Source organism: Mustela putorius, unplaced genomic scaffold (assembly GCF_011764305.1).
Source record: "Mustela putorius furo isolate JIRA1106 unplaced genomic scaffold, ASM1176430v1.1 tig00000135_pilon_pilon_pilon, whole genome shotgun sequence".
Classification (NCBI taxonomy): domain Eukaryota; kingdom Metazoa; phylum Chordata; class Mammalia; order Carnivora; family Mustelidae; genus Mustela; species Mustela putorius.
The window spans coordinates 74,200-146,288 of record NW_025421292.1 but is presented as its reverse complement, the minus strand read 5'-3'; the positions used below and the strand labels follow the sequence as shown (position 1 = coordinate 146,288).

The 72,089-nt window shown below is 41.6% G+C and overlaps 1 protein-coding gene and 2 pseudogenes across 2 annotated transcripts; all 3 read right to left on the bottom strand.

The window, feature by feature from the left end:
• Positions 1–21,771: 21,771 nt before the first annotated feature.
• On the bottom strand, positions 21,772–32,516 carry LOC123390650 (annotated as a pseudogene).
• A 259-nt stretch (positions 32,517–32,775) lies between these two features.
• LOC123390649 lies at positions 32,776–33,894 on the bottom strand (annotated as a pseudogene).
• Positions 33,895–45,596: 11,702 nt separating this feature from the next.
• Positions 45,597–62,056, bottom strand: LOC106004657 (butyrophilin-like protein 1). 2 transcript variants are annotated; one of them, XM_045074645.1, is made up of 10 exons: positions 61,752–62,056; positions 60,519–60,613; positions 58,405–58,752; positions 55,008–55,289; positions 54,693–54,893; positions 54,418–54,438; positions 54,299–54,325; positions 51,177–51,203; positions 47,783–47,809; positions 45,597–47,424 (listed from the first exon to the last, which is right to left on the bottom strand). In XM_045074645.1, exons 2-10 carry the CDS (start codon positions 60,601–60,603, stop codon positions 46,775–46,777), a joined length of 1,668 nt encoding a protein of 555 aa, XP_044930580.1. In that variant the 5' UTR covers positions 60,604–60,613; positions 61,752–62,056; the 3' UTR covers positions 45,597–46,774. The 2 variants fall into 2 exon arrangements, with proteins under 2 accessions (XP_044930580.1, XP_044930581.1); XM_045074646.1 differs by lacking the exon at positions 60,519–60,613.
• Between the last annotated feature and the right edge of the window lie 10,033 nt (positions 62,057–72,089).

The window sequence follows — 72,089 nt, the reverse complement described above, 5'->3', positions numbered from 1 at the left end:
AAAAAAAAGAAAACACCTAAGAAAAATGTAAAAAAGAAAAAAATATATATATTAGATAAACTAGTAAAAAATCGTTAAAAAAGAAAAAGGTAACAGTTAAAAAAAAATTTTATCCGAAGGCGAGAAAAAAGAAAACAAAAAAAATGAAAAAGAAAAAATTAAATTAACTGCAACTGCCCTATGACCCAGCAATTGCACTATTGGATATTTACCCTAAAGATACAAATGTAGTGATCCAAAGGGGCACATACACCCGAATGTTTATAGCAGCAATGTCCACAATAGCCAAACTATGGAAAGAACCTAGATGTCCATCAACAGATGAATGGATCAAGAAGATGTGGTATATATACACAATGGAATACTATGCAGCCATCAAAAGAAATGAAATCTTGCCATTTGCAACAACATGGATGGAACTAGAGCGTATCATGCTTAGCGAAATAAGTCAAGCAGAGAAAGACAAGTATCATATGATCTCCCTGATATGAGGAAGTGGTGATGCAACATGGAGGCTTAAGTTGGTAGAAAAAGAATAAATGAAACAAGATGGGATTGGGAGGGAGACAAACCATAAGTGACTCTTAATCTCACAAAACAAACTGAGGGTTGCTGGTGGGAGGGGGTTTGGGAGAAGGGTGTGGGATTATGGACATTGGGGAGGGTATGTGATTTGGTGAGTGCTGTGAAGTGTGTAAACCTGGTGATTCACAGACCTGTACCCCTGGGGATAAAAATATATGTTTATGAAAAATAAAAATTAAAAATTAAAAAAAATATATATGTTGGTTCAAATTCTAAGAAAAAAACAAAAAAAAAAACAAAGAGTCAACCCACGGAATGGGAGAAGATATTTGCAAATGACAGTACAGACAAAAGGTTGATATCCAGGATCTATAAAGAACTCCTTTAATTCAACACACCCAAAACAGACAATCATATCAAAAAATGGGTAGAAGATATGAACAGACACTTCTACAATGAAGACATACAAATAGCTATTAGATTTTAGTGTATGTGCTGCCGAAGCGAGCACTACAAATAGCTATCAGACACATGAAAAAATGTTCATCATCACTAGCCATTAGGGAGATTCAAATTAAAACCACATTGAGATATCACCTAACACCAGTGAGAATGGTCAAAATTAACAAGACAAAAAGCAACATGTGTTGGAGAGGATGTGGAGAAAGGGGAACTCTCTTCCACTGTTGGTGGGAATGCAAGTTGGTGCAGCCTCTTTGGAGAACAGTGTGGAGATTCCTCAAGAAATTAAAAATAGAGCTTCCCTATGACCCTGCCATTGCACTACTGGGTATTTACCCCAAAGATACAGATGTCATGTAAAGAAGGGCCATCTGTACCCCAATGTTTATAGCAGCAATGGCCACGGTCGCCAAACTGTGGAAAGAACCAAGATGCCCTTCAACAGATGAATGGATAAGGAAGATGTGGTCCATATACACTATAGAGTATTATGCCTCCATCAGAAAGGATGAGTACCCACTTTTGTAGCAACATGGACGGGACTGGAAGAGATTATGCTGAGTGAAGTAAGTCAAGCAGAGAGAGTCAATTATCTTATGGTTTCACTTATCGTGGAGCATAACAAATAGCATGGAGGACATGGGGAGTTAGGAGAAGGGAGTCTGGGGAAACTGGAAGGGGAGGTAAACCATGAGAGACTATGGACCTTGAAAAACAATCTGAGGGTTTTGAAGGGGTTAGGGTGGGAGGTTGAGGTATGAGGTGGTGGGTATTAGAGAGGGCACAGATTGCATCTAGCACTGGGTGTGGTGCAAAAATAATGAAGACTATTATGCTGAAAATAAATAAAAAATTAAAACAAAAACAAAAACAAAACAAAAAACTAATGATGTACTGTATGGTGACTAACATAACACAATTAAAAAAAAAATGTCTATACTGCCTAGAGCAACCTATACTTTGAATGCCATTCCAATCAAAATTCCACTGGTATTTTTCAAAGAACTGGAGCAAATAATCCAAAAATTTATATGGAATCAGAAGAGACCCCGACTCACTAAGGAAATGTTGAAAAACAAAAATAAAACTGGGGGCATTATGTTACCTGACTTCAAGGTTTACTACAAAGATGTGATCACCAAGACAGCATGGTATTGGCATAAAACAGACACATAGACCAGTGGAACAGAGTAGTGATCCCAGATATGGACCCTCAACTCTATGGTCAAATAATATTCGACAAAACAGGAAAAAATATACAGTGGGAAAAAGACAGTCTCTTCAATAAATGGTGCTGGGAAAACTGGGCAGCTATATGTAGAAGAATGAAACTCGACCATTCTCTTACACTGTACCCAAAGATAAACTCAAAATGGATAAAAGACCTCAACGTGAGATAGGCAAACTCTTTAAAAACGTTAGTTTATACTCTTTTATTTTTATACATGGCAGGTATTTCTGCAATGGTTAGATTTTACAAGAGCACCATAAGATCTTGGTTTTTATTTTCAAAGTCATTCTTTTTTTTTTTTAAGATTTTATTTATTTATTTGACAGAGAGAAATCACAAGTAGATGAAGAGGCAGGCAGAGAGAGAGGAAGGGAAGCAGGCTCCCTGCTGAGCAGAGAGCCCGATGCGGGACTCGATCCCAGGACCCTGAGATCATGACCTGAGCCGAAGGCAGCAGCTTAACCCACTGAGCCACCCAGGCGCCCCATTCAAAGTCATTCTTAAATACTCTTGATTTTCGTGTGGCAGCAATGACATCTTTACAAGTTAATACCTTTTCAGATACACAGGTGACAAAATCCCACTTTCTGTCTCGTCCAACTTAATGTCTGTTTGTAGAATGACTTCACATTAAATTAATCCATGGTCTAACTGACACAGAAGATACTATTTCCTGGGCATGTTCACATTTTGTTCCCATCTCCTCAGCATGAACTGTCTCTCAATCATTTCTCCTTCACTTTCCAACACCCATGACAGTCTCCAGTGGATACCTGAAAGTTGCACAGATGTCCACGCTGGAAGCTCTACTATTGCTTATCTCCAACTCCCCCTGCTGGGAGCCAAAGCAACAGTTTGTTGTGAAGAGTTGTACAAACAGTAATTATTTATAAATTCTTTTTTTGCACTTTCACGTATTTTAAAACCTCGTGTAGAGGGTGCTTTCAGGCAGCAGGCTTGAGTCCTGGAACTCTGAGTAAGGAAGAAGGACCCGCGGTGACCGCCATTCTGAGGGCAAACGGGCATATCAGGAAACCCATCTTCAAACAGCCAGAAGCCCTAACTTCTGACCAATGGGCTACTTATGTCTGGGCACAGGTACCAAAAAAGAAAAATTCCCTATGTTTCCATACCTCCTCACTCCCCCACTTCCAAGCAGCCCCACCACCACTGCTTCCTGGGCAACAGTATCTCCTTTGCTGTCCTGCCCACTGCTCCCTTGCAGCGTATTCCATAAACTTGTATTTCCTCTGTCCAGCTTGGCTGAATTCATTTACCACTGGAGCTGCTGGTCCCGCACTGGGACTTCTACAACTGCTCTCTAGAGTCTTTTCTGGATGGTAGTAGAATATACAGTAGCATCAAACGACACTTAATTTCCACAGGAAGAAAAAGGTTTAGCATACATGTGTGCATCGTATAAATTGTAATAAAAAATTGAAATGCCCCAGAACAATGAATTTTTATCAACCAGGCATTTTCCTACAAGAAGAGAACCACAAAGACATCACTGGCTTGGCTTTCAGTCAATTAGGAGTCGCCATGGTTGTATAAGTGATTCTCTGAAAAAAGCACCAGATAAAACTCACACTTTTAAAAGTAAAATAGTGACTAAGAACAGAGCACACAGCTCCACACCCTTATCCATCTGCTCAAGGTCAAATAACCAGCAATTCTCTAGAAGGACTCTACTCATATTTTGGTATTATTACCACAATAACTACAATTTTCAAGCAGGAAAAAAAAAAGTGTAATCACAAATAAGAGAATGGCAGCCTGATGAAAAACTGTTCATCATCACTAGCCCTCAGGGAGATTCAAATTAAGACCACATTGAGATACCACCTTACACCAGTTAGAATGGCCAAAATTAGCAAGACAGGAAACAACATGTGCTGGAGGGGATGTGGAGAAAGGGGAACTCTCTTCCACTGTTGGTGGGAATGCAAGTTGGTGCAGCCTCTTTGGAGAACAGTGTGGAGATTCTTCAAGAAATTAAAAATAGAGCTTCCCTAATACCCTGCCATTGCACTACTGGGTATTTACCCCAAAGATACAGATGTCATGTAAAGAAGGGCCATCTGTACCCCAATGTTTATAGCAGCAATGGCCACGGTCGCCAAACTGTGGAAAGAACCAAGATGCCCTTCAACAGATGAATGGATAAGGAAGATGTGGTGCATATATACTGTGGAATATTATGCCTCCATCAGAAAGGATAAATACCCAACTTTTGTAGCAACATGGATGGGACTGGAAGAGATTATGCTGAGTGAAATAAGTCAACTATCATATGGTTTCACTTATTTGTGGAACATAACAAAGAGCATGGAGGACATGGGGAGTTAGAGGGGAGACGGGATTTGAGGGAAATTGGAAGGGGAGGTGAACCATGAGAGACTCTGGACTCTGAAAAACAATCTGAGTGGTTTGAAGTGGGGGGGAGCTGAGAGGTTGGGGTACCAGGTGGTGGGTATTATAGAGGGCACGGATTGCAAGGAGCACTGGGTGTGGTGAAAAAATAATGAATACCGTTATGCTGAAAAAAAAAAAAAAAAAGTGAATGGCAGCCTGAGTAAAGTTCTCTCTCTTTTTTTCTTTTCCTTTCTTTCTTTCTTTCTTTCTTTCTTTCTTTCTTTCTTTTTTCACCTGAGTATAGTTTTATTGCTACAATGTCCAATTGTCTGGTCAACCCACACTGCAGAGACACTGCAGAGACACAAGGAAAACCACCATTTTTGTTCTCAAGTTTCACACAAGAACTCTAGATTCTGATGAACTAACTGAGAATTTTGGAGGGGAGGGGTTTGGGAGGTTGAGTGAGCCTGGTGTGGGTATTGTGGTGGACAAATATTGCATGGATCACTGGGCGTGGTGCATAAATAATGAATTCTGGAACACTGAATAGAAATTTAAAAAATAAATAAAAATTAAAAAATAGCAACAACATGGCAAAAATTAAAAAAAAAACAGAGGAAAACAGAAAAAAATAAGAAAGAAGCATACAAGAAGTAAAAAAGAACAAAACAATACACTAGATTCTGGGTGTTTGGTGTGTTTGTTAAAAGACACAAGGACCGGATGAGTATGAGGGGAGGAGTCAAGATGGCGGAGAAGTAGCAGGCTGAGACTACTTCAGCTAGCCGGAGATCAGCTAGATAGCTTATCTAAGGATTGCAAACACCTGAAAATCCATCGGGAGATCGAAGAGAAGAAGAACAGCAATTCTGGAAACAGAAAAACAACCACTTTCTGAAAGGTAGGACCGTTGGAGAAGTGAATCCAAAGCGACGGGAAGATAGACCCTGGGGGGAGGGGCCGGCTCCCGGCAAGTGGCGGAGCAATGGCGCACAAAATTAGGACTTTTAAAAGTCTGTTCTGAAATGCCAATTGAATATTACCCCCACCTTAAAAGACCACCAGAGACGTGAGTCAAAGCCAATCAGCAAGGGTCGTTTATTGCAGGTTCGAACCTGGACCTCTGCTGCGCTTGTTGCTGATAACGCGGAGAGGTCCAGAGCTGGGTTGGTGCAGGGATTTTATAGACAGGTACAAACAAGTTTCGGGTGGGGCTGAGCTGACTGATTGACAGTTTGAACAGGCATAATTGGCGTCAGTGAATTGGGTCAGGGGACCCCGCGCGAAAGCAGACAAAGCAATCTTACAGAAGCAGAACTGGCCAGTTAGCCCACGCATGAGGAAAAAAGCACTATCAGGATATTGAAGGACTGGTTACTATCAAGTAAAGACAATTGGGAGTCTCCTGGTGGAATGTTACATTCCTGCTATCAAGCATCCTTGTTAATGAGATTTAGGTTTAGAAGAAATTTAACTTTATTTACTTTTCCTTCTACCTCTGCCTCCTTCCGTTTTTCATGGAGGGGAGTGTGACACTAGGGCTATTGATAAGGAAACTTCTTTGTTGTAAATCTCAAGGACATTTGCAAACCACGGGAGACTCCTACCTTGCAGGACTGTGATCTTTGCAAGTTAACTATTTATCGTTTTATGGCAGTCAGGGGTGCCTGAGGAATGGTACACATATGGAGGGGAGCGGATGAAGGGGGGGGTGCAAGGCTCCAGCCTTTCTTTGTCCTCAGGCATACTCCTGCTCCTTCAGTTCCGCTGAGGGACATCACTCCAGAGGCTAAACCGGGGCAAAGCCCACACGGGGTCAGCGTGGCCTCAGGTCCCACAGGGTCACAGAAGGATCGGGGTGTCTGAGTGTCGCAGAGCTTGCGGGTATTGGAACGGGAAAGATGGCTACAGAGACAGAGCCAACAGTAAGCTCACAGCTCGGTGTTACCTTGAACCGGTCGCAGGCTCGGTGAGCTCGGAGTGCGGCCGGAGGTCAGGCAGACGGCAGTAACTGGGTGCTGTTCTCTGAGGGCGCACTGAGGAGTGGGGCCCTGGGCTCTCGGCTCCTCCGGGCCGGAGACCAAGAGGCCGCCATTTGTATTCCCGTCCTCCGGAACTCTACGGAAAGCGCTCACGGAACAAAAGTTCCTGAAAGCAAACCAGAGCGGATTACTCACCTCCGGCCCTGCTAAGGGCAGGTGCAATTCCGCCTGGGGCAAAGACACTTGAGAATCACTACAACAGGCCCCTCCCCCAGAAGATCAACAAGAAATCCAGCCAACACCAATTTCACCTACCAAGCAGTGCGGTTTCAATACCAAGGAGAGCAGCAGAATTCCAGAGGAGGAGAAAGCAAAGCACGGAACTCATGACTTTTTCCCTGTGATTTTTTTTAGTCTTGCAGTTAATTTAATTTTTTTCTTTTTCATTTTTTTCTCACCTCCTTGTAAATATTTTTTAACTTTTACCTTTTTCTTTTTTGACGTTTTTTAACTAGTTTATCAAATATATATATTTTTTCTTTTCTATATTTTTCTTATTTGTTTTCTTTTTTTAAATTCTTTTCTTTTCTTTTTTTTCTTTTATTTTTTTCTCTTTCTTCCTTTTTGAACCTCTTTCTATCCCCTTTCTCCCCCCTCACTATTTGGGATCTCTTCTAATTTGGTTAAAGCACATTTTCCTGGGGTTGTTGCCACACTTTTAGTATTTTACTTGCTCCTTCATATACTCTTATCTGGACAAAATGACAAGACAGAAAAATTCAACACAAAAAAAAGAACAAGAGGCAGTGCCAAAGGCTAGGGACCTAATCAATACAGACATTGGTAATATGTCAGATCTAGAGTTCAGAATGATAATTCTCAAGGTTCTAGCCAGGCTCGAAAAAGGCATGGAAGATATTAGAGAAACCCTCTCGAGAGATATAAAAGCCCTTTCTGGAGAAATAAAAGAACTAAAATCTAACCAAGTCCAAATCAAAAAAGCTATTAATGAGGTGCAATAAAAAAATGGAGGCTCTCACTGCTAGGATAAATGAGGCAGAAGAAAGAATAAGTGATATAGAAGACCAAATGACAGAGAATAAAGAAGCTGAGCAAAAGAGGGACAAACAGCTACTGGACCACGAGGGGAGAATTCGAGAGATAAGTGACAGCATTAGATGAAACAACATTAGAATAATTGGGATTCCAGAAGAAGAAGAAAGAGAGAGGAGAGCAGAAGGTATACTGGAGAGAATTATTGGGGAGAATTTCCCCAATATGGCAAAGGGAACGAGCATCAAAATTCAGGAGGTTCAGAGAATGCCCCTCAAAATCAATAAGAATAGGCCCACACCCCGTCCCCTAATAGTAAAATTTACAAGTCTCAGTGACAAAGAGAAAATCCTGGAAGCAGCCTGGGAAAAGAAGTCTGTAACATACAATGGTAAAAATATTAGATTGGCAGCTGACTTATCCACAGAGACCTGGCAGGCCAGAAAGAGCTGGCATGATATTTTCAGAGCACTAACCGAGAAAAACATGCAGCCAGGCTATCATTGAAAATAGAAGGAGAGATTAAAAGCTTCCAGGACAAACAACAACTGAAAGAATTTGCAAATACCAAACCAGCTCTACAGGAAATATTGAAAGGGGTCCTCTAAGCAAAGAGAGAGCCTACAAGTGGTAGATCAGAAAGGAACAGAGACCATATACAGTAACAGTCACCTTACAGGCAATACAATGGCACTAAATTCATATCTCTCAATAGTTACCCTGAATGTGAATGGGCTAAATGCCCCTGTCAAAAGACACAGGATATCAGAATGGATAAAAAAAACAAAACCCATCTACATGTTGCCTCAAAGAAACTCATTTTAAGCCCGAAGACACCTCCAGATTTAAAGTGAGGGGGTGGAAAAGAATTTACCATGCTAATGGACATCAGAAGAAAGCAGGAGTGGCAATCCTTATATCAGATCAAATTATATTTTAAGCCAAAGACTCTAATAAGAGATGAGGAAGGACACTATATCATACTCAAAGGGTCTTTCCAACAAGAAGATTTAACAATTTTAAATATCTATGCCCCAACGTGGGAGCAGCCAACTATATAAACCAATTAATAACAAAATCAAAGAAACACATCAACAATAATACAATAATAGTAGGGGACTTTAACACTCCCCTCACTGAAATGGACAGATCATCCAAGCAAAAGATCAGCAAGGAAATAAAGGCCTTAAACGACACACTGGACCAGATGGACATCACATATATATTCAGAACATTTCATCCCGAGGCAACAGAATACACATTCTTCTCTAGTGCACATGGAACATTCTCAGAATAGATCACATCCTCGGTCCTAAATCAGGACTCAACCGGTATCAAAAGATTGGGATCATTCCCTGCATATTTTCAGACCACAATGCTCTGAAGCTAGAACTCAACCACAAAGGAAGATTGAAAAGAACCCAAATACATGGAGACTTAACAGCATCCTTCTAAAGAATGAATGGGTCAACCGGGAAATTAAAGAAGAATTGACAACAACCATGGAAACAAATTATAATGAAAATACAATGGTTCAAAATCTGTGGGACACAACAAAGGCAGTTCCTGAGAGTAATGTATATATAGCGGTACAAGCCTTTCTCAAGAAACAAGAAAGGTCTCAGGTACACAACCTAATCCTACACCTAAAGGACCTGGAGAAAGAACAAGAAAGAAACCCTAAGCCCAGCAGGAGAAGAGAAATCATAAAGATCAGAGCAGTAATCAATGAAATAGAAACCAAAAAGCAATAGAACAAATCAACTAAACTAGGAGATGGTTGTTTGAAAGAATTAATAAAATTGATAAACCCCTGGCCCGACTTATCAAAAAGAAAAGAGAAAGGACCCAAATAAATAAAATCATGAATAAAAGAGGAGAGACTCACATCTAACACCAAAGAAATACAAACTATTATAAGAACATACTATGAGCAACTCTATGCCAATAAATTTGACGATCTGGAAGAAATGGATGCACTCCTAGAAACATATAAACTACCACAACTGAACCAGGAAGAAATAGAAAGCCTGAACAGGCCCATAACCAGTCATTAAATATCTCCAAACAAACAAAAGCCCAGGGCCAGACGGCTTCCCGGGGGAATGCCACCAAACATTTAAAGAAGAACTAATTCCTATTCTCCTGAAACTGTTCCAAAAAATAGAAATGGAAGGAAAACTTCCAAACTCATTTTATGAGGCCAGCATCACCTTGATCCCAAAACCAGACAAGGATCCCATCAAAAAAGAGAGCTATAGACCAATATCCTCGATGAACACAGATGCGAAAATACTCAACAAAATAGTAGCCAATAGGATTCAACAGTTCATTAAAAGGATTATTCACCACGACCAAGTGGGATTTATTCCAGGGCTGCAAGGTTGGTTCAACATCCGCAAATCAGTCAGTGTGATACAACACATCAATAAAAGAAAGAACAAGAACCATATGATACTCTCCATAGATGCTGCAAAAGCATTTGACAAAGTACAGCATCCCTTCCTGATCAAAACTCTTCAAAGTGTAGGGATAGAGGGCACATACCTCAATATCATCAAAGCCATCTATGAAAAACCCACCGCAAATATCATTCTCAATGGAGAAAAACTGAAAGCTTTTCCGCTAAGGTCTAGAACATGGCAGGGATGTCCATTATCACCACTGCTATTCAACATAGTACTAGAGGTCCTAGCCTCAGCAATCAGACAACAAAAGGAAATTAAAGGCATCCAAATCGGCAAAGAAGAAGTCAAATTATCACTCTTCGCAGATGATATGATACTATATGTGGAAAACCCAAAAGACTCCACTCCAAAACTGCTAGAACTTATACAGGAATTCAGTAAAGTGTCAGGATATAAAATCAATGCACAGAAATCAGTTGCATTCCTCTATACCAACAGCAAGACAGAAGAAAGAGAAATTAAGGAGTCAATCCCATTTACAATTGCACCCAAAACCATAAGATACCTAGGAATAAACCTAACCAAAGAGACACAGAATCTATACTCAGAAAACTATAAAGTACTCATGAAAAAAATTGAGGAAGACACAAAGAAATGGAAAAATGTTCCATGCTCCTGGATTGGAAGAATAAATATTGCGAAAATGTCTCTGCTACCTAAAGCAATCTACACATTTAATGCAACTGCTATCAAAGTACCATCCATCTTTTACAAAGAAATGACATTTAATGCAATTCTTATCAAAGTACCATCCATCTTTTTCAAAGAAATGGAACAAATAATTCTAAAATTTATATGGAACCAGAAAAGACCTCGAATAGCCAAAGGGATATTGAAAAAGAAAGCCAACGTGGGTGGCATCACAATTCCGGACTTTAAGCTCTATTACAAAGCTGTCATCATCAAGACAGCATGGTACTGGCACAAAAACAGACACATAGATCAATGGAACAGAATAGAGAGCCCAGAAATAGACCCTCAACTCTACGGTCAACAAATCTTCGACAAAGCAGGAAAGAATGTCCAACGGAAAAAAGACAGCCTCTTCAATAAATGGTGCTGGGAAAATTGGACAGTCACATGCAGAAAAATGAAATTGGACCATTTTCTTACACCACACACAAAAATAGACTCAAAATGCATGAAGGACCTCAATGTGAGAAAGGAATCCATCAAAATTCTTGAGGAGAACACAGTCAGCAACCTCTTCGACCTCAGCCACAGCAACATCTTCCTAGGAACAACGCCAAAGGCAAGGGAAGCAAGGGCAAAAAATGAACTATTGGGATTTCATCAAGATCAAAAGCTTTTGCACAGCAAAGGAAACAGTTAACAAAATCAAAAGACAACTGACAGAATGGGAGAAGATATTTGCAAACGACATATCAGATAAAGGACTAGTGTCCAGAATCTATAAAGAACTTAGCAAAACTCAACAGCCAAAGAACAAATAATCCAATCAAGAAATGGGCAGAGGACATGAACAGACATTTCTGCAAAGAAGACATCCAGATGGCCAACAGACACATGAAAAAGTGCTCCGTATCACTCGCCATCAGGGAAATACAAATCAAAACCACAATGAGATATCACCTCACACCAGTCAGAATGGCTAAAATCAAACAAGTCAGGAAATGACAGATGCTGGCGAGGATGCGGAGAAAGGGGAACCCTCCTACACACTGTTGGTGGGAATGCAAGCTGGTGCAGCCACTCTGGAAAACAGCATGGAGGTTCCTCAAAATGTTGAAAATAGATCTGCCCTATGACCCAGCAATTGCACTATTGGGTATTTACCCTAAAGATACAAACGTAGTGATCCAAAGGGGCACGTGCACCCGAATTATTATAGCAGCAATGTCCACAATAGCCATACTATTGAGAGAACCTAGATGTCCATCAACAGATGAATGGATCAAGAAGATGTGGTATATATACACAATGGAATACTATGCAGCCATCAAAAGAAATGAAATCTTGCCATTTGCGACAACATTGTTGGAACTAGAGCGTATCATGCTTAGTGAAATAAGTCAAACAGAGAAAGACAACTATCATATGATCTCCCTGATATGAGGAAGTGGTGATGCAACATGGGGGCTTAAGTGGGTTGGAGAAGAATAAATGAAAGAAGATGGGATTGGGAGGGAGACAAACCATAAGTGACTCTTAATCTCACAAAACAAACTGAGGGTCGCTGGGGGGAGGGAGTTTGGGAGAAGGGGGTGAGATTATGGACATTGGGGAGGGTATGTGCTTTGGTGAGTGCTGTGAAGTGTGTAAACCTGGTGATTCACAGACCTGTACCCCTGGGGATAAAAATATATGTTTATAAAAATAAAAAGTTAAACAAAAACAAAAACAAAATACAGTCTAGCAGTGGAACAAAAAGATACGTATCAACCCATAAAGCAGAATAGAGAGTCCAGATTTAAATCCCAACATAAATGGCCAGCCAATATTGTATAAAGAAGCCAAGAACACCCAATGGAAAAGGGATAGTCTCTTCAAGAAGTGGTGCTCAGAAAACTAGAAAAACACAAGTAGAACAATGAACTCTTTGGATCTTGCACACTTTTGGAAAAGATATAAAATGCAAGAGAATATACATAAAACATCAGGGAAGGATTAACAAACACATTGTTATAACATTGTACAGATTATAAAAAGGAACACAACCAATATGTTTAAAAGAGATAAGATTAAAAGCTTATATGATAGAAGTTCTTACATAACATTAAAAAAAGAAGTCCTAATATGATTTCTTTCTATCCCCCTTCCCCCTAGATTTCTGGAGCAGTCCTAGTGCTTGTATCCCCCATTTGGTGCCATTTGATTAGAGCTCAGCTGAGCTGTGGCATGACCTTGCTCCTGCAGGTGTTGGCCACCTAACCATGTGACTCTGGGCAAGTCCCCTCCTATTGTTAAGCTTCTGTTTCACAACAATCAAATGAGGAAAGACTCTCCTCTCAGGTCTCAAGGAAGTAATTTGCTGAAATAAATTTACCTAACATTCAGAATAAAATAGTGCCAGCATATAGTAGGCCTGAATATTTGGTGAAGGTCAGCAACAATTGGGAGCCTGGTCTCAGGACTTTATCTATAGCTCAGTCTATGGAGACACGTCTCCCTGACAGGGAGGAACAAGGTGTGCAACATCTTGGGGACTGTTGGTGTCAACCTCTCAGGGTTGGTCAGGGACTCTCCTGCCTTTTCTGTCCAAGGCCTCCCTCCTCTCATTCTTTCAAGGTGAAAGACCAAAGTGCCAGGCCTGCAAGCCCTTTCCCATAACTCGGCACTCACATCCTTCCCACCAGGACTTGCTTGCTTCAGTCTTAACAAAGGGAGAGTGAATAAATTCATACCAGGTCACTGACTTGGTCACCCACGTGGGTAATTGGTGCACTCATTCTCAGCAAATCATTTACTGACATCGCAGTGCCTGGGGAATGTGCTTGAGACACTTGAGCAGATCTGAGTCTGATCCAGGTGCTTGTCCCCAGATATATCAAGGATGAATGCCAGGAGGAATTTGCTACTTCTTTTTTTCCCTCTTCTCCCCTCCTTCCCTCTGTTCTTTCTACCTCCCTCCCTCCATTCTCCTTTAATCCCTCCCTTTCTCCCCCTCCTCCTATTTCCATTCTTACATCATCTTTCTTTCTGCTTCCTTTTCTTGTAATTTTTTATTTGCCTATTGCTGACTAATGAGTATAATAAATTTATTGAAGTTTCTATCACAATGACTTTGTCCTTGGTCTAAGTCCTTTGCCTTCATAAACTCAGGGCTTGAGTGGGAATGTTGTCTTCTCACTTTCTCTGGAAACTGAGACTTTGGGAGCAGAGTGGATGGCCCACTTATAGAGTACTGGGGCAGGAGCCCCTGGCCTTGTGCACCTGTAGCCTATCTCTAGGTCGGTCTGAGCAGGTGCCAACCCTTGGGAGTGATAAGGATCTTAAGGAGTTCTTAAAGGTACCTTTGATGGGTTATTTCAGTTATGGGATGACAGTCTCCATTGGGAGTGTCTGTGCACACCTGAGGGGCAGATTTGTGGACTCAGAGGATCCTGATTCTTCCTGTTGTGCCCTTGAGCTTCTCCTTAGCAGGCTTCAAGGATAGAATTCAGCTTGCTAATGAGGTCATACTGGTTAAAAGAGGAGGATGAACCCGAATGTCCAAACAGATACTATCAATGTGCATGTATGTGTGTGTGTGTGTGTGTGTGTGTGTGTGTGTATCCTGTCATATTCCACCTGTTTCCAGATAGCAAACAGAAAACAGTTCTTTTTTTTTTAAGATTTTATTTATTTATTTGAGAGAGAGACAGTATGAGAGAGCATGAGCGAGGAGAAGGTCAGAGAGAGAAGCAGACTCCCTGTGGAGCTGGGAGCCCGATGCGGGACTCGATCCCGGAACTCCAGGATCATGACCTGAGCGGAAGGCAGCCATCCAACCAACCGAGCCACCCAGGCGTCCCAGAAAACAGTTCTTTAAACATTTGCCTGCAGTGGGAGATAATCCAGTGAATCCTTCATCTTCACAGGGTCAAAAGAAATGAAGTTCTTTGCAAGTCAGAAGCAAGTGACATAATATATACACAATGTTGAAAGGGGAAAAACAAAAACCCTACAACCAAGAATAATCTATCCAGTAAGATTATCATTCAGATTTGAGGGAGAAATAAATATTTTCCTAGAGAAGCAAAGGAAATAGAAATCTATTACCAAGAAACCAGCCTTACAATAAATGTTAAAGGGACTTTTTTCCACTGGAAAAAATGTTCATAAATTGAGTGCAGTATAATGAATAAAAGATTTAAAATACAAAGAAAAGATGTGAAATACAATAACATATACATAGAACATGAAGGAGTGATTAAAAAAGTTCTTTTTTTTTTTTTTTTGAAAGATAGCATGGAGGGCATTAGGAGAAGGAAGGGAAAAATGAAGGGGGAAAATCAGAGAGAGAGATGGACTATGAGAGACTATGGACCCTGGAAAACATAATGAGGGTTTCAGAGGGGAGGGAGTGGGGGCATGGGTTAGCCTGGTAATGGGTATTAGGGAGGGCACGTATTGCAATGATCACAGTGTGTTATATGTAAACAATGAATCATGGAACACTATATCAAAAACTAATGAAATACTGTATGGTGACTAACATAACATGAAAAGAAAAAAGAATAAGGAACTTACATAGCAATAAAGAAAAAAAAATACAAAGACTGTATTTGACTGAGTGACCGTTCAATTAATATAGACTGCTGTAATCTAGGATATTATATAAAATCCTCTTGGTAACTACGAACCTAAAACCTATAATGAATAGATGAAATTAAAGAAAAAGAAAGCCAAGCATAACACTATATAAAGTCATCTATCATGAAGAAAGAGAGGAAGACATGGAGAAAACACAGAGAAGAATTACAAAATCAACAACAAAACAAATAACAAAACAGTAGTAAATATCTACCTATCATTAATTACTTTAAATGTAAGTGGTGTAAATGTTGCAATCAAAATACAAAGTGTAGAGAAGATTGAATAAACAAGATCAATCTATTTGGGGTCTATAAGACTCATCTCAGATGTAGAAACACATACAGACCAAAAGTGAAAGATGGAAAACAAACACCATGCAATTGGAAGCAGAAAACCGAAAAACAATACACACATACACACACACACACACACACACACACACACACACACAAAAAAAAAAAAAAAAAACGAAAAAAATAGAAAGCAACCTGGAGTAGGAATACTTAAATCAAACAAAACAAAACAAAACAGAGTTTACAAAATAGAGTAAACAAAGGTAGAGTATACAAAATAGAGGTTTTTTTTTTTAAGGTTTTATTTATTTATTTATTTGACAGAGAGAAATCACAAGTAGATGGAGAGGCAGGCAGAGAGAGAGAGAGAGGGAAGCAGGCTCCCCGCTGAGCAGCGAGCCCAATGCAGGACTCGATCCCAGGACCCTGAGATCATGACCTGAGCCGAAGGCAGTGGCTTAACCCACTGAGCCACCCAGGCGCCCACAAAATAGAGTTTAAAACAAATTAGAGTTTAAAACAAAAGAAAATTAAAACACAATACTAAACAAGAGACAAAGGCAGTAACAAGAGATAAAGAAAGACATTATTTAATACAAAGGGATCAATTCTACAAGAGTATATAACAATTTGAAACATCTTCCCATCCAACACTGAAGCACCTAAATACGTAAAGCAAATATTAATAGACATAAGGTGACAAAGCACTATAACACAAAAATAGGAGGGGATTTTAACCCCCCCCCCACACATTAACTGATAGATCATCAAGGCAGAAAATCAATAAAGAAATGGTGTCTTTGAATGACTAATTAGACCAGGTGGACACAACAGACGTATAGAGATGACCAGCCCACAAAAAAAGTAAGATGCACATTCTTTTCAAGTACACATGCAACATTGTCTAGAACATATCGCTTCTTAGGGAAAAAAATAAGCCTTAATTAATTTAAAAAAGATTGAAAATGGGGCACTGGAGTGCCTCAGTCTGTTAAGTTTCCAAGTCTTGATTTCGGCACAAGACATGATCTCAGGGTCACTAGATTAAGCCCTCTTTCAGCGCTGCACTGGGCATGGAGTTAGCATGCGATTCTCTGTCTCCCTCTCTATATGCTCCCCCTCAGCACTCCCTGCTCATGCACTCTGTCTCTAAAATAAAATAAAATAACTGAAAGTATACCATACAAGGTTTTCTTTTTGAATCTAAAGGTATGGAACTGAATTTAATCACAAGAAAAAAAAAAAAAATCTGAAAACCAAAGAAACATGATACAAAACAATTAGTGTGTCAAGAAAGAAATCAAAGAAAAGAAAAAAAAATACACAGAAACAAAAGAAAATTAAAACACAATACTAAAGTCTCTGAAACAGCAAAAGCTGTTCTAGGTGGAAAATATTGATGGGTACAGCCTATTTCAAGAAACAAGAAAAAGCTCTAATAAGCAAGCCAACTGTTCCCATAAAGGAACTCGAAAAAGAAGTACACATGAGGCTCAAGGTGAGTAGATGAAAGCTCAATGAGACCAAGAGCTGGTTGTCTGAGAAGATACACAAATATTGAAAAATCTGTTAGCCAGACTCTTCAGGAAGATAAAGGCCCAAATAAATAGTCATAAGTGAGAGAGGAGAAGGAACAACTGACAGCACAGAATGCAAGGGATTATAAAAGAACACTATGATAAACTCTCTGCCAACAGTTGGACAACCTAGAAGAAATGGATAGATTCCTAGAAGCATACAATCCTCCAAAATAGAATCAGGAAGAAATAAAAATTTGAACAATCCTATTACAATTGAAATAGAAATAGTAATTTTAAAAAACTACCAAACAACTAGGGTCCAGGAGAGGTGGCTTCATGGATGAGTTCTACCAAACATTTACAGAAGATTTATCAACAATTCTCCTTCAAATTATTCCAAACAACAGAAGAGGAAGTAAACTCCAAATAAACTTGATGAGGGCAAAATTAAGCTGAAATTGAAGTCAGGGTAAAAAATCATAGAAAAAGAACACACAGGCCAATATCCCTAATGAACATATAGGCAAAATCTTCCAAGAAGATATTAGTTAACCACATTTAGCAATACATTAAAAGGACCGTTCACCATTATGAAGTGAAATTTAGTTTGGGGATGCAAGGATACTTCAATATTTGCAAGTCAATCAGTGTGATAAATTTCATCTACAAAATGAAGGAAAACATTGTATGATCATGTCAATAGATGTAGAAAAAACTCATTTGGCAAAATTCAACATCATTTTATTCTTTTTTTTTTAATTATTCATTTATTTGTAAGAGAGAGAATGTGAACAAGCAGGCAGAGTGGCAGGCACAGGCAGAGAGAGAAGCAGGCTCCCCACTGGTCAAGGATCCTGATGTGGGATTCGGTCCCAGGACCCTGGGATCATGATCTGAGCCAAAGGCAGCTGTTTAACTGACTGATCCACCCAGGTGTCCCCTTTCATTCTTTTAAAAAATATTTTATTTATGAGAGAGAGACACACACACAAGAGAGAAAGAGAGAACAAGCAGGGAGAGTGGGAGAGGGAAAAGCAGACTCCCCACTGATCAGAGAGTCCTATCCAGGGGCTTGATCCCAGAAGTCTAGGATTATGTCTTGAGCCAAAGGCAGATGTTTAACCAACTGAGACACCCAGCTGCCCCTCAAAATCCATTTTGATAAAAACCCTCAACAAAGCAGGTTTAGAGGGATTGTTCCTCAACATAAAAAAGGTCATCTATGAGAAACTCACAAATAATATTTTAATGGAGAAAAATTGAGAGGTTTTCCTCTCAGATCAGGAGTAAGACATGGATCATCACTCTCTCCACTTTTGTTCAAGAGACACTGAAAGTCCTGGTTATAGCAATCAGACAAGAAAAAGGAAATAGAGGCATAAATATTAGTAATGAAGAACCTACACTGTCATTCTTTGTAGATGAAATAATAATGTACATAGAAAACTCTAACAGCTCCACCATAAAACTCCTAGAAATAAGAAATGAATTCAGTCAAGTTGCAGGATCCAAAATTAATACCTACAGTTCAGTAGAGTTTCTGTTACACCAATAACAAGTAACAGAAAGAGAAATCAAGAAAAAAATCCATTTACAATTGTGCCTAAGAGGCTTAACCAAAGAAGTAAAAGACCTGTACTCTGAAAACTACAATATATTGATGAGAGAAAAATAATATGACAGAAACCAATGGAAAGGGAGACATGTTTGTGATTTGGAGGCATTAATATTGTTAAAATGTCCATATCTACTACCCAAAGCAGTCTACAGATTCAAGTAAATCCTTATAAGTATTATGGACATTATAAAAATATCCATAGCATTTTTCTCAAAACTGGAACAAATAATAATAAAAATTTTATGGAACCACAAAAGACCCTGATAGCCAAAGCATTCTTGAAAAAGAAGAACAAAGCTGGAGGTATCACAATTTCAGATCTCAAGACATATTACAAGGTTGTAGTAATGAAAACAGTACACTACTTTGAAAAACATAGACACATAGGTTAATGGAAGAGAATAAAGAGCAAAGAAATAAACTCACAAATCTGTGGTACGTGAACCTATGACAAAGAAAGCCAGAACATACAATGAAGAAAAGACAGTCTCTTCCCAAAAAGATGCTTGGAAAAGTGGGCAGCTGGATCACTTTGTGGCACAGTATACAAGAATAAAGTCAAAGTGGATTAAAAACTGATTTCGGTGAGACCTGAAACAACAAAACTCCTAGAAGGAAATACAGTAGAGTGCCTGCATGGTTCACTCAGTTGAGAGTCTGCCTTTGGCTCAGGTCATGATCTCATGGTCCTGGGATCAAGCCCTGCTTTTGGATCTTTGCTCAGGAATGAATGTGCTTCTCCCTCTCCCTCAGTGCCTTTTCCTCCACTTGTGCTCTGTCTCTGCTTCCTCCTTCTTTCAAGTAAATAAATGAAAAAGAAAACATATAGAATAATTTCTCTGACATCAGCCATAGAAATAATTTTTCTAGATATTTCTCCTCAGACAAGGGATAGGGTAAGAAATACAAAGTATTGGGAATACATGAAAATAAAATGCTTTTGCATAGCGAAGGAAACCATCTTCTTTGGGAGAAGATATTTGGAAATGATCTATTCCATAAGGCATTAATATCCATTATAGATAAAGAACCCATACAATCAACCCCCCAAAACCCCCAGTCAAACCAATCAACCAATGCACAGAGGACCTAAACAGATATTTACCAAAGTAGACATACAGATCACCAGTGGTTACATGAAAAGATGCTCAACATCACTCATCATCAGGGAAATACAAATCAAAACCATAGGAGATGATCACCTCACACCTGTCAGAATGGCAAAAACCAATACAAGAAATAAGAAGTATTGGTGAGAATGAGGAGAAAAAGGAACCATTGTACACTGACGGTGGGGTTGTAAGATGGTACAGCCAGTGTGAAAAACAGTATGGAGTCTTCTCCAAAAATTAACAATAGAAAAACCATGTGATCCAATAATAATGCTATGGTTATTGATGTGAGGCCAGTGAGCAAACAGTCAAAAAATAATTCTTGAAATGCTTTTGGTGCAAAAAGATGCTTAGCACAAGGATAGGACCCATGGGCAGAAAGAGGTCATGGGTATTGTGAGATGCAACTGATTATATATATATTTTTTTATTTAGTGGTGGTTAGGAATAGTGTTAAGTCTCTAAGGAATTTGGAAGCAAGACTTCCAGGACCTTGAGGGGCTTTCTACTATTAAGATAAGATGATTTACTACTGTCACAGGGAAACAAAACTAAGAAGAACAGAGCTATACCGTTAAAGATTGAAAGGAAGTCCTTGAGGGAGCTGCAGGAGTGTTACCTTCTATAAGCCTGGAGACACAAGCTGAAGCAAAGTCGAGCCTTTGTTCTGTTTTCTCTCATCAGGTATTTACCTAAAGGAAATGAAAACACTAATTTGGAAAAGATGTATGCATCACTATGTGTACTGCAGCATTATTATCATAGCCAAGATACAAAAGCAACTTAGGAGTCCACTGACAGATGAATGGATAAGGAGGAGGAGGTCTATAACCAATGGAATATTATGTATGCAGCCAAGAAAAATGATGAAATCTTGCTGTTTGTGACAACATGGATAGACTTAGAAAGTATTAAGCTAAGTGGAAGAAGTCAGACTGGGGAAGACAAATATCATATGATTTTACTTATATGTGAAATCTAAAACACAAAACAAATGAATAAACAACAAACAAAAGCAGAATCAGATCTATAAACACAGAGAACATGCCCACACATTTTGATTTAAGTCAATTATGAGTTGCCATGGTTATATAATTGATTCTCTGAGAAAAGCACCAGAAGAAACTCACACTTTTAAAAGTAAAATGGTTGAACCATGAGAGACTATGGACTCTGAAAAACAATCTGAGGGGTTTGAATTGATGGGTGGGTGGCAGGTTGGGGTACAAGGTGGTGGGTCTTATAGAAGGCACGGATTGCATGGAGCACTGGGTGTGGTGAAAAAATAATGAATACTGTTATGCCAAAAATAAATAATTTAAAAAAAAAAAAAGTAAAATGGTTGGAGCACATGGGTGGCTCAGTGTGTTGAAGCCACTGCCTTCGGCTCAGGTCATGATCCCAGGGTCCCAGGATGGAGCCCCACATCGGTCTCTCTACTCAGTAGGGAGCCTGTTTCCCCCCCTCTCTCTGTCTACCTCTCTGGCTGCTTGTGATCTCTCTCTGTCAAATAAATAAATAAAATCATAAAAAAAAATTTGGTGACTAACTACAGAGCATACAGCTCCACACTCTCTTATCCATCTGCTCAAGGTCAAATCACCAGCAATTTTTGCTAGAAGGACTCTACTAATATTTTACTAGTATTGTAGTAAACTACAATTTTCAAGCAGGAAAAAAAAAGTGTAATCACAAATAAGAGAATGGTGGACTGAGTAAAGTTCTCTTTTTCTTTTCTTTTCTTTTTTTTTTTTCTTCCTGAGTAAAGTTCTATTACTACAATGTTCAATTTTCTGGTAAACCCACACTGCAGAGAATCAATGAAAACCACTGTTTTGGTTCCCAAGTTTTACTCAAGAACTCTTATGAAATATTTCAGATAAATGAGTTTTAATCCTCCCCTTCCTCCACTTCCTCACGCTGGTTAATCTGGAAGGTAACACAATTAGCAACTCTCTTTGCTGTTAGCAACTATGTGCACACAATCACGTAGATGATTATTCTTCAAATACTTTTTAGTGAGATATTTCAAATACCTTTTTGGAAAAAGGCACCTCAGAAGCTACATTGATCTTGCTCCTTTTAATGGTTACAAACCCACCACCAAGACTCCCAGCTTTTCCATTCACTGATTGTCTCTTGAAGAAAATGTTTAAAATTGGCAGCATCCAAGATTCCATCTTCTACTGCGTGGGTGCACTCAAGGGTAAACTTCAGAACTTGCTTCTTTCCCCTTCTCCCCCTTAACCACAAGCTTTTCCAAGGATTCAATGGCAGCAGCAGAGGCAGAAAGGAAGTTCCCTTCTGAGCTTTTATCCACCTCCAGCCTTGTTGGAAGCCCCTCCTCTATCCTGCCTCCCCCACTCCCTTCTCCTGTATCTGCACCACCATGGGTGTAGCTTGTACAACCAGCTTCTATACAATACTAGGTGCCTCCATCACCCATCGGCTGCTGCTTCTCCTACTCTCACTATCTGGGAACGAACAGCACCCTCTTGGACTTAAACCACCTACTTCAGATTTCCCTATAGGTGCCCCCAGGTTGAAAAGAAATGACAGTGGGGAACAAATTGATTGACTTTTAAGTGGACATAGGTGCAACATATTCTGTATTAAAGTTAATTTGAGGATGGGACAAGATGGCGGGGAAGTAGGAGGAAGCGCCTTTTAAAGCTGTACCCTAAAGTGAGCTGATTACCTGCCAAAGAACTCCAATCACCCATGAAATCAACCTGAGATCAGAATTATACACATCTGGATCTCTACAGGGGCAGAAGACGCCAGTGGGCAGGTAAAGCCCAGTGGGAAAGGCGGACTGATATGGGAAGATAAACAAAAGGGGGAGGGAGCCACCAAAGGTGACCCTTTGGAAAGTAATACCCCTAATACGAACAAGAGTGCCCTGCGTCTGGGGACCAGCATTAACTTGGAGACTGGTTGAAAGCACTCCAAAAGAGCAAAGGATTACAGGGAGGAAATTGTGGGAATTGGGGAGGCTAGGGACAGGGGATTAAGTGCCTGGTCCCAGGACAGCCTCCCCTGGTGCTGAGTCAGAGAGAGTGAGGTGGAGAAACCAGGTCTTGGTCCCTGAACCACCAGCGCACCTGAGATTGCATGGGTTCTGGCTCCTGTGAGGGGAAGGGAGCCACACTGGATGGCAGAACACGTGAGCCCTGCTTCAGAGCCTGAGACACGTGTGTTCCTCATCCTCTCCTGAGAGAGGTACAAAGGCCCAGCCAGCGCTCTTTGCTACGCGCCATTGTTTCAGAGCCTAAGACGCATGCCCCAAACTCTCCCCCGAGAGAGGTGCACAAAGGCCCAGACTGGTGCTTTCGGATCTGCACCCCATTCTCAGAGCCTGAGATGCCTGTGACCCACAGCCTCCCCTGAAAGAGGTGCACGCAAGCCGGGTGCTCTTAGACCCAGAAAGACCAGGCACTCCCAGCCCAGGCCAGCGGGAAAATATCAGTGTGTGATCACTGCTTGGAACCTCTCTGGCAGTCTGGATCTCCCAGACAGCCACTGCTGCCGTGGTTTTGGGTAAAAGCAGAAGATCCTGCGTCCCCAGGGACCGCGACTTGGAACCTGCTCTGCCAGCGGCCAAGGGGAAATTTATATGGGCTCTGCAACACCCACAGAAGAACAGACTGAGGCTTCTCTCTGAGAGGGAGGTAAGAGTGCAGTTTGCTTTCCTCTAAACCTACAAAAACCATCAAAAGCGGTCAAAGCGAGGGGAAGGGGGGAAAGGTGAACAAACATAAAAACCTCCAGAGAACAAAATCCTGAAAAACTGGTTTCCTCAGAGCCCACCCCCTTGAGGAGGGCTGGAGGACTTCACTCAGGGAACATCATTGACTGAAAACACACGTGGCAGGCCCCTTCCCCAGAAAACCAACCAGGAAAAAAAAAAAAAAAAAAAAAAAAGACTACAAAAAAACCACTACCATTACTTCATAGGACAACTTTTATTTTTAATTTGTTCCCACTATTCTGGCTCATTTTTTTATATAAATATTTTTTTAACCTATTTGCCATCACAGTCAGCTGTCCAGTACATCAAATTCCATAATAACCTTCTAAACTGAACTTTTTGATGCACATACCTGTGTTTCTCTTTTGCATTTTATTTTTTGAATTTTTTTTTAATTTTAGTTTAGTTTAGTCTCGCTTATTCCTTTTTTATTTTCTAATATTCATATAGAGTTAAACTTCAAAGTAATCCCCTTTTCCCAATAAATACTACCCCTATAGGTAAACCAATTTTTAATCCCCCTTTATCCCAGGAAAGTTGAGTCCTTTAACAAAGATACCAAGATACATCCAGGAAGGATCAAAACAACCTTCCTCGCTGACACTGAGAATTTATAACCACTCTCCCATCTTTTTTGTTTTTGTTTGTCTGTTTTTGTTTGTATACCTCATAAATCTTACCTTGGGGCCCATTTTCATCTTCCCTTTCTTTCCTGTCTGTCTGTCTCTCTCTCTCTTTTTTTTTTTTTCTTTTCCTTTTCTTTTTTTCTCTCATTTGGGTGGGGAATCCTGATTGCTCATAAGTGTTCCCAGGTACACCCTGACTGCACCACGGTCGATACATCCAGCTATATCTGTTCAGTCATCTCTCACCAAAAAATGACTAGGAGGAGAAATACCCAACAGAAGAAAAATACAGAGGATGGACCTTCTGAAACAGAGCTAATGGCTATCAACATAGACAATATGTCAGAAAGAGAATTCAGGCTAACAATTATCCAGGCAATAGCTAGGTTGGAAAAAGCCATGGATGACAAAACGGAATTGATTAGGACCGAGCTGAAAGCGACCAGACAGGATGTTCACAATGTTAGGGCAGAGCTAAAAGCTACCAGGGCTGAGGTTCATAGTGCTCTAAATGAGTTCCAGTCTAATCTAAATTCTCTCAAAGCTAGGGTAACTGAGAGATTTGCAGGACAAACAGATAGAGAGAAAGGATCAAGAGGAAGCCTGGAACAAACAGCTTAGAAGCCACGAAAACAGAATCAGGGAAATAAATGATGCCATGAAACATTCCAATGTCAGAATTATTGGAATCCCTGAAGGGGAGAAGAAAGAAAGAAGTCTAGAAGATATAGTGGAACAAGTTCTTCATGAAAATTTTCCCAATCTTGCGAATGGAACCAGCGTTTTTGTACTAGAGGCTGAAAGGTCTCCACCCAAGATTATAGATTCCAGAAAAACATCAAGACACCTGATAGTTAAATTGAGGAATCATAATTGTAGATACAATCTATTGAAAGCTGCTAAGACAGAGGCTCCTTACTTAGAGAGGACAGCCCATCAGAATAACGTCAGACCTGTCCACAGAGACCCGACAAGCCAGAAAGGACTGGCAAGATATTTTCAGGGCATTAAATGAGAAGAACATGCAGCCAAGAATACTTTATCCAGCAAGACTGACATTCAAAATGGATGGAGAGATAAAGAGTTTCCAAGACCGGCAAGGATTAAAAGATTATGCAACCACCAAGCCAACACTGCAGGGAATATTAAGGGGAGTTCTATAAAAGAGGAAAAATCCAAAGAATAGCATTGAACAGAAATACAGAGACAGTCTACAGAAAGAAAGACTTCAAAGGTAACATGATGTCAATAAAAATGTATCTATCAATAATCACTCTCAGTGTGAATGTCCTAAATATGCCCATAAAATGGCATAGTGTTGCAAATTGGATAAAACGACAGGACCCATCCATATGTTGTCTACAAGAGACCCATTTTGAACCTAAAAATACACCCAGACTGAAAGTGAAGGGATGGAGAAGCATCTTTCATGCCAATGGGCCTCAAAAGAAGGCTGGGGTAGCGATTCTCATAACAGATAAATTAGATTTTAAACTAAAGACTGTAGTCAGAGATACAGAAGGACACTACATAATCCTTAAGGGACTATCCACCAAGATGATCTAACAATTGTAAATATCTATGCCCCCAATATGGGAGCAGCCAATTACGTAAGAAAACAATTAATCAAGATAAAGAGTCATATTGATATGAATACATTAATAGTAGGAGATCTTAACACCCCTCTCTCAGAAATAGATCACGGAAGCATAAAATCAATAAAGAAACAAGAGCATTTAATGACATTGGACCAGATGACTTCATGGATATATATAGAACATTCCACCCTAAAACAACTGAATACTTATTCTTCTCAAGTGCACATGGAACCTTCTCAAGGAGAGACCACATATTGGGTAACAAATCAGGACTCAACCGATACCAAAAGATAATAATAATTGAGATTATTCCTTGCATATTCTCACAATACAATGCTTTGAAACTGGAGCTCAATCACAAGGAAAAGATCAGAAGGAACTCAGACACCTGGAAACTAAAGACCACCTTGCTTAAAAATGCTTGGATCAACCAGATCAAAGAAGAACTGAAATAATTCATGAAAACCAATGAGAATGAAGACACATCGATCCAAAACCTATAGGATACAGCAAAGGTGGTCCTAAAGGGGAAATACATAGCCATCCAAGCATCCCTCAAAAAAATTAAAAATCCAGAACACACCAGCTGTCTCTACACCTTAAAGAACTGGAGAATCAACAAGAAATCAAAACAACTCCACTCATCAGAAGGGAAATCATCAAGATTAGAGCTGAGATCAATGAGGTAGAAACCAGAGATACAGTAGAACGTAACAATGAAACTGGAATCTGGTTTTTTGAAAGAATCAATAAGATCGATAAACCATTGACCACACTATTCGAAAAGAAAAGAGAGAAAGCCCAAATTCATAAAATTATGAATGAAAAGGAAGAGAACACAACTAACACCAAGGAAGTAGAAACAATCATCAGAAGTTATTATCAACAGTTATATGCCAATAAGCTTAGCAACCTAGATGAAATCCATGCATTCCTGGAAAACTATAAGCTCCCAAAATTTAACCAGGAAGAAATTGACAACCTGAATAGGCCGATATCTAGTAACGAGATTGAAGCAGTGATCAAAAACCTCCCCAAAAAACAAAAGCCAGGACCTGCTGGATTCCCTGGGGAATTCTACCAAACTTTCAATGAAGAAATAACACCTGTCCAGTTTTTCCAGCACCACTTATTGAAGAGACTGTATTTTTTCCACTGTATATTTTTTCCTGTTTTGCCGAAGATTATTTGACCATAGAGTTGAGGGTCCATATCTGGGCTCTCTACTCTGGTCCACTGGTCTGTTTCTGTTTTTGTGCCAGTACCATGCTGTCTTGGTGATCACAGCTTTGTAGTAAAGCTTGAAATCAGGTAACGTGATGCCCCAAGATTTATTTTTGTTTTTCAAGATTTCCTTAGTGATTTGGGGTCTCTTCTGATTCCATACAAATTTTAGGATTATTTGCTCCAGCTCTTTGAAGAATACCGGTGGAATTTTGATAGCAATGGCATTAAAAGTATAGATTGCTCTAGGCAGTATAGACATTTTAACAATGTTTATTCTTCAAATCCAAGAGCATGGAATGGTCTTCCATCTTTTTCTGTCTTCTTCAATTTCTTTCATGAGTGTTCTGTAGTTCCTCAAGTACAGATCCTTGACCTCTTTGGTTAAGTTTATCCCCAGGTATCTTATGGTTCTTGGTGCTATAGTAAATGGAATTGATTCTCTCATTTCCCTTTCTGTATTTTAATTATTAGTGTATAAGAAAGCCACTGATTTCTGTGCATTGACTTTGTATCCTGCCACGTTGCTGAATTGCTGTATGAGTTCTAGTAGTTTGGGGGGGAGTCTTTTGGGTTTTCCATATAAAGAGTCATGTCATCTGCGAAGAGAAAGAGTTTGACTTCTTCATTGCCAATTTGGATACATTTATTTCTATTTGTTGTCTGATTACTGTTGCTAGGACTTCTAATACTATGTTGAACAAGAGTGGAGAGAGTGGGAATCCTTGTCGTGTTCCTGATCTCAACGGGAAGGATGCAAGATTTTTCCCATTGAGGATGATATTTGCTGTGGGTCTTTCATAGGTAGATTTGATGAGGTACAGGAATGTTCCCTCTATCCCTATACTTTGAAGTGTTTTAATCAGGAATGGATGCTGGATTTTGTCAAATGCTTTTTCTGCATCAATTGAGAGGACCATGTGGTTCTTCTCTCTTCTCATATTAATTTGTTGTATCACATTGATTGATTTGTGAATGTTGAACCATTCTTGTAGCCCAGGGATGAATCCAACCTGATCATGGTGGATAATCTTTTTAATGTGCTGTTGTACCCTGTTTGCTAGGATCCTGTTGAGAATCTTAGCATACATATTCATCAGTGATATTGGTCTGAAATACTCCTTTTTGGCAGGGTCTTTGCCTGGTTTGGGGATCAGGGTAATGCTGGATTCATAGAAAGAGTTAGGAAGTTTTCCTTCTGCTTCAATTTTTTGAAACAGCTTCAGGAGAATAGGTGTTATTTCTTCTTCGAAAGATTCTCCGGGGAATCCATCAGGTCCTGGGATCTTGTTTTTTTGGGAGGTTTTTGATCACCACTTCAATCTCGTTACTAGATATGGGTCTATTCAGGTTGTCAATTTCTTCTTGATTCAATTTTAGGAGTTTATAGTTTTCCAGGAATACATCAATTTCCCTATGACCCTGCCATTGCACTCCTGGGTATTTACCCCAAAGATACAGATGTAGGGAAAAGAAGGGCCATCTGTACCCCAATGTTTATAGCAGCAATGCCCACAGTCGCCAAACTGTGGAAAGAACCAACATGCCCTTCAACGGGCGAATGGATAAGGAAGATGTGGTCCATATACACTATGGAGTATTATGCCTCCATCAGAAAGGACGAAACCCAACTTTTGTAGCAACATGGACGGGACTGGGATTATGCTGAGTGAAATAAGTCAAATAAGTCAAGCAGAGAGATTCATTACCATATGGTTTCACTTATTGTGGAGCATAACAAATAGCATGGAGGACATGGGGAGATAGGAGAAGGGAGTTTGGGGAAACTGGAAGGGGAGGTGAACCATGAGAGACTATGGACCCTGAAAAACAATCTGAGGCATTTGAAGTGGAGAGGGGGTGGGAAGTCAGGGTACCAGGTGGTGGGTATTATAGAGGGCATGGATTGCATGGAGCACTGGGTGTGGTGAAAAAATAATGATACTGTTATGCTGAAAATAAATAAATAAATAAATAAAAAATAACTCACTATTATTCTGCGTGAAGATACTGATTTAAAGTCCCTTGGGATGGTTTCAAGTATTATTGAGCAATTGGTAATAATTCCATTTATGATTAACCTACCTCCGGTTAATCGGAATGTAATTTTTTTTTTGAGACTGTAATTTTTAAAAGAAATCGACAGGAAGCAGAAAAGGTATTTGAGATATTTGAACCTGTTGCAAATCCATTTGTGTGTCACGGTTTAATTCTTCAGAGCACATTGAGAGTAAAGGTATGAAAATAAAGGACATTATGTATTTTGCTCCATCTGTGAAACACTTCACTCAGTACATATTCACAGAAATGCCCAGAGTGTCTCAATCTCATTCCTCAGTCCCTGGGATGTCAGTGAATCTTTTGCAGAGAGCAAGTGTGACCTGGAAGAATGTACTCACTCTCTCAGTCCCTTGCAGGTCAGGCCCATCCAAGGTCAAGGCTGAAATGGGAACATCCTGGGGGGAGGGATGTAGGTGCCAAGTTATGGGAAAAAGCCTAGAGAACTGGCACTTTGGCCTCTCACCTTGATAGCATCAAGGGAGCGAGACCTGGGTCAGAAAAAGCAAGGGAGACCCTGACCAACCCTGAGAGGCTGATTGGAATCACCCTGTGTCAGAGTCTCTGTCAGAGAAACTTATCTGCAGAGGCTGGACTATAGGCTGAAACCATGAGGCCAGGATCCTGCTCTCTGCTGACCTTCATCAAATAATCAGGCCCACCATTCACCAGGTGCCATTTCACTCTGAACGTTATGTACTTTATTTTAATAAATAATTTACTCTAATCCTCAGAGGAGAGTCTTTCCTCATTTTAAATCTGAGTGACAGAAACTCAACAATAGGAGAGAACCTGCCAAAGGTCATTTGGTTGTGTAGCCAAATCCTACAGGAGCCAGGTGCACCCCAAGCTCAGCTGAGCTCTAAACAGAGGGCATCAGATTGGGAGCACCAACAATAGGAGTGCTCCAGATCAGACAGGCAGGAGGGGAGACAGAGATCATATTCGAACTTCTACTATAAAAAAGGGAGCTTCTATTAGAAAGCTAGCAACTAGCGTACTTAACTCTCTTAACATGTTGCTTCAATTTCTTTTTATAATCTGTATAATGTCTGTACATATTTACTAGTTGCACATTGAAAATATATTCTGAAAGGAGTAGATGATCCAAAGAGTTCATTGTTCTGCTTGTGTTTCTCCAGTGTTCCCAGCACCATTTCTTGAAGGGACTATACTTTTTATTCAGTCTTCTTAGCTTACTTACCTATTATTGGTTAACCACACGTGTTGGGATTTAATTCTGGGCTCTCTATTCTGTTCTATTGGTGCATATGTTGCTTTTTTTTGCCATTACCATGTTGGATTCTGTTACTATGGCTTTGAGGTATGGTTTGAAATGAGGAAATGTGCTACCTCCAGCTTTGCTCTCTTTTTGCAGGATTACTTTGGCTATTTGGAGTCTCCTACTCTTCCACACAAATTTCAGAATGATTTCTTCTATTTCTATAAAAAATGCCTTTGGTATTTTGATTGGGATCAGATTGACTCTGTAATGGCTTTGTGTAACATGGTCATTTAAAAAGTATTAATTATTCAAATCATAAACATGGAAGTGTTTCCAATTGTTTGTGTCTTCAATTTCTTTCAGAAAAGTCTTGTAGTTTTCATTGTACAGGTCCCTCACTTCCGTGGTTTCTTATATTCCTATTTTATTGCTTTTGATGCTGTTTTCATTTTCTGGTGCTTCACCATTAGTGTACAAGTATGCCACTAATTTTTGTAAGTCCATTTGTAATATGTCACTTTATTGAATCATTGATTACTTTCAACAGATTTTTTTATCGACTCTTCAGATTTTTCTGTATGTAAGATGATATTTGCAAAGAGTGAAATTTTCACTTCTTCTTTCCTGATATGGAAGGTTTTTTATTTCTTTCTCTTGCCTAACTGCTCTAGCTAGGACTTCCGCTACCATATTGAATAGAGGTGGGGGAGTGTTCTTCCTTGTTATGTTCCTGTTCTTAGAGGAAATGTTTTCAATTTCTCTTCATTGAGTAGGATGTTTGCTGTGGGTTTCCTGTAGGTGGTCTTTATATGTAGAGGTATGCTCCTTCTATATCCAATCTATTAAGACTTTTATCATAAAAGAATGGTATATTTTGTCTAATTTCTTTGGGCAACTTTTGAGATGATTATATGATTTTTACCTTTCATTTTCTTGGTGTATTGAATTACACTCATTGATCTTTGTAGGTTCAGCTACACTTGCATCCCACAGATAAATCCAATTTAGCCACGGTGTCCAATTTTTTTAATGTGTGAACTCAGTTCGATAACACTTTGCTGAGAATATTTCCATCTGTATTCATCAAGGATACTGGTTTATTGCTTTTTTCTTGTGGTGGTATCCTTATCTGGTTTGCTATCAAAATAATACTGCCTTTGTAGAATGAATTTGAAATTGTTGCCTCTTCCTTAACATTCTGGAAGAGTTTGAGGAGTATTGGAGGAGTATTGAGGAGTATTAATTTTCCACTGCATGTTCATTAGAATTCACTAGTGAAGCCATTTGACCATAAGTTTTTCTTTTGGGAGTTATTGGGTTTTTATTTTGTTTTGTTTTGTTTTTAAATTTTTAAATTTTTTTAATAAACATATAATGTATTATTAGCCCCAGGGGTACAGGTCTGTGAATCATCAGTTTGATACACTTCACAGCACTCACCATATCACATATCATCCCTGATGTCCATAACCCAACCACCCTCTCTCTACCCCCCTACTCCCAGTCACCCTCAGTTTGTTTTGTGGCAGTAAGAATCTCTTATGGTTTGTGTCCCTCCCGATCCCATCTTCTTTCATTTATTCTTTTCCTACCCCTCAAATCCCCCACATTGCATCTCCACTTCCCCACATCTTGGAGAGAATATGACAGTTGTCTTTCTCTGATTGACCTATTTCGCAAAACATAAAACCCTCTAGTTCCACCACATTGTTGCAAATGGCAAGATTTCATTTTTATTTGATGGCTGCATAGTATTCCATTGTATATATATATATACCTCACCTTCTTTATCCATTCATCTCTTCATGGACATCTAGGTTCTTTCCATAGTTTGGCTACTGGGGAGATTGCTGCTATAAATATTTGCGTGCATGTACCCCTTCAGATCACTACATTTGTACCCTTAGGGTCAACACCCAGTCGTGCAATTGCTGGGTCATAAAGTAGCTCTATTTTCAAATTTTTGAGGAACCTCCATGCTGTTTTCCAGAGTGGTTGCACCAGCTTGCATTCCCATCAACAGTGTAGGAGGGTTCCCCTTTCTCCACATCCTCACCAGCATCTGCCAGGCACTCCAGCCAGGGCTGCCACAATCTCATTACAATAACCTGGGAAGGACTCTTCTGGGAGGATGATGTTGGGCCCTGAGCCATGGTAGGAACAGAGGGTCAAGTTCTGGTGGTTGAGGGCATGGGGGTCCTGTAGGCTGCTAAATGGCCCCCTGTCCTCTAAAAATAAAGGTCCCTCTGAAAAGCTGGGAGGTCCAACACCAGGCTGATTGATGGGCTTCAATGCTAAATAGTTCTTGCTGCTGAGACAGAGTGTGTGCATGCCAGGGGACAAACAAGTCAGAGCAGCAGTCATCAAAGAGTACACTGTGAGGAAACAGGTTTCCCAGGCTGAAGTCCTTCACTAGCTGATGGTAAAATGCTTGTTCATGCCCATTAAGCTGGGTGGGTATAGTGTCCCACAGTGTGGTGAGCTTCCCAGATTCTGCCCACCTGAAGGTGCTTTGAGCACGCCTGAGAGGACATCAATGGATGCTATAGAGGCTTTGAGGTAGGTGGCTGGGTGTGCAGAATCAAATTTGAGGGGGCTGTATGGGTATGGAGTCAGCCTCTGGTCAATGGACAATGTGCTGATATCCAGGGGACACCCTGAATGAGGCAGGACAAGGCATGTGTCATTGTTGTCAAAAACTTTTTGGGCAGCTGCTCTTGGGTGTCAACTGAGCCCTTGGGCAACTTCGGGCAGCTGAGGGGCACATGGTAGTGGCAGGAAGGGATTCCAGGTGAAGAAGCTGGGTAGGGTGGTACCCAGCACAGGAGAGGAAGTTGAGGGGGAGGAATTGGATGATGCGAGAACCAGAGCAGTGAGTGAGAAGGGAGGAGGCTGACAGTGAGGGGTAGCTATCAGAGCCTTGAACATGGGGGTGGGGAATGCTTCAAGAAGCCTAGGGGTTTAGATTGCTCAGGGAAGACCACAGGATGGGTAGCTGAGCAGAGAATAAAGTCCTGACTCATCATAGCCCAAGCTTGGTCCAGGCACTGGCTCCCACTGATCCTGAGGTGGATCAGGCTGTGTCTTAATTTAGAGGTACTGATGCCCTCACTCAGGCTAGAGTAGACTGTCTCAGTGCCCGGGGGTTGGGAAGGGCCAGGGGAAAGTGCAGGTTGGTGAGATCAGGTAAGGAGCTTCCTATGTTCGTGGCTGTTGGAAGGCAGGCACATTGGCAGGCTGGTCAGAGAGCACATGGTGCCCTGATGAACATGAGAAAGGTGTTAATTGCAGGGAGTTCACAGGACTGAGATCAGGAAGAACATAAGAACAGCTTCCAAGCATGGCATGGCTTCAACAATCCTTTGTCGTCTAATAAGTACTCTTCAATAACAGGGACTTTGGAGTGTACTTTGCCATTCAGGAAACCTCCATGGTGGCTGTGCAGGATGCTAGAAGAGGCAGGGCCTGGATAAGTGTCCTGAAGGCTGGGGTTCCTTACACTGGTGTGAAGGCAGAGTCAGTGCTTGTCCTATTCAGTCAGATAGTAGTAGAAAGCCCTTCTCTTCTCTGCAGGGACATTGTCCCAGGGCACATCCTCCACCAGCTGGGCTCTGGGGGAAGAGACAAATAGGCAGGACCACAGGGAGAGCTGTCTTTCTGGCAGGGATAGCGATGGAGTGGGGGCACCATTTTTCTGGAATCTGACTGTAACTGTTCCAAAGCTCCTGGTGCCCAAGGCTCCACAATGAATACAGAGGCAAGTTGAGGGGGCTTGTGGAACTCAGCCAGGTCAGAGCTAATCTGTTTATCAACGGGCAGAGAACGGCCATAAGGAGAGATCCTTGTGTATGCCAGTCGCAATCTGGGGGCCTGTAGGCCCCATGTGTTCCTCAACCCCAGGCTCTCTGGTGTCTGTGCCTCCCCTACAAGCCTGTCTTCCTGCCCTTCAGCCTCCACCTGTGCCTCTCAGATGACTACACTGGTCTGTTCAGGTTTTCTGCGTCGTCCTAAGTCAGTCTTGGTAAGTTGTGTTTCCTTTAGATACATAATTTGTTGGTATGAAATTATTCATAGTCTTTCATGATTCTTTCATGTTTTCATTTTCTTGTCCTATCCATTACAATAACCCTCTTTTATTTCTTCTTTTTTTAATTATATTAGTCACCATACAGTACTATGTCTCTTTTTTTTTCTTAGACTAGCTAACTTTTTGCCAGTTTGTGTTCATCATCATCTAGAACCAGCTTTTAGTTTCATTGATCCTTTCTATTGTTTTTCAGGTCTCTATTTCATTTACTTCTGCTCTGATTTTAGTATTTCTTTCCTTTTGTTAACTTTGGGCTTAATTTGTTCCTCTTTTTCTAGTTAATTGTAGTGTACAGGTAGATCGTTTATTTCAGATCTTTCTAATTTTTTTTTTTTTGCTCTAAACTTCCTCTCTGAACTGCTTTTACTGCAACCCACAAAATTTGATATATTGTATTTGATTTTCACTTGTTGGAGACCATTATTTTATTTCCCTTTTGATTTCCTCTTTGACCTATTGATTGTGTTACCAAACTCAGACTAGTTGAGCACCCAATGCCCAGTAAGCCAATGTCTGAGACATGGGTTTTGAGGCAAAGAAAGCCTCATTATCACAAGGAAAGCCCAGTGAGAAGGCTGGCTATCATTCCCAAAGCTGCATTGCCCTCTGGAGGAAAGGGGACAGCCACTACTTGTTTTGGGAAGGAGGTGAATGTATGAGAGGAGGATGAGGTGTTTCTGGAAACCTTAAGACATTGGGCCTTGAAAGAATCTGGAGCTGTATATTCCTCTGGAAAATAAGGCACCCCATTCAAGACCTGGAATGATCAGGTATGTCAGATAATTTTGAGACAAATGTTTCTTTCCACTCCCCATTAGGTTCCTATAATCAGTGGGTAAACAGAGAGTCGGGGTAAAAAGCAAAGTAAATGATTGATCATGCATGAGGTTAAGAGATGCAAAAACATTCTCAGTAGGGAATAAAATATGAAATGCAGCTAAGGTAATAATGCAACTAATACAATATAGTTCTGCATATGCTTTCAAGACTAGTCCAAGAACCAGGTGTCTCGCCTCAGATGTTTAAAATTTTGTCATCTCGTTCCCACATATTTTTAGGTCTACTCAATTTCCTCTTATTCATTTTTACTTTCATACCAACGTGGTCAGAGAAGTTGGCTAATATGGTTTCAGTCTTCTTAATTTTGTTAAGATTTCTGGTTTTCATCAGGGGATCGATCCTGGAGAATGTTCAATGAGAAGAATATGCATTTCTCTGCAACTGGACAGAATGTTCCGTCAATGTCTATCATTTTTTTTCTTGAAGTGTGGTTACCTTCTGTTTCCTTGCTGATTCTCCATCTGGATGATCCATCCATTGTGGACTGTGGGGAATTAAGGTCTATTTCTCCCTTAAGATCTGTATTTGTTTAATGTATTTCAATACTCAGGTGTTAAGCTCATGTATTTACAACTGTTATATCTTCTTTTTGGCTTGAAGTGTATCTTGTATGATGTACACATGGCTCCACCTGCTTTCTTTTCAGTAACATTTTCGTGGGTTATGCACATCCGTTCCTCCACTATAAACCTACATTTGTCCATTGTACAGCAAAAGACCCTTTTGGAAGGATCACAAACTTGGGTCTATGTTTTTAATTTATCAAGGCACCCTCTGTCTTTTGATTGGTAAAGTCAATCCACTTATGTTTAAATGATTATTGATATGTAAGGACTTACTATTGTCATTTTATCTTTTCTTTTCTGGTTGTTTTCTATCTTTATTATTTCTTCTTCTTTGTGTTTCTGTCGACTTTTATCACTTGCTGGTTTTCCATGATGATTCCCTAGTTTCCCCCTTTTTAAGGTTCTCTCTGCTGTAGACCTCTAGATATTGTTTTTTCTTACCATTAGTTTTGTATAAACTATTTCATAGATTAAATGGTGATTTCCTGCTGTTGGCAACTTTTCTTCATTTGCCTACATATCAGTTCTCATTTTCCTCTTCTGCTTTTACATTTTTGCTGTCACAAACTCTTTTCCTGGTATGGGTTTGTTACCAACTGTAGTAGCTCTAGTTATTTTTAATAACTTTAGCCATTGCTGTTATCATTAAGTGTTTAATGCCCTATTCTAAAATAAGGTTACAGTTTCTGACTCTATCTGCCAGCTTACTCAGAGGCTCTGTACCTTCATCTTTTCATTACAGTATTAAAATTCTGCTCAATATGTCTTGGAGGCAGGACTAGTGGTGGGGAATTCCCTCAAGTTTTTTTTGGGAAAGTCTCTATTTCTCCTTCATGTCTGAAAGATAAATCCTGGATACAGATTTCCTGTCTGGCAATATTTATTTGTTAATGTTATGAGTATGTCATTCCACTCTCTCCGGGTCTACAGAGTTTCTGCTGAAAAATCTGCTAATAATCTCTCCTGGCGGGGGGGCTCGTTTTTACATTAATTTCTTTTATACTTTCAAGATTCCTTCTTTATCTTTTTTTTTTATTAATTTTTTTTATTTTTTATAAACATATATTTTTATCCCCAGGGGTACAGGTCTGTGAATAACCATGTTTACACACTTCACAGCACTCACCAAAGCACATACCCTCCCCAATGTCCATAATCCCATCCCCTTCTCCCAAACCCCCTCCCCCCAGCAACCCTCAGTTTGTTTTGTGAGATTAAGAGTCACTTATGGTTTGTCTCCCTCCCAATCCCATCTTCTTTCATTTATTCTTCTCCTACCCACTTAAGCCCCCATGTTGCATCACCACTTCCTCATATCAGGGAGATCATACGATAGTTGTCTTTCTCTGCTTGACGTATTTCGCTAAGCATGATACGCTGTAGTTCCATCCACGTTGTCGCAAATGGCAAGATTTCATTTCTTTTGATGGCTGCATAGTATTCCATTGTGTATATATACCACATCTTCTTGATCCATTCATCTGTTGATGGACATCTAGGTTCTTTCCATAGTTTGGCTATTGTGGACATTGCTGCTATAAACATTTAGGTACACGTGCCCCTTTGGATCACTACTTTGTATCTTTAGGGTAAATACCCAATAGTGCAATTGCTGGGTCATAGGGAAGTTCTATTTTCAACATTTTGAGGAACCTCCATGCTGTTTTCCAGAGTGGCTGCACCAGCTTGCATTCCCACCAACAGTGGAGGAGGGTTCCCCTTTCTCCGCATCCACACCAGCATCTGTCATTTACTAACTTGTTGATTTTAGCCATTCTGACTGGTGTGAGGTGATATCTCATTGTGGTTTTGATTTGTATTTCCCTGATGCTGAGTGATATGGAGCACTTTTTCATGTGTCTGTTGGCCATCTGGATGTCTTCTTTGCAGAAATGTCTGTTCATGTCCTCTGCCCATTTCTTGATTGGATTATTTGTTCTTTGGCTGTTGAGTTTGCTAAGTTCTTTATAGATTCTGGACACTAGTCCTTTATCTGATATGTCGTTTGCAAATATCTTCTCCCATTCTGTCAGTTGTCTTTTGATTTTGTTAACTGTTTCCTTTGCTGTGCAAAAGCTTTTAATCTTGATGAAATCCCAATAGTTCATTTTTGCCCTTGCTTCCCTTGCCTTTGGCGTTGTTCCTAGGAATATGTTGCTGTGGCTGAGGTCGAAAAGGTTGCTGACTGTGTTCTCCTCAAGCATTTTGATGGATTCCTTTCTCACATTGAGGTCCTTCATGCATTTTGAGTCTATTTTTGTGTGTGGTGTAAGAAAATGGTCCAATTTCATTTTTCTGCATGTGGCTGTCCAATTTTCCCAGCACCATTTATTGAAGAGGCTGTCTTTTTTCTGTTGGACATTCTTTCCTGCTTTGTCGAAGATTTGTTGACCGTAGAGTTGAGGGTCTATTTCTGGGCTCTCTATTCTGTTCCATTGATCTATGTGTCTGTTTTTGTGCCAGTACCGTGCTGTCTTGATGATGACAGCTTTGTAATAGAGCTTAAAGTCCAGAATTGTGATGCCACCCACGTTTTCTTTCTTTTTCAATATCCCTTTGGCTATTCGAGGTCTTTTCTGGTTCCATATAAATTTTAGAATTTTTGTTCCATTTCTTTAAAATGATGGATGGTACTTTGATAGCAATTGCATTAAATGTGTAGATTGCTTTAGGTAGCAGAGACATTTTCGCAATATTTATTCTTCCAATCCAGGAGCATGGAACATTTTTCCATTTCTTTGTGTCTTCCTCAATTTCTTTCATGAGTACTTTATAGTTTTCTGAGTATAGATTCTGTGCCTCTTTGGTTAGGTTTATTCCTAGGTATCTTATGGTTTTGGGTGCTATTGTAAATGGGATTGACTCCTTAATTTCTATTTCTTCTGTCTTGCTGTTGGTGTAGAGGAATGCAACTGATTTCTGTGCATTGATTTTATATCCTGACACTTTACTGAATTCCTGTATAAGTTCTAGCAGTTTTGGAGTGGAGTCTTTTGGGTTTTCCACATATAGTATCATGTCATCTGCGAAGAGTGATAATTTGACTTCTTTGCCGATTTGGGTGCCTTTGATTTCCTTTTGTTGTCTGATTGCTGAGGCTAGGACCTCTAGTACTATGTTGAATAGCAGTGGTGATAATAGACATCCCTGCCATGTTCCTGACCTTAGCAGAAAAGCTTTCAGTTTTTCTCCACTGAGAATGATATTTGCGGTGGGTTTTTCATAGATGGCTTTGATGATATTGAGGTATGTGCCCTCTATCCCTATCCTTGCTGATCTTTTGCTTGGATGATCTGTCCATTTCAGTAAGGGGAGTGTTAAAGTCCCCTACTATTATTGTATTATTGTTGATGTGTTTCTTTGATTTTGTTATTAATTGGTTTATATAATTGGCTGCTCCCACGTTGGGGCATAGATATTTGAAATTGTTAAATCTTCTTGTTGGAAAGACCCTTTGAGTATGATATAGTGTCCTTCCTCATCTCTTATTAGAGTCTTTGGCTTAAAATATAATTTGATCTGATATAAGGATTGCCACTCCTGCTTTCTTCTGATGTCCATTAGCATGGTAAATTCTTTTCCACCCCCTCACTTTAAATCTGGAGGTGTCTTCGGGCTTAAAATGAGTTTCTTGGAGGCAACATGTAGATGGGTTTTGTTTTTTTTATCCATTCTGATATCCTGTGTCTTTTGACAGGGGCATTTAGCCCATTCACATTCAGGGTAACTATTGAGAGATATGAATTTAGTGCCATTGTATTGCCTGTAAGGTGACTGCTACTGTATATGGTCTCTGTTCCTTTCTGATCTACCACTTGTAGGCTCTCTCTTTGCTTAGAGGACCCCTTTCAATATTTCCTGTAGAGCTGGTTTGGTATTTGCAAATTCTTTCAGTTGTTGCTTGTCCTGGAAGCTTTTAATCTCTCCTTCTATTTTCAATGATAGCCTACCTGGATATAGTATTCTTGGCTGCATGTTTTTCTTGTTTAGTGCTGTGAAAATATCATGCCAGCTCTTTCTGGCATGCCAGGTCTCTGTGGATAAGTCATCAGCCAATCTAATATTTTTACCATTGTATGTTACAGACTTCTTTTCCTGGGCTGCTTTCAGGATTTTCTCTTTGTCACTGAGACTTGTGAATTTTACTATTAGGTGACATGGTGTGGGCCTATTCTTATTGATTTTGAGGGGCGTTCTCTGAACCTCCTGAATTTTGATGCTCGTTCCCTTTGCCATATTGGGGAAATTCTCCCCAATAATTCTCTCCAGTATACCTTCTGCTCCCCTCTCTCTTTCTTCTTCTTCTGAAATCCCAATTATTCTAATGTTGTTTCGTCTTATGGTGTCACTTATCTCTCGAATTCTCCCCTCGTGGTCCAGTAGCTGTTTGTCCCTCTTTTGCTCAGCTTCTTCATTCTCTGTCATTTGGTCTTCTATATCACTAATTCTTTCTTCTGCCTCATTTATCCTAGCAGTGAGAGCCTCCATTTTTGATTGCACCTCATTAATAGCTTTTTTGATTTCAACTTGGTTAGATTTTAGTTCTTTTATTTCTCCAGAAAGGGCTTTTATATATCTCGAGAGGGTTTCTCTAATATCTTCCATGCCTTTTTCGAGCCCGGCTAGAACCTTGAGAATTGTCATTCTGAACTCTAGATCTGGCATATTACCAATGTCTGTATTGATTAGGTCCCTAACCTTCGGCACTGCCTCTTTTTTTTTTTTTTTTTTTTGTTGAATTTTTCCGTCTTGTCATTTTGTCCTGATAAGAGTATATGAAGGGGCATGTAAATACTAAAGGGGTGGCAACAACCCCAGGAAAATGTGGTTTAACCAAATTAGAAGAGATCCAAAATCGTGAGGGGGGAGTAAGGGGATAAAAAGTCGTTCAAAAAGGAAGAAAAAAAAAAAAAAAAAGAAAGAAAAAAAAAAAAAAGAAAAGAACAGAATTAAAAAAAAGAAAACACCTTTCAGAAAGTGCTTGTTTTTCTGCTTCCAGAATTGCTGTCCTTCTTCTCTTCGATCTGCCGATGGATTTTCAGGTGTTTGCAATCTTTAGATAAGCTATCTAGCTCATCTCCGGCTAGCTGAAGTAGTCTCAGCCTGCTACTTCTCCGCCATCTTGACTCCTCCCCCTCCTTCTTTATCTTTGACATTTAACAGTGTCATCGGAAAGTGTCTTGGAGATTCTATTTTTGTATTGAGATAATAAGGTTTTCTATTAACTTCACAGACTTCTCTGTCCAGGTGTTTCCCCAGGATTGGGAAGTTCTCTGACAACACTTTGTAATAACAGCTCTGCCCCTCTTCTCCTTCTCTTTTCCTTTTGATATACCCACTATTCTTAACTGGCTCTCCCAATGGAAACTGGTAGCTCTTGCAGGATTTCTTCATTTTCTTTTTTTCTTTTTTTTTTTTAATTTTTTATTTTTTTATTTTTTTTATTAATTTTTTATTTTTTACAAACATATATTTTTATCCCCAGGGGTACAGGTCTGTGAATCACCAGGTTTACACACTTCACAGCACTCACCAAATCACATACCCTCCCCAATGTCCATAATCCCACACCCTTCTCCCAAACCCCCTCCCCCCAGCAACCCTCAGTTTGTTTTGTGAGATTAAGAGTCACTTATGGTTTGTCTCCCTCCCAATCCCATCTTGTTTCATTTATTCTTCTTCTACCCACTTAAGCCTCCATGTTGCATCACCACTTCCTCATGTCAGGGAGATCATATGATAGTTGTCTTTCTCTGCTTGACTTATTTCGCTAAGCATGATACGCTCTAGTTCCATCCATGTTGTCGCAAATGGCAAGATTTCATTTCTTTTGATGGCTGCATAGTATTCCATTGTGTATATATACCACATCTTCTTGATCCATTCATCTGTTGATGGACATCTAGGTTCTATCGGGATTTCATCAAGATCAAAAGCTTTTGCACAGCAAAGGAAACAGTTAACAAAATCAAAAGCCAACTGACAGAATGGGAGAAGATATTTGCAAACGACATATCAGATAAAGGACTAGTGTCCAGAATCTATAAAGAACTTAGCAAACTCAACACCCAAAGAACAAATAATCCAATCAAGAAATGGGCAGAGGACATGAACAGACATTTCTGCAAAAAAAGACATCCAGATGGCCAACAGACACATGAAAAAGTTCTCCGTATCACTCGGCATCAGGGAAATACAAATCAAAACCACAATGAGATATCACCGCACACCAGTCAGAATGGCTAAAATCAACAAGTCAGGGAATGACAGATGCTGGCGAGGATGGGGAGAAAGGGGAACCCTCCTCCACTGTTGTTGGGAATGCAAGCTGGTGCAGCCACTCTGGAAAACAGCATGGAGGTTCCTCAAAATGTTGAAAATAGAACTGCCCTATGACCCAGCAATTGCACTATTGGGTATTTACCCTAAAGATACAAAGTAGTGACCCAAAGGGGCACGTGCACCCGAATGTTTATAGCAGCAATGTCCACAATAGCCAAACTATGGATTTGTTCATTTTCTAAGCTTGTTTTTCTTTTAAGTAACCTCTACATGCAACATAGGGCTCCAGGTCACAACCCAAAGATCAAAGGTCAGATGCACCACTAACTGAAGCAGCCACACACCTCAAGGTTTCTTCACTTTAAAAAATAATAATAAACCTTAGTTCTCTTCACTTCTACCTGAATCGTTTCTAGATTCCACCTTTCGGATCAAGTATTCTCCCTTCCACCTGATCTGCTCTATTTCCAATGTTTCTAATGCATTCTTCAACTCATTTACTGAGTTCAGCTCCAGAATTTCAGTTTGGTGCTTTTTTAGAAATTCGGTCTCTTTGGTAAAGTGCTCCTTCTATCCATTCATTTTATTACTGAGTTCATTGAATTGCCTGATTCTCTTGTATCTTGTTAAATTCCGTTCTGGCCGTTATTTTGAATTCTCTATTACTTAGATCACAGTCTTCTGTAAATGTACGTTTGGTGGCTGGAGAACTGTCATTTCCTTTTAACAAAACGATATTACCATGATTTTTCATGCTGTTTAATGAGATTTTTCTCTGCTAAATAGTTTGAAGTAGCCAACACCTTTTGTATGTAGCCAAAAATTTGTTAACTATGATTCTAACATTTCATGGGTGGGAGGTTAGAGGCCCTTCTTTAGTATTACAGCAGGTTGAAAAAGAGCACAAGTTTTTGCTTTTTCTTACCATAGTAGCCCTGGTAGCTGTATAGACCAGGCTCAAAGGAAAAAAAAAAAAAAAAAAAAAGAAGGAGACTGGCAACTCTATGGGGGGCTAGTATGTACTATGTCCCTTGGATTTGGGGCATGCCCCACACTCCAGGAGGAGGATCCTCAAGTTCATGAGTCCCATGGAGCTGGGAGCTCTCTTGCTGAACTCTCAGGGCAGACAGTGAATAAAGTGTTTCTTCTTCTCTGCCTCCTTCCTTCCCTTGCCTTTTTCTTCCCCCCACTGTCCCCTCCTGGTCACAGATGTCCTACCTCAGAGGACCCTGCTCTGTGGCTTCACAGCAGGGGGTCCTCCAGAACATCCCACAGGACCAAGTAGCCTTTCACTCACTCATTTTCACCCTCACCTTCTCGGTCATAGGAGTTATTGGTGAGTGTTACCACTACTTTAAAAGCCAGGGTAACAGGCCCCACCATGCTGCCTGGGCTCTGGTCTCCCTGAAGACCAATCCACACCCTCTCAGATGTAAACATGAATGGATCTCATTGGTGTCTCGTGTGCTGTCCAGAGGAGCCTTTGTTGGGTTTTGGAATCCTACTAGTTGTAAAGAGAAAGGGGGAGACAAAGGGAAGGACTCATTCAACCATGATGCTGACCTCACTCCTCCCAAGAATGATGGTTTTAACCATTCTTTCTGGAATTACATGGGCAGCTGGTCCACTAGTTTCAAAAGATTCCTCTTTTTTTGTGTGAATAATTCCTATCACATGCATACCTTCATTTCCTCTCCATTTCAAAGGAAACATACCCATAGCCCATCTAAAAGGAATCCAGTGTCATAAAGCCACAAGGTAGACTGTAAGAGGAGATGAACATGTCAGATAATATATTAACACATAGAGTGTTTTAAAAAATATACAAAGGTCCCAAAGAGTATATTTATGACTTTATTGTTGGGATAAATATTTTAATAAATTTGAAAATTCTTCTACTACTCTTTCCCATGTACTGTGAGCAATGCAGTGCCCTCCTCCAACATACAGTTCAGTTTAAATGTTTGTATCACTCAGTGTTCAGTCAGGAGGCAGAAACCACATCACTCATGTTAACAGGGAAAATATGATATAAAGAATTATTAAGAAAGAGGTATTTAATTATGAAAGAGATAAAAGAAAGCCCTATGGAAAGCAGAAGCAGAAGATATAAGAAGCAGACTTTACATCTAGGGCTGAGGTAGAGCATCCAAAAGACAATACATTTGAAAGAATAAGACTGACATTCTGTTTATTGGACAAGGTGGGACCAGAGTCCCCAGGAAGGAAAGAAATTCACCAAGACACTGCAGAACAAGCCTGTTGGGTAGGAAAACTCTCACTAGAGAACTGACAAGAGTCCCTGGGAGGCAGCACTCTAGTACATAACTTGTTACAATGCCATACTCATTCACCCAAAGGCAAAGGAAACTAAGTCTTCTCCAGCCACTCTCAGTAGCATTGTAAGGTCAAGGGGGAAACAACACCAAAAGTGGGACACCTAGGTGGCTCACTCAGTTAAATGTCTTCCTTCAGCTCAGGTCATGATCCCAAAGTCTGGGGATAGAGTCCTGCTTTGGGTTCTCTGCTTAGCTGGGAGTCTGCTTCTCTCTCTGCCTGCCACTCTTCCTGCTTGTACTCACTCAATCTCTCTTTGACAAATACATAAATAAAATATTTTTTTAAAAACACGAGAAGAAAAAAGATTTTTCTCCTGCTATGTCTTGCTGTGTTCCCTCTGGTGCTATGTAGGAATTCAGTGTCTGCACAGATGAAATATGACTTGCATACACCTCCCTGGATGAGGCTAACTGAAAAACAAAGGAGGAATGCCTAGAAATTTATGCCTCCATTGAAATTTCTTGGCTGAAATTGGCCACATTCTTACTGCAGCTCAGTTCTCTCATCTAGGAATAAATGTTTAAGTTTCAAGGAAAAACAGGCACATGTGGTGCTCATGTACTTCATGAACTCCTACCTCCTTGCCCTTACCACATGCTGTACCATATATTACTGTCCTTTCCATTAAGGCTACACTTTCCTCCTTGCTTTGTGCTTGCACGTGCTGTATTGATATGACCCCAATGAAACTGGAGACAAAGCTTGGCTGGAGGCCTTTTGCCGCTAGAGTGTCTGGTCCCTAGGCCTCTCTTTTATCCTATGAAGTTGTCTGGAGTAATCTTTTCATTTGCCATCTCAGGGTTTGCTGGCCAAAACCAACAGTGCACTGACTGACAAAGGTGATGCCAAATGTGCCACATGGCAAAAATGAAACATTTATGACCTCCAGTATCAACAATTAGGGCACATACAGGGTAGATTTGAATCAAAAGACAATTAATTGAAAAGGGGCAGATTTCACACTTTTAGTTCCTCAACTTCCACATAAACCATTTGCTCACATTGGAACTTGCATATAGCAACACAACAACTCCACATTTTCACCCATCTGCAGGGCTACACTTAAAAGTGAAAAAGTTCTCACTCTTTTCCCAAAATGTAATAAACAGGCAGTCTCAGGCATTGAATCAGTTATATTTATTCCTTAAGTCCAGCCACACTCATTTGACTCCTCTGTTATCTAGAGATTACATTTGAAATATTACCATGGACAACTTGCATAAAATCACACTGGTAAGAAGGGAGTATGAAAATAGATAATTAATACAAATGACAAATCTACATGACAAGATAGAAAAATATGCAAAGGGACTCCAGTCCTTTTCCTACTTTTGGTCACAGGAAGGAATTGAGATCTGTGACCTCCTTCTTCCACTTCCAATTCCGTGTCTTCTCATCTGTCCCAGAACTACAACAAGTCGGCGTTCTCTACTTCAGGAGCCAACAAACCTTTATTCATCAAGGTCTGAGTCCTCAAGAGTCTGGCTTTCTTCTGTTTCCTGTGGGTTCCATCCACCTTTACAATTGGACTAAAAGTACTGAGAAGCCGTACATAGATCCTGGAACTGTGCTTATAGTCAAAGCTTTGAAAACATACATTTTCATTTACCTCTTTATTCTGGTAGTAGTTCTGTTCTTTCCAACTGCTGCTGACTCACAAGGAAAACCAAACTCTCATTTTTCCATTCCCTGAATTAATGCAACACCAGTATTTCAGAAAAAAAAAACAAATATTTACTAAGTTTCATTAAGATAAGTATGTCTCATCCATTCCAAAATAGGAAGCCTCTACAATAGAATTCTACACTCCACTATTCTTCAAGTCCATTAGCCATACATTTCTTCAGAAATGTTCAGATGGACAATGTTTTTTAGTCAGAGTGCACATTTCCTAAATAGAGCTTGTAACCCACCCATAGTCTCTGGGTTTAACTGCATGGCTCAAACTATATAAAATAAAAACTACTTAATTCTTCAGAATAATTCAGACCTCATCTCATTTCATATCAAAACAATACAAAGACTCCATGAATAATGCTCATGATCAAAAGAAACATGACTTCCAATAGCAAAATTCAGCCAACCCCATTACAGCTGAAAAAGTCAACATTTATCTTCTAATACCTGAGCATAAGGCATGAACCAACTATTCTCATAACCTCACCCCAGCAGTCTATACCCAGAAAAGAAGGGCAAGACACCCGGTCATTCAGGACTAACTTCAGAGGCTATTACCCCTGGGAATCCGCAGCCCCAGGAGGAGCCACCATGAGGAATCTGGGACAGTGTTGGAGCATTATGGGGACATAGCTTCAGGACCAGAGGGGAGTAATGGAGATTCATCAACACCACAGTCTGAACTGAGCCCCTGCCCTGAGAGGCTCACAGGCTCCTCTGAAGAACAAGGAGGGTTGTTAACGGGCACAGGGGTCTGCATGGGCCCACCCACCCCAGAGCAGATGGTCAGGGATACATTTCCTGACCTCAACCTGAAGTATGGAAACAGAGTCCCAGAGGAGGAAGCAAGAGGGAAGGAGAAAAGGTGGGAACCATCAGTCATGTTGTAAAATGAGACATCCCCTTCATTCAGGTCCAGGAAAACCCCTACCCTCTGGGGAATTGGCACAATGTGTTCTCCATTAGCAGGGAGGGAACCGAATATATTATCATACATCCCCACAACCCAGAATCCCTTTTCTGGGGATTCCCAGTACCAGCCTTTCCTCTCCACATCTCTCCTACAAACCCCCAGGGCCCACTCACTTCTTTCTGCATTCCTGATCTCCACCTCCCAGTAACAACACCCTGAAGTGATGCCTTCATGACTCAAGACACTATAGACTCCATCTTCTGAGCACTTGGGTGAGTCCTTGAATGTCACACTAGTCTTGTCATCAGAGACAGCAAGCCTGGAGTGGGCAGACTCTGGATCCAGACTGACAGTCACTGCAGAGACAGTTAACAATCATTCAAGGACTTGTCCTACCACATAACAAGACACATAACCACCACCCCACCACCCCCAGACACCCAGCTGCATGCAGGGAGGACTAAACCTCATGAAATGAGAGCCTTAGACATGTCACAGGGCACTTGAGGGCCAGACAGGACTCCAACACTAAAGAATACCTATTTATATCCAGTATCAGTTATACCCAGTAATCTCAGCTACATGACTTTCACTGCTCCATCCCACCCCACCACCATTGATGATGCCAGCATCTGTATCACCAGAGCAAGCTGAAGGAGATGTCAGCAGCCATAGAATAGCAGTAGGAGCACCCAAACAATAGAAGTAACTCACAGGCCTGGAAATTCTCCTTCCGCCAATCTACAAAAAAACCACATTGCACAAATGTGAACAACAAGTCATGAGGACTTGAGGAAACTGTACAGGCCATTGTTGGTACCTATCTCTGAAATACACTGAACCAAGAGTTATAGGGGAAATTGTTTTGGAAGCATTCACCTGATGAATTTATTGTTCATGCATGTTTATTTTCTTTCTAACACACTCTCCTTCCCTCTCTCTGTCTCTCTCTGTCCTCTCTGACACACACACACACACACACACACACACACACACACCCTCTCTCTCTCTCTCATACATCCAGCCATCATGCTACACTGTTTCCATGAAACTGAGGCCATAAAGCTTAACACCACTGAGGGACTGGGTACTGACCTAAAAAGAAGGCTCTTTGCACAGATTTCATTATCAAAGTAAGCTTTCTCAATCCCTAGCCACACATCCATCCTGAAAAGTAAGTTTTCTTTTGAGAAAGAACTGAGGAGATCAAAATTTCTGAGGCCTCCATTTAATTATAACAAACTGGCTGAACAAAACTTGCAGGCTGACTCAAAACCATGGTAGAGGCAATACAGCTGGGTGGAGCTGTACTTGGAGGATGACTATCAGCCATGGGTGAGGAGAGCTCAGGACATGGCACCAGAGAAATCTTGCCCCATCAAGATGTAATGGAGAAGATTCAAGGAAGGAGAGAGAGAAGTTCAAAGCAAGAAAGTAATGTATTTGCTTCCCTTTATCATGGAGTATTGCACGGAAAAAAATCCCTGTGTGTAAGGGGAAACCCAAAAAACATTGAGTTTAGTCATCTTCTTCTCCTTATAATCACCTAGATAGTTCAAAAGCAGCAAGAGACACCACACATGATCAGCCCCCAAATATGGCTGTGTCCTATGTCCCAGAAACTGTAAATATGTTTTGGCAGAGAGGACTTTACACATGTGAGTAAGGTTAAGGAACTGGAGATATGAATGGGGCAGGGGTAGAATTACAATTTCTCCATAAACCTAGATGGAACCTCAAACCCAATTATCCTAAAGACCATATCAAGCTACCCTCTATAAAGTGAGGTCCTGAAATGAGCAAGAGAAGAATACAGGGACCCTGTCTCTCAGTGATGCAAAGTATGAACTCCTCCAACCTTCATACTCCCCTTTGGGAAGAAGAAAGGAAGCTAACTGATCCCAGCAAATGTATATCTGTCATAAGACCCTGATAAGTCTGCATGGTAAAGCTGTTACCTCCAATAGGACAGAGACTCCAGAACAAAATTAGAATGATTATAAAATAAGAGCAGGACACTTTCTTGAATATTTGCCAACAATATGGGACTCCTATTCTCCCACAGGTTTATTCAGATAAAGTAGTATGTCCAGCTCTGTTGATTTGCTTATACCAACAGATCCCATGAAATGGGTGGACATGTCACATTTTGGGAAAAGGGAACTTTACTTGTTCTTCACTAAGACATTAGCTGACAGCAAACTCTACATTTCTACATGACAACTGACACAGATTAGCAAAGAAGAGGAATCAGGAGGAGAAGAAGGAAGAGGAGAAAGGGAGTTGGTGTTCCATTCTGAGACTCTACAGAGCTATGCTGTGCACCTCCATGGTCCAACCACACTCTTCAACTCATTTCCACAGCAAGCTGTTTATTAGAAATTACTCTTCCAATTTCATGAATAAGTTCAGATCAGACATTTGGTCACATCACATTATGAGCCCAGCAATGTGAAAGTGCTGATTTTATTGAAAGGGTGTCTGTCTTTACAAAATAAAATGAATGTATATAAGGTATACTTTGAAAAACAGGCATTTCAATCCAGCAGAGAATGGGGTGATGCTAAAAGAAGACTATTTAATCCACATTTTTAACTGATAAGTCCCAAGATTCAGTGAAGCTCTCTAAAGAGTTTTTCTCACACATCTGGTCCCCATAGATTCTTACAACCCTGTCTCCCCCTTCTCTGTTCTCACAGGATGTATCCCTCATCAGAAATAGAAACAGCCAGGACAGAAAAGGCACACATTATGGATTTAAATGGCCTAGATTTATAACCCACCCCAGTGCTAGAGGGTGCTCTGGATAACCTTTCATTGCATTAGCAACTCTAAGATCACACTCCTCCCCCGAGCTACTACAGCAAGGGTGAGATGGTCTCCTTATCTGAAGCAAATCCAGTCAGAAAATTACTTCCAATATTAAATACATATTTAATATTAAAATAAATATGTCTTTTCAGAAAACTCTCAGACGAGTATCAAGGAGTTTATTACTTTTTGCTCATCCAATAACTTGCATGCCCTTTGTGTACTTCCAGTTCTAACCACCATGGCTTTCATTTGTGGTCTCTCTTCTACCCAAAGCCACCCAAAGTGTCTCTGAGAGGAATCACAGGCTCTCTACTTTCCTTCTCATCTCCTCCGCTCTTCTCCAACCAGCTATTCTTTCCCTGATTTACTCCCAAATTTTCTCTGGTAAACAATTTTCACTTCTCTGAGCTTCTCCTATTGCAATCCTCACACATTGCCTCTAATAAATCTAACCAGTACTGAGCCTATCAGGCAACCCAGAATTCTCCTAAAAGGAGAGATAATGGTTGTGAACAACTATAAGTTACTGTCCTTTAAAAAATTAATTTCTTAATGCTGTAATACAAACATGTACATAAGATTTCGTATATAATGGCCAGTATCTCACAAATCCACTACCAGGACTGCCTAAACATCCTGGAGGCTCTGGATCTGAGAATCAGAAGAGCTGAGCTAAAGATAACTACTTCCAAAACAAACATGGAGGTTTAGAGGAAGATACCTGGCTCGGACAAGGAGTCAGAGCACGCAGAAGCAAAATGAAGACTACCATTCTGGAGAAACAGCAAAAAACCAACCAAACAAAAAAACCAAAACCAAAAACAAACAAACAAACAACAAACCAGGAAAACCAAAGCAAGATCTAAAAGAGATAGGAATTTCAGGGTAAAATGGATTCAGAAAAAGGATTCCTTATGGAAATACTGAGTCCTAAGCAGGCAAGCTTGATTTCTGAAATCTTCCAGAGACAGCAAATTCTGAAGTACACCGTCAATGCCACGGTCCAACTGCCCTTACAAATGACCACTTTGCTGTCACTGGACCAACAAAATATCAGTTGAACAAGGTGCATTCAGAAGATGTTGCTAATTCTAACAACATCCTACAGTAGAGGATGGGTCAGAATAGAGGCAGATCTGTGTTCCCACGGACAGTCCCTACAGTCCTCAGAAGGATACAACAAACATAACAAGGAGATCAGGGACACCAATCCCTGAGGTGTGAGGTCCAATGACAGAGAAGGTGGCACAGTGGAAGCTGGGGAGGTAAAGCCACGGGAAACTGAGTCACTTACCTGCATACAGTTTTGCCTTCTTCAGGGCTGAAAGGGAACACACCCTGGTGAGACATGGGCCAGAACAAGTCTGCATATTATTGATCTACTGGCACTTGACTCCTCTCTGTGCTGCAGGTAACACTATAACAGGGTAAGGAGAGAGGCTAGAGAGGAGATGCCCTTCTGACATGGGCAGACAATAGGATGTTCTGGGAGTTCCCTGGACCGCAGGTCAGAGAGTTGGCATTGCAGGCTGAGTTCCATGCCTGCCAGTTGCTGCTGTGTGACCTTTGCCAAGTTAGTGCCCTGAGTCTTAAAAACCACAACATTAAAATACAAACTCTGAGAAACAAACTGAGGGTTTGGGAAGGGGGAGGGGTGGGAGGTTATGTGAGCCTGGTGATGCGTATTATGGAGGGCATGTGTTACATGGATCACTGGGCATGCTGCATAAACAATGAATTCTGAAACACTTAAAAGTTTAAAAAATTAAAAAAAAATAAAAGATGTCAAAAGCTTCTACACAGCAAAGGAAACAGTCAACAAAACAAAGAGGCAACCCACAGAATGGGAGAAGATGTTCACAAATGACAGTATGGCCAAATTTTTGATACCCAGGATCTACAAAAAACTCCTCAAACTCAACACACACAAAACAGATAATTATATCAAAAAATGGGTTGAAGACATGAAGAGGCACTTCTCCAATGAAGACATACAAATGGCTATCAGACACATGAAAAAATGTTCATTGTCGCTAGCCATCAGGGAGATTCAAATTAAAACCACATTGAGATATCACCTTACACCAGTTAGAATGGCCAAAATTAACAAGACAAGAAACAACATGTGTTGGTGAGGATGTGGAGAAAGGGGAACCCTCTTCCACTGTTGGTGGGAATGCAAGTTGGTGCAGCCCCTTTGGAGAACAGTGTGGGGATTCCTCAAGAAATTGGTGTTGGGTATTATGGAGGGCAAGGATTGCATAGAGCACTGGGTGTGGTGAAAAAATAATGAATACTGTTATGCTGAAAATCAATTAATTAATTTTTAAAAAATTGAACTTCCCTATGACCCTGCAATTGCACTACTGTGTATTTACCCCAAAGATACAGATGGAGTGAAAGAAGGGCCATCTGTACCCTGATGTTTATAGCAGCAATGGCCACGGTCACAAACTGTGAAAGAACCAAGATGCCCTTCAATCAATGAATGGATAAGGAATATGTGGTCCATATACACTATGGAGTATTATGCCTCCATCAGAAAGGATGAACACCCAACTTCTGTATCAACACAGAGGGGACTGGAAGAGATTATGCTGAGTGAAATAAGTCAAGCAGAGAGAGTCAATTATTATATGGTTTCACTTATTTGTGGAGCATAACAAATAACATGGAGGACATTGGGAGAAGGAGAGGAGAAGGGGCGGGGGGTGGGAGGTTTGGGGGAGCCAGGGGGTGGGTATTATGGAGGGTACATATTGCATGGAACACTGGGTGTGGTGCATAAACAATGAATTCTGTTACACTGAAAAGAAATTAGAAAAAAAAAAAAAAAGATGCTTTTTATCCCATATAGCTGAATTGGCATCTTTAGGAAAAATTTTTAAAAATAAATAAATAAATAAAGGATACATGTAGTTGAATAGTAAAACCATCAAAATAAGAGTTATATTAGAAATCAAAAGCACTTTTAACTATTAAATTTCTATTCTCCTACAGACAAGAAGACATAAAGGTTAACCAAGAAAAACAATTTTAACCAGAAGAGACAAAATTAAAAATATAATCTAAGGTGAAAAAACTCTTAAGTTATTCATTCAGTTTTAGAAACACAAGCATTGCAAGGCCAGTTATCTATATGCATTTGATTTTATGAACAATAGAAGAGACACAACTTCTGTGGAAACACTGAACCCATAAGAGTCAGGTAGATCTCCTGGGGCCAGTGGAGAAGAATTTTAATCTCTAAAGAAATTTCATGTTTAAAAAAAATTGGTAGCAGTGTGGGAGGTACTTAGCTTAAATACAGTCAACATCTAAATCTGTTTCTTCTCTTTTTTATGGGGTGCAGCAGGATTCAACAATATGTCAAAACGTGCATTTCAAATAAATTTTTGATAAAAAAATAGTATTCCTTCAAAGAACAATACACTATGTCCAACTATTCTTGATTACCAAAAGAAAATACATAATACTAACAAATATCATCCACAGAATTTTTCTGAAATGAATCCCAAATCAATTGCATCCCAAATAAAGAAATTGTCACATGGAAAGAAAAACATGCAAAATTGTTATTCCATCTGCTTTCAATTTGGTTTAAAGGTCAAAAATTATACAATGTATGAAAATGTTTTAGGGAATAAAGTATACATTATTCCATGAATGTAAGAAAACATTATTACATCCAATGATTTCCAGGAAAGAGAGATATGGGAAATAACAGGGGAAATGAAATAAGGACTGGGATGTTAGGTGAGCTCTATGGTAAAAGTGGCCCGACATTCTCAGAAAACACATCACTGGACCAGTAACAACTTATCCCATGACATTTCCACCCAAGCTCTTCCCAGTCCTCTACCCAACACTTTGTGATCAGTACCTCCAGGAACTGGAAAGAAAAGACTCTTCCACGATGGTGTTGAATGGAGGGATCACAATCCTGAATTTAATGACCCCCATTTATTTATATAGTTTCTCTAAAATATTCCAGAGTATTCAGAACAAGCTGCATTGAAAATTAAAAGCTACAGAGGGGAGGAGTCAAGATGGCGGAGAAGTAGCAGGCTGAGACTACATCAGCTAGCAGGAGATCAGCTAGATAACTTATCTAAAGATTGCAAACACCTGCAAATCCATTGGCAGATCAAAGAGAAGAAGAACAGCAATTCTGGAAACAGAAAATTAAAAGCTACAAAGGAGGCGGGTAGATCAACCCAAGATGCACAACAGACTCCAGTGACCACCATCATTCCAGGTTTCAAAGCACCATGTGCGAAAAAATAGCCCAGATGGGGAAAGCCCATGGAGCAAGTTTTGCCTCCCACAAGTTTCCACTTGTCTCTGCATGAAACAGAGAGGGGACACTATGGCTTAGGGGACAAGAGACCCAAGGATATCCGGACAGTCACTCACCGGCCAGGAAAACAGATTTCCTCCAGTCTGAAAGGCAACACAAGAAACAGGTGAGCTAAGAACCAGAATGTGTCCTACAAACATGACACAGAAACTTCTGGGAAAAAGACACAACATACCAAGATCTGCCTGGAGTTCATCTGAAAAAAAAAAAAAAAGTGAAAAATATACATAAACTCCCATCACTAAGAACAGCAAAGGCTGCACCTTGAAAACCCACAAAAGCATCTATATGTCTCCATGAAGATTTAACTCCAGACCCCTCAAGCCTCCACAGACCCACCTGTCCTCTCTGGTCCTCCTCAGCCCCCCTCTTCCTGGCCAAGGGCCTACTGTCTGCTTCTCCTCTGCACCAGTTTCCACACTTGTCGGCCTTGGCCCTGTCCTGCCTTACCTCTGGCGTTCAGTGCCTCTTCCTTTATCTGCTGGTCCTCCTCCTTGTCTCTGTGCAGTTTCTCCCATTCCTGCATCTCCTGGAGCTTTGCAGTATGTTCTCTCATGATATAGAAGACAGCCCCAAGGTGTAGGATCATCAGCGCAGTCAGGATCACCATGAAAGCCAGCTTCCAGGGAGAACTCCGAGGGAAGAAGGGTTCTGTGCCCAGCCAGACACCCCATCAGGGCACTGCTCAGGACGGCCCAGCCCGGCATACACAGGGACCCACAACCAGATAATCCCATCCTTCTAGGAGTGGGAAGTAGTACTGACCTGGGATGTAAATGGCCATTGCCTTCTCCTGGCCCAGGATGGGGTTGAGGACTGAGCAGGTCACATTCCCTAAAGAGCTGTCCCTCACCACAAGAGTGGCCTCTATGGTGAACAGCCCTTCAGCATCTTGGGCTTGAGTCTCAGAGAACATCAGGAACTTCTCTCCACTTGGAGCTCTCCACTGCACTTGGGGATTTGGGAACCACCCCGAGGCCATGCACACAACTTGGACCCCATCCTCCTCTGGCCCTGTGATGTGCACATGAGGGGCAGAGCCCACACCTGAAGAGAGAAGGTAGAGAGCACAAGGAGGACACCCAGAGCCCAGGGATTCCAGCAGAACCTTCCTGTACACAACTCCATGCACAGCACTGCATTTTGGGGGCTCTTTGTTGGGAGTGGTCCCTACAAGGATTATTGTAAGGGGTCCTGCCATGGAGAACAGAAGGAAGGATCATGGAGACCTGTGGCAGGCCCAGAGAGCAGGCTCTTTTCCCCAACCATGAGGGTGGGAATTCCATCACCCAGAGGGATAGAAGGAGAAATTTGTTTCCAGGATCCATCCTTCTCTACTCTTCTCAACTCACACACTCTCCAGGGAGTCTGCGGGCACACCCACTGCCACTCAGTCATCACTTCCACCAACCTACATACCTCCTGAGCTCGCTCCCTAATATCCACATCTCTGGTTTAGCTGTGCCAGGATTCCTCACAGATGCTTCAGACTCAAATCATGAACTAACTCATGTTTGGCTCCATCTCTGAGGATAAAGATGAAAATACCCCCAATCTTTCAGCCTTCTTTACATCCAGCCAGCCCTCTGCCACCTACTATTAAGCCTTCACACTCTGCTTCTGGGCTCCATCCTGTGACTTAACTGAGCCACTGAGAGTTCAGGGAATGTGACTCTAGTAGAGGTTGGAAACTGCTTGAGCCATTGCCCTGTACTCTGCCACAGGACAGACATCTTCAGGCTAGCACCGCCTTTCCAGCTGAAGCTGTCCTAGATCAACAAATAGCCACCTGGACAACACCAGCTGAGCAAACCCAGCCAAGGTCCACTGTCAGAACAAAATATATTAAAAGTACAAGTTTAAAAAAAAAAGTACAAGTTTTATTGTCCCTATTGAAAATAGGGAAAGAAAGCCCCTTCCCATCTTTTTCTTACAGCATTTATTTGAGGAAACTTGTGATTCTGGGTGTTTTCTCTCCTCTTTGAAATGTATATAAGTACTTAAAAAAAAAAAAAAAAAACAGAAACAAAAACAAATAGGCCTTTGGCAGCTCCATAAGCTAAGAATGTGTTTCTCAAGGACCTGGGAACCCTCTCTTTGAACTACTCACACCAAAGAAGACAGCAACCCTCTCTCCCCCTTCTCTGCCAGGGTAGGAGCCTAACCTCAGTGGGCACCATGATCCACGTGTAAAATCACCGCCCATCATCATAATGGGAGAATTGGTAAAAAAACACACAAGCAAACAAATAGCAAAAACCAAAAACAAAAAACAAAAAAACAAACAAGCAAACAAAAAAACTCCACTACTTTATCATTTATTTGTCTGGGAAACTCTTCATTTCTCCTTATATTCTGAATGATCCCCTTGCTGGTTTCATGGCTACAATTTTTTTTTTCTTTTTAGCACATTGAATATATCACACCACTCCATCTCCATTCTGGCCTGCAGAGTTCCTGTTGAAAATTCCACTGAGTATATGTGAAAGTGTTGAATCACTATATCACACACCTGAAATGAATATAACACTCTATGTTATCTACACTGGAATTTTTTTCTTATTTTTACAATAGGTGAATTTGTTTTTCCTCAGGATAAAGCCAATTATCTAGCTTACATGATCATCCAATTTCCAAGCAAATATAAGGTGAACCATCTAGAACAAATGGTGCTGGCAAGTCCACCTACTTGAGGGCTCATAACTGTTGATCCTGAGAACGTGTATGGAATGAGTTCTGTCTGAATATGGAAAAGATGAGATTTCTTCTGTCTTTGCATTTCTTGATAGAATCTCTGTGATGCACAGCACATTGTGGTTAATGCTAATTTAATAATAAAAAGGATCTTTCTTCCTACTATCTTAGAAACAAGATTATGGGTTGAAAGATTATGTTTTTAATTATATTTCCCCTACATGACTGAAGATTTATGAGTAAGACCTGTTAAGATTAGCCAAACACAGCCCAGATGAGCTGAACTCCCTGAATGCCAGATTTTAAAAATGCTCTTTGTTATAGGCCACTGAGATTTCTATGTCTGTGTTACACAGAATTGTGGCAGCAATCTATAGCTTACACATAAAATCAATATTTCTACCACTAAACAACCAAATTTAAAAAAAAAAAAAAAAACTGTGAGTACCTAAAGTCCCTTGTCCCCAAATGTCCTCACTCAGCTGGGTCTACATCCAAACCTCTCTGATGCTGGAGTGCTCCTTTCCCACCACACTGCCTCTACATGAATGCAGGGGGCCATCCTCTTCACCCCATAACTACATCCAGGCCTCCAATCTTGCTCACCTTCCATACACCTTCCATTACAGCTGCCAAAGCAAACCTGCCCTCACACACCTCGCTCCACTGCTCTGTTGAAAATTCCCTCAGCCCTGCATCTAAACGACATAAGAGCACACAAAACCTTTGATGGTCTGGTATTACCACCCCCACTACCCCACAAATGAAACTCCTATCCACTTCCGCCCCAATCCCACCATCTGCACATGTCAGAGAGTACACAGTCCAGGCCCGGGACAATTCGGTTGATTGCTCAGAACCACAATCACCATGCTGTGTATGCCCCACACAGATCCATCAACCAGAAGGCCATTTCAGAACACTGTCCACTTCACTCAAATGTCTGCTCAAGTGTGCATTACTCATGGGCTTCTCCTGATAAACCCCTTCTCTGTGCAACTGGACCTAGAACACCTCTATATTCTGAATAGTCACTTCTCACCACCCTCCCATTCACCTTCACACCAATCATGTGGCCTCTCTCTCTGCCCAGACTCACCAGCCACACTCCTCCCTCAGGTGGATTACATGGGTTGTTCTTTTGCTTGGAACTCTCACACCTAAAATATTTATTTGGCTAAATCTCTACTCACCATCATCTAACATTGTCTATATCCTATCTATTTCTTTATTTATTGTCTGTATAATATAAACTCTACAGGTCAGGGACCTTTATTTGTTACACTGAGATATCCAGGTGCAGAGAACATTGCTATCACGTACCAGAAGTTCTATATATTTAAACTGAATAAATGAAGAGTGAAAGACCCACTTTCTCTCTTGTATAAATTGAGGGCTATTAATTTAGATCCTGAGGTGGCTCCAAATTCCAGTACTGCAGGTGAATAAACACCAATCAGCAACCCACCTGCCACCTTCAGTTCCAAACCAGCCTCTTCATGGAAGATTCCCATTCTGAAGAAGCAGGTATACAGCCCGTTGTCGAAAGCCTGGACATTGTGGATGCGCACAGCAGCCTCCCCCTGGGTGAGGAAATCCTTCACAAGTGAGGTTCGCCCTCTGTACTGAGGCAACTGCTCTTCTCTCTGCTCCCGCTGGTTTTGATAGATGAACACTGCTTCTGAGAACTTGGAGCGGAACCACCGCAGCTCCATATTCTCCACATCCATGGTTGGGGACACAAGACATGGCAGCGTGACGTCCGCACCCAGCACTGCCACGATGGGTCCGGAGGGGCCAATCACCATAAACTCCTCTGTGGACACAGACAGAAGTGAGAGAGCTCCATAGATGCAGGACAGGAAAGGAAACGCACTGGCAGGAGGGAGGCCCTAACTGAGGGACTCAGCTGTCACAACTCCTAATGGGACAATTTTATCCTACAACAACTTTGAAACACACAAATGGTGTCAAAGAGACTCCTCAGCAGCCTGTGCTCCTGACTCCAGGCCCTTCCATGAAGGACTCTCTAACTTAGTAGGTCCAACCTTACCACAGGCATCACAATCACCAGGAAAGCCTGTGAAACACAGACTGGTGGGCTCTACCCCCAGGCCTCCTGGTTCAGTAGGTCTGGAGTGGGTCCAAGAATGTGCATTTTAAGGAGATGGTGAGAAGCAGATACTGATGTCCCAGGGACCACACTCTGAAAACCACAACTCTAACCTGCCTCCTCTTAGGACAGGACTGAAAACTCACCAAAAAACACTACTGTGGCCAGGTGGTAACATCCTATTCACTGCACCACACCTGAAACTTTCCTACACCTGCTCCTAAATTTATTATTTCTGCCTATGTCTTTGTTCTCTGCTGAATTTTATGTGCACTAAAAACTAGTCCTCACAGCTACTTCCATTAAAACCTGTCTTCACTCCACTGCTCCCAGAACCCAAATCACTACTTGTTCCCAAAGAAGGTTCATCCCACTGTCCCCAGCCCCTCGGAGGCCTTGGTCTTCTAAGACCTGGTCGATATGTCACACCAGGACACTTCTGCAGGACAAACCCCACCAGACAACCAAACACTGACTTCTCAGCTCCTGTGCTACTCAAATTTGGCTGAGTCACTATCTGTCTCACCTGGGGGATGACAATTACTAGTCTCCCTGTGACAGCCTCCTTCCAGTCAATGTCTGTGAACCTTTAAACCTGAAACCAAAACCATTTCCTTCCTCTACCAAAGCCCTTCAATGCTTCTGCAGTTGCCCAAGTGATCCCGAGCCCATTAAGGAAAACCCTCCCTGCTCTCTGATCCCCAACTCCTGCTTCTCTCCCCCTCATTCACTCTGCTCCGCCCAACATTCACCTCCTCTGCTCCTTGAACAACCAGGCACACTGCCAGCTTTGTCTGGCTGCTCCTCACTGTGGAGAACCTCTTTCCATGGGATCCAGACAGGCTCCTCCCCGCACCTCCATGACTTTGTTTCCATCTCACTGCATACAGTGACCACCTTATGGAGCACTGCTGCCAGCCCACTTGCCATCCTGCAGCCCTGACTGCCCCACCTGCTCCACATCCTTGTCCCATGCTCTCCACTCTTCTAACAGACATAGACTGTACGGGGTTGTGGTGTTCAGTACTCGCTGTCCCTGCCAGAATGTAAGCTCTATAAAGACAGAGACTGTCTGCTTTGTACAAAGTAGCACCTAACATGTACTCAGTGCCCTATAAATATTTATGAAATGGAAGTACCAGTAAACCCAGGAAACAAAAAGCCAATAAAGCCAGGAAACAAAAAAAATAAAGAGAAAATTATTTTCATACTATTCATAGTGAAATTCACATTTTTTTGCTTTAGAGACATAAACTCATTAGAGCACTGCCATGCTCCCCTGCCCTTATTTTGAAGTTCTGGGATTCTTCTTATGTGTTTAATTTCAAATAGCAGTTGGGGATCTCCAGAATCTGTATAGAGCCAGGGACTCCACCAATAGCCATTTGTCCTGATGGAGACAGCAGCAGAGTTCCGGGGGCTCTCACCCACCCCAGGGAGACACAGAAAGGGGGAGGGGACACACTCACCTGCAGAGCCCCCAACAGGCACTTGCAAGAGGAGAAGCAGGGAGGAGAGATGGGAAAGCAAAGAGCCCCTGCAGCAATTCTCCATTTCCTCAGACCTGGGGTGACACAGGGCAAGGGGCAGGTGACACATCCAGAGGAAGGAGGGCCAACTCAGAGCTCTGGGCCTCAGAGCAGACAGGAGGGCTCAGGGCTGGCAACAGTCCACAGCAAGAGCACAGCCTTTCCTACTGCTCAGTATGCTGATGAGGTGGGGGACCCACAACCCTGATGCCAAGAAAGCCCTCCCAGCCCTTTTGAAACTTTCCCAGCCTGATCTGCCCACAGAACCAGACCCTTCCCGCCTCAGCACAGAGGCCTCCTCCATGTCTGCCTAAGTCACAGGCCACTACAGAGGTCCAGGGACACAAGGTGTAGACTCAGGGCCCTCCCCATGAAGGACACACAAGCTCCTGTGTGCTGTTCTTCTGTTGACCCCTAATTGTGACCAGGGAATGACTAATAAGCATGACAGTCAGACTGCGTCCTCCTCAAGGACACTGTGGCTCCCACCACCTGCACGTTGTTCTAGGGTCCTTTGATAAGTGGGTTCACCCTGATTTCAGCTTCTGCCTCTTGCAGCCTTTTTCTGCTCAGGGTCAAGGACGTAGACTTGCTCATAGCTGAAGCAGACAATTCCCCATAAACAGTTAATCCTCATCTTCTCTATCTTTGAGGAGTATCTGACTCAGGATAAAAGATCCCAGCAGAGCCGTGAGAAGCACAGGATAAAATGAGACCTGGTCAAAAAGAAGGGCTTCAAACCACTGACCCTGAGAGGGGAGGGGGTCAGCCAGTGGTCCTGGGAAGGACAGATTCTGGGGCTGACTGCTAAGATCTCCTCCATACTAAGCCACCTGCTGTGGGAATCACCTGAGGCAAGTTTCTTGACCTACTCTGCCCCACGTCCTATCTGCAATATGGAGAGAGTAATAAGATCTCGTCCTACTTATGTATAAGAAGTATCCTATGAATGTATGTATGGAGAGTCAGTGCACTTTAGAACAGTGCCTGTTCCTAGGAAAGCTACAGAAATGTCATTAAGTAAATGGGTAAAGTGGAGTCCCCACTGTAGTTGTCCTGGGTCATCTCAGAGCCTCATTATTATTCGTACCAGGATCTCAGTGTCCTCCTCCCAAGCATCTGCCCCCCGCCTTCCCTCTTCTTGTCCAGCAACTGTCTTCCGAAATCACTCACCTGCTTGAAAACCTGGGGCTTCTGGAACGTCTCTAACTCAGTACTGTGAGACCTCAGCCAGCCCCAAATCTGCTCTCAGAAATTGCACATGCGATTCACTGCTCAAGCCCCAAACCCTGCTTCAAGATTCAACATTGGTGCCATAGGCTCCTCTTGTGAGAGGCAGGTGGTTCCAGGAGAGCGGAGAAGCGCAGCCCGGCACAGGTTGCAGAGGTCTCAGCTGAAACAGGGACCTGGGGCACTTAACACTCCCAGACAGAAGAATCCTGCGCTGACTCCTTCCACCATTTGAAAGTGAAAGCTTACAAAATGCAACCCTAGCAGACTCTGCCCTGCCCTCTGGACGGTGCACCCTAGTTACCAGGAAGGAAACAGCATAATCAGAGCCACAGAAAAAGGGCAGGTACAGATACACAGACCCACTCTGCTGGGGGACACAGAGACACAAACTCTGTAGTCCTTTGTTGAACAACTGCCACTCTCCGGGTTGGCTAGCTTCTAGACCAGAAGTAAGGAATGTGTGTGGCACAGCCAAGATTACAAAAGCCTTATTCTTGTGGCTACTTGTACTTTGTGTTCACTACCAAAACTATTCTGTTGGTTGGTGAATGCTGTCAGCTGGTTAATACTATGTGGCAGGAGCCTTTGAAATGCTCCAGTGTAGCTGCTTTGCTTTTCTTCACCAGAAGATGACCCCAGTGCTCCCCACAGCATGGCAATGGAGGGGTTAAGCCTGAGCATCACAGAATCTTCCAGGACCAGCTACAGAACCCTGGCACTTCCCCAGCCAAATGGGCAGCACCCAGTGGTTTCTTAATACTATAATATCACAGAAGGCCTGGGTGGACCATTCAGCCCCTTCCCACCAGTGAGCCCCAGGAAAGGTGGATTCCGTGGTCTCTGAAGGAACACTGTGGAGCACTAGGGCTTCCTTTCCAGCCCTTCCCTTCCTGCCCTTCCCCATCTCAGTAAAGGACACTGGGTTCACCCAGTTATGCCTGCCAGAAACTGGAGGGTCATTCCACCACACTCTCCACTTTCCCACCCAGTCTGCTGTCAGTGCATCAGAGTTCAAGACTTTTCTCTAATTCATATCCATGGCTACCTTCTAGCTCCACACCCATCTCACTACCCCCCCTCACCCAGACACAGTTTCCCTGCTTCCCCATGGGCATCCCCTGCCCACTTCCAGCCCAGGCCTCTCAAGTTCATTTTCCATCCAAGGTTATAACCTCTCAAATCATCTTATATCAGCTCTGCTTCACCCCTTCCAGGGATCCCCCTGCTAAACCTCAGCCAGCCCCAGTTTCCTCTCTGACCTCATTCCACTGCTCCCAGTGCTCCCTCATGGCCTGGCAGTGTTCCTCCAGTTCATGGAGCTTTCCCAGCCTCAGGCCTTCTCACAAGTCCCCGGCTGTTCCTGTTCTCTGTTGTCCTCCAAACTGGTCACCATTCCAGTCTCACCTAAAGTGACCTCCCTCAGAGGGGCCTTCGGCAACCTGCTCATCCCCATATGTGCCCCATACATGTATGTGCTTGTTGGGGTTTAGTGGTGCCCTGTTCTCCTCCACAGCCCTAATGTGTGATCTGTGGAATGTCCGTGGCATCCACAAAGGGAGGTACTGTGTGCCCTGGTCACATGTCCAGCACACAGCAAACACACAGGAAACTTTGCTCGAGCTCATGTACAGAGAAGTCACCTCAGCAGCACGTTGGCTTCTCTGTCCAATTTGGAAAGCACTTCAATCCACTTAGAAATAGGAAGACTTAACTCTGACCTAAACAAGTCAGCCTCTGGGTGGATGCAACAACTGCACCAACTTCCCCACTCTTTTGTTCTTCCTACCCCAAACATATATGTGGCACCGTGGCACCGGGCTAGAAAAATGTCAGACTCAGCTACCTTGTTTGCTCCTTCAAGCCCGCCCAGTGCTCGGGTGTTCATGTGTTAAGTGACTGGCGATAAGACACCAGTTTGGGCTAGAGCCTCCCTGGCCCCACTTCTGCAAGGTTGTTGTCATTATTGTCTTTATTCTATGGGTGAGGAAACCAATGTCTCAGAGATCCACAACCATGCACCCAGCAAAGCCTCTCGCAGCCTGTGTTCACTCTCAATTGTTCTGAATAATCCACTCTATCTGTTTTTATGAAGCAAGGACTGATTGACCCATTGGTGCATGGGAGTGATTGGTTTCCACCCAGATGTCTTGTCTGAGATATTAAACTCTGGGCAAACCCAGGACTTCTACATATACCTGAATACATTCCATGTTATCATCCCCAAAGGTCTATTCTGCCAATATCCACTTAGATTCAGGAATATTGGGAAAATCCATCTCCAGTGTGGGGGGGGGGCAGACAAGGGCCAATATCATCCTCCAGGTCCACCCTCCACTGCCACCACCAATCTCTTCCCAATGGGGAGATTCTTCAAGGCCTGAAAACACAGTGGAATTTTGCAAAAAGTCAGAGGGAAGAAAACCAAATGTTATTGAGTACCTACTAAGTGCCAGGAACTGCACTATACAAGTTGTACTTATGACACTTCATTCTCACACATGCAGAGATGAAGGAAGACAGGAGTCCTATCATCTAGTAAACTTTCATCCAGGACCAGAAGAGGGAGGGCTGGAGTTGCAGGGACACAGCTCCCCACACCCTCACACGCCCCAGTCCTCAAGCCCAGCCCAGCCCTGGCTCCACACAACTCAGGGTGAAAGAGGAATAGGAAGGGGACCTTGGACTCAGACATGGCCCAGCATGACTGGGCCAGAAATCTTAACTCCCCTGAATGCAGCCTCTGGATCCTATGTTGGGAGAAGAGGGGAAGGAATGACAAAGCACAGGGAAGGTTTTCCTGAAGGACGCTGGAAGGACACCTGAAGATGGTGCAGGAAGAACACCATACAGCTGGCTTCACTGCCCTCCCCCTGCTCAGCAGGCTCAAATTCCAGCTGCTTTATCCACAAACACTGTTCATTGTCCATGAATGATTTTTCTTGCTCAAAATAAATTATCCTGATGGAAGTAGGATTAACATTATACTTTCTACTTTCATATAATACATCTTATTTGTTTCAAGTTCTTCTGAGCAGTTCCAGAAAACATGCCATAAAACATGGACTCCAGTAAAATGAAGTGTGATTTCATAACGTGCCAGTTGGAGGAAAGGATTAAACCCACTTATTACAGACATCCAATAAAACAATGTTTAATTATGGTTTGGTGGCAGGAGAACTGTCATTTTCTTTTAGCAAGATCATGTCACCACAATTTTTCATGGTCTTTCATGAGATTTTCCTCCATCAAATCATTGAAGTAGCCAACACCTTTTTCATGTAGGTCAAGATTTATTAACTTGAATTCTAACAGTTCATAGATGGGCAATTAGAGACCCTTTGTTAGTATTACAGCAGGTGGCAGAAGAGCACAAGTGTTTGGTTTCTCTTCCCAGAGCAGCCCTGATGGTTTAGACCAGGCTCAATATAAAGAAAAAATAGGGGGCTGGCAACCGACTAGGGCAGCATGTACTAAACCCCTGGGCTTGGGACGTGCCTCACACTCCAGGAGGAGGATCCCCAAGTTCAGGAGTCCCATGGAGCAGGGAGTTCTCCTGCTGAACTCTCGGGGTAGACACTGCATAAAGCGTTTCTTCTTCTCTGCCTGCTTCCCTTGCCTTTTTCTTTCACCCACTGTCCCTTCCTGGTGACAGATGTCCTTTGTCAGAGGACCCTGCTCTGTGGCTTCATAGCTAGAGGGTCCACCAGCCACAACCCACAGGTTCAAGTAGCCTTTCACTCACTCCTTTTCACCCCCACCTTCTCGGTCACAGGAGTCACATGTGAGCATTACCAATACTATAAAAGCCAGGGTAATAGGCCCCACCAAGCTGCCTGGCTCTTGTCTCCCTGAGAACCAATCCACACCCTCTCAGATGTAAACATGGATGGATCTGTTTGGCATCTCGTGTGCTGTCCAGAGGAACCTTGGTTGGGTTTTGGAATCCTACTAGTTGTAAACAGAAAGGGGGAGACAAAGGGATGGACTCATTCAACCATGATGCTGACCTCACTCCTCCCAAGAATGATTAACCATTCTTTCTGGAATTACATGGACAGCTGGTCCACTAGTTTCAAAAGATTCTTCCCTTTTGTGTGGATAATTCCTATCACATCCATACCTTCGTTTCCCCTCTATTTCAAAGGAAACATACCCATAGCCCATCTAAAAGGAATCCAGTGTCATAAAGCCACAAGGTATACTGGAGGAGGAGATGAACATTTCAGAAAATATATTAACATATACAGTATTTAAAATACATACAAATATCCCAAAGAGTACATTTATGACTTTATTGTTGGGGCAAACATTTTGATAAATTTGAAAATTCCTCCACTACATTTTCCCACATACTCTGAGCAGAGCAATGCCCTCCTCCAAGATACAGTTCAGTTTAGATATTTGTATCATGCAGTGTCCGATCAGGAGGCAGAAACCACATCACTAATTTTAACATGGAAAATTTGATATAAAGAATTATTATTATTATTATTATTATTATTAAATATTTTGTTTTTTTATTTGTGAGAATGAGAGAGAAAGATCATGAGAGGGGTGAGGGGTACAGAGAGAGGTAGACTCCCCACCAAGCAGGGAGCCCAATGAGGGACTAGATCCTGGGAGTCCAGGATCCTTACCTGAGCCAAAGGCAGTTGCTTAACCAATGGAGTCAAACAGGTGCCCTGATATAAAGAATTATTAAGCAAGGGCTTTAACTATGAAAGAAGTAAAAGAAAGCTCTAAGGAAACCGGAAGTAGGAGATACAGGAAGTAGACGCTACCTCTAAAATCAGAAGACATTTGAGAGAATAAGTCTGATGCTCTGCTTATTGGAGAAGGTGGAACTGGGGTTGTCACGTAGGGAAAGAAGTTCACCAACATGCCGCAGACCAAGGCTGCTGAGCAGGAAAACTCTCACTAGAGAACTGGCAAGAGTCGCTGGGAGGCAGCCTTCTAGAACTACTACAATGTACAATTGTAGCCTGCCACAATGCTATACTCATTTACCTAAAGGCCAGAGAAGCTAGGTCTTCTACCAGGCTACTGGCAGTAACATGGTAAGATAAAGGGGTGAAAACACTGAGAGTGGGACATCTGGGTGGCTCCATGGGTTAAGCAACTGACTTTGGCTCAGGTCGTGATCCCAGAGTCCTGGGAGCAAATTCCGCATGGGGCCCCTTGCTCAGTGGGGAGCCTGCTTTTCCCTCTGCCTGCCACTCCCCCTGCTTATGCTTGCTCACTCTCTCTCTCTAACAAGTAAATAAATAAAGTCTCTTTGAAAACATAGCAAAAGAAGAATAAAGCTTTGTCCCTGGCTACATCCTGCTGTATTCCTCTGGTGCCCACTAGGAATTCACAGTGCTGAGACAGCCAAAATCTGACTTGTATAGGCCTCCATGGATGAAACCAACTGAAAAAAGGAGGAATGCCCAGAATGCTGGCCTCCTGAGAAGATTCTTGGCTGAAACTGGCCAGATTCTTACTGCGGCTCAAGGCTCTCATCTAGGGAGTAAATTTTAAATTTCAAGGAGAAACAGATACATGTGGTGCTCATGTACTTCATGAACTCCTAGCCTCCTTGCCCTTACCACACGCTGTCCCATATATTACTGTCCTGACCATTAAGGCTCCACTTTCCTCCTTGTTTTGTGGTTGTGCTGGGTGTATTGAAATGACCCCAATGAAGTGGGGACAAAGCTTGGCCTGGTGGCCTTTTGCCACTAGAGCATCTGTCCCCAGGCCTCTCCTTTCTCCTATGAAGGTGTCTGGAGTAATCTTTTCATTTGTTGTCTCAGTGTTTTCTGGCCAAACCCAACAGTGCACTAACTGACAAAGGTGGTGCCAAGTGTGCACATGGCAAAAATGAAATGTTTATGACATCCAGTATAAACAAGCAAGGCACATAGAGGGTAGATTTGAATCAAAAGGAAAAGAATAAATAACAGGCAGATTTCACACCTCTAGATCCTCAGCTTCCCCATACACCATTTTACTCGTAACAGTACTTCCATGTAACAACATAACAACTCCACATTTTCACCCGTCTAGATGGCTACACCTACAAGTGAAAAACTTTTTACTCTTTCCCCAAAATGGAAAAGACAGGCAGTCCCAAGCATTGAATTGAACAGTTATATTTAGTTTCTTAAGTCCAGGCACAATCATTGGACTATTCTGCTACCTAGAGATTACATTTGAGATATCACCATGGACAACTGGTGTAAATCACACTGGTAAGAAGAAGAAAGAAAGAAAATACATAATTGATACAAATGACCTGACAAGAAAGAAAAAAAATATACAAAACTACCACAGTCCTTTTCCTACTTTTGCTTACAGTCAGGAACTGAGATATGTGGCTTCCTTCTTCCATGTCTGATTCTGTGTATTCTCATCTCTCCCAGAACCACAGCAGGTCATAGTCCTGTACTTTGGAGGTGGATACACATTCATTCCTGAATGTCTGAGTCCTCAATAGTCTGGCTTCCTTGTGTTTCCTGTGGTTTCCATCCACCTTTAAAAGTGTACTAGAAGTACTGAGAAGCAGTACATAGATCCTGAAACTGTGCTCATGGTCAAAGCTTTCTTTAATACATCTGGGGTCTGAAAACGCTCTATTTCATTCACATCTTTTTTGTGGTAGCAGTTCTGTTCTCTCCAACTGCTGTTGACTCACAAGGGAACCCAAATTTTCATCTTCTCATTCCTGAATTAAAGCAGCACTAGTATTTCACAAATAACAGATATATACAAAGGTTCATTAAGATAAGTACATCTCATCCATCCCAGAATAGAAAAGATATATAATAGAATATTACGCCCCACTCCTCTTAAAGTCCATCAGCCATACATTTCTTCAGAGATGTTTAGATAGACAATATCTCTAGTCAGAATGCACATTTCCTAAAATAAAGCTGATGACTCACTCATAGCCTCCGGGTTTATCTGCACAACACAAACTGCATAAAATAAACACCCTTTAATTCTTCAGAGTAATTCAGACCTCATCTCATTTCATATCAAAACAATATGAAGATTCCACGAAATAATTTTCATGACCAAAAGAAACATAACTTCCAATAGCAAAATTCAGCCTATCCCATATAAGCTCCAAAAGTCAACATTTATCTTCTAATACCTGAGCTTAAGGCATGAACTGACTATGCTCATAACCACACCCCAGCAGTTTACACCCAGAAAAGAAGGGCAAGACACCAGGTCTTCCAGGACTAACTTCACAGGCTATTACCCTTGGGAGTCTGAAGCTCCAGGAGGAGCCACCATGAGGAATGTGGGACAGTGTTGGAGCATTATGGGGACATATCTTCAGGGCCACAGGGGATTAATGGAGATTCATCCCCTAGGAGAGCACCATCAACACCACAGCCTGAACTGAATCCTTGCCCACAATCTCCTCTGAAGATCAAGGTGGGTTGTTAAGGGGGTACAGGGGTCTTCACAGACCCACCCACCCCAGGGCAGAGGACAGGGACACATCTCTTGACCTCAACCTGAAGTACAGAAAGAGTCCCAGATGAGGAAGACAGAGGGAAGGATAAAATGTGGGAACCACCAGACATGTTGTAGAATGAGACATCCCCTTCCTTCAGGTCCAAGAAAACCCCTACCCTCTAGGTAATTGGCACAATGAGTTCTGCATTATCAGGGAGGGAACAGAGTATATTTGCATACATCTCCACAACCCAAATCCCCTTTTCTGGGGATTCCTTTTACCAGCCCTTCCTCTCCACATCTCTCCTACAGATCCCCAGAGCCCACTCACTTCTGTCTCCATTCCTGAACTCCACCACCCCATAACAGTGCCCTGATTGATGCCCTCCTGATCTAAGATGCTACACTGTTTTTCTGGGTCCTTAGTTGTATACTTCCAGGTCACACAAGTCTTTTCATCAGAAACAGCAAGGTTTGGATCTGCAGACACAGGATCCAAAGTGACAGACAGAGAGAATTGCCAATCATTTGAGGTCTCTCCTTGCCCTATAACAAGGCACACATCAACCACCCCCACCATCAGACACCTAGATGCATGTCGCAGGGGTAAGCCTCCTGAGATGAGAATCTTGTGACTCAAGAACATACCCTACCCACCAGGAGAAGTAATTAAAGACTGATTCAGGATTTTGATATCTCACAGGCATTTGAGGACAAGACTGGACTCCAACACTGAAGGGTATCTCTTTAGCATCCGATATCATCCACACCCACCAACCCCACCTATGTGACTTTTACCACCCCATCTTCACCCACCACCACTGATGGGGCCAACATCTGTATCACCACAGCAAGCTGAGGAGAGGTCAGCCACCCTGGAGCAGCAGTAGGAGGACCCAGAAAGAACTCAAAGTAAGTCACAAGGCAGGAACTTCTCCTTCCACCAATCTACAAAAGAACCACATGTTTCTTGTTAAGGCTTTGAGAAGTCTGAACACATTGGGGTCTCTATCTAGTTTTCTGAAATACACTGAAACAAGAGTTACAGGGAAATATATTTTGGAAACATTCCCTGATGCATTTATTTCTTACACATGTGCGTGCACACACACACGGCCATCATGCTACAGTCTTTCCATAAAAGCCAAGCCATAAAGCTTAACACTACTGAGAGGCTGTATAGCAACCTGAAAAGAAGAATCTATGCCCAGATTTTACTCAAATTATGTTTTCTCAAACCTTAGCCACATATCCTTCATGAATGCTAGGTTTTCTTGAAAAGAATGGGGGAGATCAAAATACAAGTATACAAGGCATAATTTAAAACACATACTTTAAAACACTGGCAGCTGCAACAGCCAGTTAAGCATCTGGCTCCTGATTTGGGCTCAGGTCCTAATTTCAGAGTGGTTGAATCCAGCCCCACATCAGGCTCCAGATTCAGCATGGAATCAGCTTGAGATTTTCAACACTCCACCCACTCCAATGGCTCTAAATAAATAAATACATACATACAATCTTTTTGTAAAGATTTAATCTATTTGAGAGAGGTACAGAGATAGTGAGAGATAGCAAGAGCAGGGAGAAGAGGGAGCAGCAGAGTCCCCACAGAGCAGGGAGCCCAATATAGGGCTCAATCCAAAGACTCTACATTTATGAACTGAGACAAAGGCAGCTGCTTAAGAAACTGAGCCACCCGGAGACCCCTATAATCTTTTTTTTTTTTTAATTTAAAAAAAAAAAAAAAAAAAAGTGGACAGAGCCAGGATGTCCTTCAACAGATGAATATATAAAGAAGGTGTGGTTCATATAAATAACGGAATATTATTCAGCCATCAGAAACGATGAATACCCACCATTTGTATTGGCCTGGATGGAACTGGAGGGGATTATGCTAAGTGAAATAAGTCAAGCAGATGAAGATCATATGGTTTCACTCAGATGTGCAACAGAAGGAATAGCATGGAAGATATGAAGGGAAGGAAGGGAAAACTGAAGGTGGGGGAATAAGAGAGAGAGACAAACTATGAGAGACCATGGACTCCTAGAAACCATGTGAGGATTTCAGAAAGGTGGGGATGGGAGGATGGGGTAGCCTGGTGATAGGTATTAAGGAAGGGATGTGCTGTGATGAGCACTGCATGTTAAATGCAAATAATGAATCACAGAACACTAAACTAATGTACTGTACGATCACTAACACAACATAATAAAAAATATTTTACTAGTATGCTTCATGGGAAAAGACCTCAACGTGAGACAGGAATCCATCAGAATCCTAGAGGAGAACATAGGCAGTAATCTCTTCTATATCAGCCACAGCAACTTCTTTCAAGATATGTCTCCAAAGGCAAAAAAAAAAAAAAAAAAAAAGCAAAAATAAACTTTTGGGACTTCATCAAAATCAAAAGCCTCTGCACAGCAAAGGAAAGAGTCAAAAAAACAAAGAGGCAACCCATGGAATGGGAGAAGATATTTGCAAATGACAGTACAGACAAAAGGTTGATATCCAGGATCTACAATGAACTCGTCAAACTCAACACACACAAAACAGACAATCACATCAAAAAATGTGCAGAAGATATGAACAGACACTTCTCCAATGAAGACATACAAATGGCTATCCGACACATGAAAAAATATTCATCATCACTAGCCCTCAGGGAGATTCAGATTAAAACCACATTAAGATATCACCTTACACCAGTTAGAATGGTGAAAATTAACAAGACAGGAAACAACATGTGTTGGAGGAGATGTGGAGAAAGGGGAACTCTCTTCCACTGTTGGTGGGAATGCAAGTTGGTGCAGCCTCTTTGGAGAACA

Bases quoted from the DNA above. Each gene is read 5' to 3' on its own strand.
- LOC106004657 (XM_045074645.1), bottom strand. From the start codon at position 60,603: ATGGAGAATTGCTGCAGGGGCTCTTTGCTTTCCCATCTCTCCTCCCTG. The intron at 54,894-55,007 runs GTCAGTACTACT...GGCTGGGCACAG, and splicing joins AATGGCCATTTACATCCCAG to AACCCTTCTTCCCTCGGAGT. The intron at 54,439-54,692 runs GTAAGGCAGGAC...TTTTTTTTTCAG, and splicing joins AGAGGCACTGAACGCCAGAG to ATGAACTCCAGGCAGATCTT.